The sequence below is a fragment of the Sorex fumeus genome, unplaced genomic scaffold, assembly GCF_029834395.1.
Source record: "Sorex fumeus unplaced genomic scaffold, SorFum_2.1 ptg000122l, whole genome shotgun sequence".
In the NCBI taxonomy this organism is placed as follows: Eukaryota; Metazoa; Chordata; class Mammalia; order Eulipotyphla; family Soricidae; genus Sorex; species Sorex fumeus.
This window is the reverse complement of record NW_026606179.1, coordinates 13307932-13375786: the sequence shown is the minus strand read 5'-3', so window position 1 is coordinate 13375786 and position 67855 is coordinate 13307932. Positions and strand designations below refer to the sequence as shown.

At 57.3% G+C, this 67855-nt stretch overlaps 5 protein-coding genes across 7 annotated transcripts in view; 1 reads left to right on the top strand and 4 right to left on the bottom strand.

The window, feature by feature from the left end:
* The window catches only part of DACT3 (dishevelled binding antagonist of beta catenin 3), an 11338-nt gene extending 8184 nt beyond the window's left edge, over window positions 1-3154 (bottom strand). Inside the window, exon 1 of one of the 2 annotated variants that reach the window (XM_056137076.1) lies at window positions 2815-3154. In XM_056137076.1, coding sequence (XP_055993051.1) covers window positions 2815-3063 — 249 coding nt within the window. In that variant the 5' untranslated portion in view covers window positions 3064-3154. The remainder of the gene's footprint in view (window positions 1-2814) is intronic. The other variant, XM_056137077.1, reaches the window with a different exon arrangement.
* Window positions 3155-9168: 6014 nt separating this feature from the next.
* On the bottom strand, window positions 9169-35052 carry PRKD2 (protein kinase D2). The gene is made up of 18 exons (XM_056137073.1): window positions 34804-35052; window positions 31609-31747; window positions 27954-28085; window positions 25729-25883; window positions 25420-25642; window positions 23431-23508; window positions 23013-23166; window positions 21763-21880; window positions 21115-21192; window positions 19997-20255; window positions 18022-18074; window positions 17856-17928; window positions 16813-16919; window positions 15549-15710; window positions 11466-11564; window positions 11039-11306; window positions 9818-9903; window positions 9169-9558 (listed from the first exon to the last, which is right to left on the bottom strand). Exons 1-18 carry the CDS (start codon window positions 35041-35043, stop codon window positions 9346-9348), a joined length of 2637 nt encoding a protein of 878 aa, XP_055993048.1. The 5' UTR covers window positions 35044-35052; the 3' UTR covers window positions 9169-9345.
* A 3332-nt stretch (window positions 35053-38384) lies between these two features.
* Window positions 38385-50091, bottom strand: STRN4 (striatin 4). Of its 2 annotated transcripts, none has more exons than XM_056137074.1 (17): window positions 49783-50091; window positions 45340-45443; window positions 45067-45140; window positions 44619-44697; window positions 42731-42910; window positions 42398-42539; window positions 41677-41836; window positions 41114-41227; window positions 40741-40856; window positions 40155-40330; window positions 40027-40074; window positions 39809-39930; window positions 39486-39656; window positions 39257-39397; window positions 39077-39175; window positions 38910-38996; window positions 38385-38647 (listed from the first exon to the last, which is right to left on the bottom strand). In XM_056137074.1, the coding sequence occupies exons 1-17, from the start codon at window positions 50074-50076 to the stop codon at window positions 38478-38480; spliced, it is 2277 nt and encodes a 758-aa protein (XP_055993049.1). In that variant the 5' UTR covers window positions 50077-50091; the 3' UTR covers window positions 38385-38477. The 2 variants fall into 2 exon arrangements, with proteins under 2 accessions (XP_055993049.1, XP_055993050.1); XM_056137075.1 differs by having other exon boundaries at window positions 40741-40835.
* A 291-nt stretch (window positions 50092-50382) lies between these two features.
* On the top strand, window positions 50383-58631 carry FKRP (fukutin related protein). Its single transcript, XM_056137083.1, has 2 exons — window positions 50383-51268; window positions 56093-58631. The coding sequence occupies exon 2, from the start codon at window positions 56123-56125 to the stop codon at window positions 57608-57610; it is 1488 nt and encodes a 495-aa protein (XP_055993058.1). The 5' UTR covers window positions 50383-51268; window positions 56093-56122; the 3' UTR covers window positions 57611-58631.
* A 3518-nt stretch (window positions 58632-62149) lies between these two features.
* The window catches only part of SLC1A5 (solute carrier family 1 member 5), an 11993-nt gene continuing 6287 nt past the window's right edge, over window positions 62150-67855 (bottom strand). Inside the window, exons 5-8 of the mRNA XM_056137081.1 lie at window positions 66213-66446; window positions 64747-64941; window positions 64524-64655; window positions 62150-63163 (exon numbers count right to left, since the gene is read on the bottom strand). Of these exons, the coding sequence (XP_055993056.1) occupies window positions 62944-63163; window positions 64524-64655; window positions 64747-64941; window positions 66213-66446 (781 nt within the window). The 3' untranslated portion in view covers window positions 62150-62943. The remainder of the gene's footprint in view (window positions 63164-64523; window positions 64656-64746; window positions 64942-66212; window positions 66447-67855) is intronic.

The window sequence follows — 67855 nt, the reverse complement described above, 5'->3', positions numbered from 1 at the left end:
CTTGCAGCATCCAATATGGTCCCCCAAGCACCGCCAGGAGTAATTCCTGAGTGCAGAGCCAGGAGTAAGTAACCCCTGAGCATCTCCAGGTGTGACCCAGAAAGAAAAAAAAAAAGAATTGTAAAAGTGAGGGTGGGTGACAGGAGTGATAGGACAGAAGGGAGGTACCTTGCCTTGCACGCAGCTGACCCAGATCAATCCCCGGTACTACACAGAGTCCCCCAGTCCCACCAGGAGTGATCCCTGAGCACAGAGCCAGGAGTAAGCCCTGAGCACAGAGTTGTGAGTCAGCCATGAGCACAGAGCCAAGAGTCAGCCCTGAGCACTGCCAGGTGTGAAGGACTTCCACTTTGCAGACTCAAGTTCAGAGACAAGCGGACTTCAGAGGCCCCTTCTCTGCGGCCTGGCTGCCCCTCCCCACTGCTTGCTAGTCTGACCTCATCCCTGCCCGCTGCAAAGGAATGAAAGGAGCAGACGGTCCAGGCCTGAGACTGCCTGAGCCAGTGGCCCCCTGTCTGGCCCCCGCACCTTTAAGTCTCTGTGCCCGCTTTCTCTCTGGGAAGTCCTTCCCTGTGTCTAGCTTAAGTCCTTCTTCCTGGAAAGAGGCTCGTTTGGGTCTCAAAAAGTTGAAGATCTTGGGGCTGGAGCAATAGCACAGCAGGTAGGGCGTTTGCCTTGCACGCAGCCGACCCGGGCTCGATTCCCAGCATCCCATATGGTCCCCAGAGCACCGCCAGGAGTGACTCCTGAGTGCATGAGCCAGCAGTAACCCCTGTGCATCGCTGGGTGTGACAAAAAAAAAAAGTTGAAGATTTTTTTGCCTTGGTGGGTGACAGCAGTGCCCCTGTCCCCAGCCCTTCTGGCCACTTTTCCTCAGAAATGCCCTCAGCCACCTGCCCTTCTCCATATTTTGGTTTTAGGGTTGGCCCCGGCTCAGGAGTCACTCATGGCAGGGGGCTCAGAGGACCACCCGGCTGGGTGTGGGCCAGTTCCACTCCCTCCTCTGGCCCCTTCCTCCCCCTCTCCCCTTCTCCCTGCTCGCCTAGTCGGGCTTCCTTCTCCGCCTTGGGAGGGGCTGAAGTCCCCCCTCCCCGGGTGGGCTCGGGAGCACGCGCCCAGGGTTCTGGGATCCATGCCCCCCACCCCCTCTCCGAAGGGCCCAGCACCCCCCTGGGGTTATATTTAGCGCGTCTCTGCTCCTCCCTCTGCTGCCACCGCCGCCTCCTCCCGCGGCCGGGACTCGAGCTCTGCCTGGAGACTGGGGGTGGGGGGACTGGGGGGGCTCTCCACTACAACCGTGGGGGGCGCTCAGGGTGTGGGGGGAGGATACGCACCGAGGTAGAGAATAGGGCAGGCTCGGAGGGAGAGATGGGAAGCCGAGAGGCGCAGAGAGAGGGACACTGAGGCAGAGGCGGGGTGGAAGGGCCCCCTTGCCCAGCCCCGAGCGGGGTGCTCCACGCCGTCCCTAGCCCAGCCCGCGCCGGGAGGGGAGGGGCGGGGCGGGGAGGGGGAGCGGGCAGGACCCCACCCCGCGGCTCTAACTTTGGAGGGGGTGGGGCCTCCCACAGCTGTTTCTGCTTCCCTCGAAGAATGTGCCGGGGGTCCCTCGCCTGGGAGGGGCGGGGCGCGCAGCCCCGAGTCTGGCGGACCCGGGCCCGCCCACCCCCCAACACCTCCACATTCCCTCCCAACTGGGGAGGGGGCAGATGAGGTCAGCGCTGGGCAGAGCCCCCTCCCCCCTCGCCACCTCAGCTCAGGTTTCCCCAAACAGGAGACGGTGGCCACACACAGGCTTTGGGGTGGGATGTGCTGGGGGGGCGGGGGTCGTCTGGGGGGCCTGGCGGGCTGGGGAGGAGGAGGGGCAAGCGAGGGGCAGGGATGGGGCTGGGCTGGAGAGAGGGGGGTGCGGAAATGCCGAGGGGGGACGGGGAGGCCTAGAGCAAGCGAGCCAGGGTTCAGAGGGAACCGGGCCCAGAAAGTCGGGGAGTGTGTGTGTGGGGGGAGGGGGAGGTGCAGAAAACCCGGGAAGGGAGCGCGGCATGGGGCCTCTCTGAATCATTCTGGTGACCTCCACCTCCCGGGAGCACCCCAGCCCAGATCCGGCGTGCACCGGTGTACGGGAGGCGGGTAGGGGAGGGCTTGGTCTGGCCAAGCTGGGAGCAGGCAGGAAAGAAGGGTGAGTGTGGGTCACCACCACCACGGAGGCCTCCGGGACTGTAGGCGTCATCTCAGCTGCCATCCTTCCCTCGGCAGGCCTTAAGAGCCCCAGGTCCCCTCCCCCCACCCCGCCCCCTCGGGGGAGATCTCCAAGCACACCAGGACTTGGGGAAGATGGAGAGGCCTGGGAGCGAAGCATTTTGAAGCAGGGCTGTGTGACCTTGGGTGAGTCACTTGCCCTCCCTGAACCTCAGTTTCTTTCTCCGTAAAATGGGGACTCTCACGCCCTGTCATCCAAGAGGCAAGAAGACAACCCCTGCCAGATGCCAAGCCTGGGTGTGACACACGCTTGCGCCCAGAAAGATTTTTCTTGGGGTGGGGTGTACTGGGGGAAAGGGTGTAGGGATGGGGAGGACCGGGCATCATCGCGCGAGGTTGCAGCGGAGGCGATGCGGCCCCGTCTCCCCCAGTTTGGGGGCGGGGAGACAAGATCCCGCCCGCCGCCCGCCAGACTCCGGGGTCCTCAGCCCCACCCCCTGTCCTCTTTCCCTGTCCCCTCCCCCACCACCGGGCGAGTGTCTGAGCATCCAGCCGAGACGGACGGACGCGGACTGGGGGCGGAGGGAGGGACGGACGCACGGACAGGCGGGCCCTCACCAGCTGCTCCTCCAGGGCGGCCGCGGCCCGGCGCGCCGCCGCCGCATCCTCGTCCTCGTCGCCGTCCTCCTCGTCCTCGGCCTCGGCGCCCCCCGCTCCGGGCTGGGCCAGCCGCAGCGCCTGCTGCACGCGGTACTCCTGCCGCTCCCGCAGCCAGTGCAACTCGCAGAGCCCGGCCAGGCTGCCCTCCAGCCAGCCCCGCAGCCGGCCCCGCTCGGGGCTCACCGGGAACGAGAAGGCCCGGATCATGGCTGCGGCCCCCCGCCCCAGCCCGGCCGGGCCCCGCGGCCACCCCTCTCCGGGTCCCACCTCCCCGCCCCAGCAGCCCGCCCGCCCGCTGGCCCGGCTGTCACCGTCTCATCTGCATAGGCGCCCGCCCATTGGTCCGCCCACCCGCGCCTCATCTGCATGGGCACGCCCCCGGCCGCGGAGCCGCGGGCGCCCATTGGCTGGGGCGGTCCCCCGAGGCCCCGGGAGCGACGCATGCTCGCAGCCGTCTACTCGCTCCCGCGGCCCCGGCGGCCTGGCCACGCCCCCTTCTGGCCACGCCCCCGCGTCACAACGAAACCAGTCCACCCCCGCTCTAGTATCATTGGGCCGCCCCCTCCCATGGTTCCGCCCCCTTGCGGGCCAGTTCTGGCTCTCATTGGGCGGTCCCGCGAGAGGGGCAGGGGAGATCTATAAATAGGGAGTGGGTCCACGTGACAGTTTGGCAGCTGCTCCTCTCCCCCTCCCCACTCTCCCCACCCGCCGCCACCCTCAGCTTCTGAGACTGCGCAGGGGGCCCGAAAGTGTTCGAGCCCATGTTTCCTCCTCTTCCACGAAGTCTTCCCAGACACTTAGCTGTAAAACTAGAAAGCCGGGTCCACCGAGACCGACATTTTCTCAAGGGAAAAGAAATTGTGCTTCTATGTTGAGCCAATTTCTCTGATCCGTTTCTGGCTTAGAAGGGTCCCCGCGCTGGTTTTCAAGTTCAGCTGAGACTCTCGAAGTTATTTTTGAACACGGGGGTCTCAGCATTTTTCACCTGCACCTGGTAGCCCGTCCTGCCTGAGTCCCAGATCCGTTAAGTCCAAAATCTTGACACTCTGGGTGAGAATTCTAATCTCATCAGGACACATTCTGAGCATCTTTTGTCCTCCAGATGCTGTGAGGCTTCACAATCACAAATCCGTGTTTCCAGGGATCCTTTGTCTGACCTTCTAAGACCCTTTGTTCTCCATCTTCTAAGATGCTCTGTTCTCACGTTCATGGCCTTAGGAGTCTGAGCCTGACATTGATTTCCAAGGGTTCCTCCTTCCTGAGCTGGGGTGGTGGGCCAGCCTGTGGGATTATGCTGGGTCATTATCCCTGCAACCTCTCTAGCTCCAAGACTTGTACCCAGTTCTCAAACATACGTTGGCTTCCTAAAAGTCAGGGCTCATAAAATCATCCAGTACCTCTTCCTTTTCTGATCATCCCCTGTGCACAAAGTAACTTGTTTGCAAACTGGAGACACAAAGGAGTTACTTGTGAGTAAAGACACTTAAGATCAGGGGCTGGAGAGACAGTCCAGTAGGTAAGGCACACAGAAGAACCTGGTTCGGTCCCCAGTACTGCATATCGTCCCCCAAATCCTGCCAGTGGTGACCCATGAGCACAGATCCAAGAGTAGCTCCTGAATGCCTCCAGGTATGGTCCAAAGACTAAACACATATATCGGAGAAGACATCTCCTCATTGGGCTGAAGAGATAGTACAATAGTAGGGTGTTTGCCTTGCATGCAGCTGGAGATCTACCCCAGCTTCCCACATGCAAAGCCTGTGTTTTGGCCCTTTAAGTCATTTCTCCAGCCAGGAGAGGAATATTGGGAGAGACAGGATTTGAAGTGAACCACCAGGAAGGTATTCCATGACTGCCTGCTGGACTTCAGTTTATGAAGCAGTTGTGTTTTTCTGACTTCTGACGGGCCTTGCCAGGTGGGGCCTTAGGTGAGTTTTTGGACTCATTGGAGCAAGTGGGGAAGGAACTTGAGGTATGCGCAAGGACATGATCTGTGGACTGGTCAGCACGGGATTTCCTTTAGTTTGGGGGAGTCTGGCTGCTTGCATGTGTCTGGGGTTTGTTGATCAGCACCTTTGATTTTATTCTTGAGCCACACCCAGTGGCACTCAGGACTATCTTCTGCTCTGTGTTTAGGGGTGCCTGTGGGATTGGGGGATCATATGTGGGTCTGAGGATTGAACTGGGAGCAGCTGCTTGCCAGGCACATGTCTGCTCCTTGCTTTGTTTCACTGGTTTGACACTTTTTTGGGAGAGGAAGGGGAAACACTGGAGGCACTCAGGGGTTACTTTCGGCTCTGTGCCTTGTGCTTAGGGAACTATTTGGGATGCCTGGGATGAAACCCAGGTCAGCTGATGCAAAGGCAAGCACTTCCCTGCTGTGCTATTGTTCTGGTCTGGGTTTCCCATTTCTTGAGGCATAAAGTTGCTGAGAGCGATAGCACAGCGGGTAGGGCGTCTGCCTTGCACGCAGCCAACATGGCCAACCCGAGTTCGATTCCTCCGCCCCTCTCAGAGAGCCCGGCAAGCTACCGAGAGTATTCGATATGCCAGACACAGTAACAACAAAGTCTCCAATGGAGACGTTACTGGGCCCGCTCGAGCAAATCGATGATCAACGGGAGGGCCTTTACTTTACTTACTTAAAGTTGCTGACAGTTGGGAAGCTGGATATCATCATCTTTTAAAAAAAAAAAGGGCCGGGGAGGGGGGGGAGCTACTCCTGGCTCTGTGCTCTGAGGTCGTTCCAGACCATACAATGTGGGACTGAAACCCAGGCCTCCAACACACCAAGCCTCTGCCCAGCACTTGGATATCTCTGGGGCCTCTGGATTTAACATGGGCCACGGGGCTGGAGTCATGGTACAGTGGGTAGGGCACCTTGCACGAGGATGACCTGGGTCTGTTCCCTTGGCATTCCAGATGGTCTCCCGAGCACCACCAGGAGTGATCCCTGAGCACTGCTGGGTGTGGCACCCAAACAAAACCAAATTAGCGCTGGACTTTTGAGGGAGGGGATGGAGTGGGGCACGGGGGTGGGTATCAGGGGTGCTGAATGACTGGGTGGAGCCTTGGAAGGCTTTTGGCTTCAGGGATCTCAGGCGATTCCAGGGCGAGCAAAGAACCTCTTTCTGCTGGAAGTGGCTCAGGCCTGCCCCCTGGTGGTGCCTGCGGGTCACACGGCCAAGGATCTAACCGTGATCCCTAGGACACACAGAAAGTGCGTCCACCTCTTCCGTCTATGCGCCCTGTGTGAGGCCAAGAAGAACCAAGACTTCACAGCCGCCTCTTTGACTCCGTGGGTCTGGGAAGAAGTTGCTGGCTTCTTTCCTGTTTTTTTTTTTTTTTGTGGGGCTGAGGTGGGAAGATGAAGTTAATGGACTTAGTTACTCTGAAAGAATTGGTCTCACATAACATGAAATGTTCCAGGCTGCTAGAAAAATCTTTCCTGAAAATGTAGCAGAGTACTGGGAATGAAGAAAAACAGGCTGAATTCTAAGGGACCCAAGGAAAGTGGCCCACACAGACACAAACCACGTGGTGGATACCAGGGTCTCACTGCATTCTTTGATATGGCGAGGGAAAGGCGGGGGAAACTGTGAGTTATTTATGGGGCTGGGGGAGGCCTGGGGACTATCAAAGTGAAAGGGGTGGTATGGCCATTAAGGGGACTGGGTCATTTCCCCCTGCCGTTACGGGTATTTATGGACACAGAGGAGACAGTCAGCAGGAAGTGAGTCATTGGGGAAACTAAGTTGGATGCTTGAGTTCCTTTATATAGATTTATCTTGTTGTAATTTTTTTTCTTTTTTGGGGGGTGGGGTCACACCCGGCGATGCACAGGGGTTACTCCTGGCTCTGCACTCAGCAATTACTCCTGGTGGTGCTCGGGGGACCATATGGGATGCTGGGGACGGAAACCGGGTCGGCTGTGTACAAGGCAAATGCCCTACCCACTGTGCTATCACTCCAGCCCCTGTTGTAGTCATTTTTGAGCCATGCCCAATGGTGCTCAGGCCAGGATGGATAAGGGTGTGAAATTCAAGACTCTTGATGCAAAGCAGGTGGTCAGCCCCCTGAGTTATCCACCTGGGTTCAGTAACCATTTTATCGCTGTAGTTGGTACAGGGCATCAAACCTGGGACTCACAGATGCCAGGCATGTGCTCTACGACTGAGTTACATCTCTAGAGGATTTCTTGCTTCCTTCTTTTTCTTTTTTTTTTGGGGGGGGAGCACACCAGCAATGCTCAGGAGTTACTCCTGCCAGTGCTCAGAGGACTATATGGAATGTCGGGGATCAAATCCTGGTTGGCCACATGTTAGGCAAAAGTCCTACCGCTGTACAATTGCTCTGCCCTCCTCCCCCTCTCATCCACTTTTGGGCCACACTTGACAATGCTCAGGAGTTTCTTCTGGCTCTGAGCTCAGGAGATCATATCAGATGAGATGCTGGGAATCGAACCCAGGCTAGCTGCATGCAAGGCAAGTGCCATGCCCGCTGAGACTGTCACCCGTGGATTTCCTTTCTGTCTTCACTTTAGTCATTGGTCATTGCATTTCTCTGCGTGGCTGTTGATTCTGCTGAGGCATTCTCACACCTGCTCATGGGATTTGCCATCGGGGCACTGTTCCATGCAAAGGGTACTTTAGAACATTCCCTGATTTCAGAATGTTAAGGAAACTAATGTCCAAGATGAAGTGATTGTCCAAGATCAGATCTGAGTATCTGAGGGGAGGCGCCACACCTGGCAGTGCTCAGAGGGACCACGAGGCACAAGGCAAGCACTTTATTTATTTTTGCTTTTTGGGTCACACCCGGCGATGCTCAGGGATTACTCCTGGCTCATGCACTCAGGAATTACTCCTGGCGGTGCTCGGGGGACCATATGGGATGCTGGGAATCGAACCAGGGTCGGCCATGTTGGCTGCATGCAAGGCAAACGCCCTACCTGCTGTGCTATCGCTCCAGCCCAAGGCAAGCACTTTAACCTCTACACTAGATCCCCAGCCCAGGTCTAAGTAGTCTTTCTGGACATTTCCCAGCTTGGGTTGGTTGGTAGAGTTGGGATTCATGTCTGCTGTCCGTTCTCCTGAATCTCAGATCCTCTAATAGAGGGAGCTCGACTGATGTCTTAAGAGGTAACAGGGATTTCTCATCTTTCCAAAGACCTGCAGTACCCGAATCAGCCAGCAGAGGGCACAATTGACATAAGTTGAATCGGCCTTTGCGTGGTCTATTTGGCTGCAGGAGGGCTATTTAGAGAAAAAGTCTCTGGTCAGAAAATCGGGGTAAGGACAGGGAGCTGGGGGCATGGGTCAATGGCAAAGAGACGCCCCCTGGATCTGCAACCTCAGGAGCAAGATAAAGCTTAAATATATTCAGAAGACCTGATCCAGAGCCTTACTGTCTAGGGTCAGGCTTTTCTCTCCACAGGATGATAAACCCCCTGAAAGGGGAATTGGGGTCTCTTCTGTGTTTCCAGACTCGGTAGAGGTATGACCAATGGATGAGACAGGGAGCGAGAGGGGCTGGAGTGATAGCACAGTGAGGACACTTGCCTTGCATGTGCCGACCTAGGTTCAATTCCCTGCATCCCATAGGGTCCCCCAAGCACCTCTAGGAACAATTTCTTAGTGCAGAGTCAGGAGTTATCCCTGAGCTCCGCCAGGTGTGGCCCCAAAACAAAACAAAAAAGTCAGGGAGTGAAAGAGTGTACTTGGTGTGTAAAGTAATTATTTTCTAAGAAAACACTGGCCGGTGACATGGATCAGCAAAGAAGCCTGGACGCTAATGCACCAGGATCCCAGTTCAAACTCTGATCCTGCTTGGGTCTGTGAGCAGGATACCAGGAGTATCCCAGGAAGCCACATAAGCCCCTTGAGGGGTAGGGGTGGCCCAGATGGTCCCAACACCTCTAGTCGAGCATCAATCCCTCTGGCCTGATATCTGGCCCTGAAATAAAATACGAAAATATGGAATGTGTATAAGCTTTCTGCTGTGTGGTCCAGACCTGCACTAATGGCATTATTATTAATATTTGTGATCAAGAGTAACACATCAAATTAAAAAAAAATCAAACCATTGTTTTTCTCTAAACCCTCAACCTCTCCATCAACTCTTCCATTTCCAACTCTTGGTCCGTTGATCTTCCTCTCCCAATGCTTACCACATCGCCTCCCCTCCTTGGTCTTCTTCCTTCCATTCTCTCCTGCACTGAGTCCTCCAGAATCCCTCTCCAGAATCCCCTGGCCCTCACAGTCCCCTCCACCCCAACAGCCACTTAACTAGTCTCCGCACACCATACCACAGGCAGCTGGGCCAGGAAAGAGCCTATTTTAATGGTGGGGGAATGGACTTTGTCCAAGGTCCCTTCTCAGGCTCCGCCCCAAGGGGTGTGGCCCGACAGTTTGCACACGAAGCCCCGCCCCAGAACAGTTCCACTTTGGGAGGGTAGCAAAGGGGTAGGCCAGGCGGCCGCACAGGGTCTCAGAGGACGCTGATGCGCTCAGCCAGCCCCTGCATCTCGTGGTCCTGAGGCAGGAGGACCCCACTGAGCTCTCCATCAGCAAGCAGCCCCGGCCTGGGCAGTGGATGCTCGGCTACGAACTGCTCCCAGCGCGCGTCGTCACTCTCGTGCGTGATATACCTCTCGCCCATCTTGCGCTCCAGTTCGCGGAGGTCCAGCCACGTCTGGTACTCCTGAATCCGGCAAAACAGGGGTTTACTGGGGGGACGCACTGCGGGCGGCCAGTAGTGTCTGGAGCTGAGGCACCATTTTAATTGCCCGGCCAATAAGAGGATCCCTCACAACTGTTCAGCCCCCAATTCTCCAGCCCAGCCAATCAGAGGCTCATCCTAGACTGTCGGTCATCCTTCACTACCTGGACCAATAGCAAATCTGGTTATACCCACTCCTCCAGCGCAGCCCCTCTGCGCTCAGCCCTGCCTCCTGCCTCACCTGTAACCAAGGGTGGCTGAGCGACTTGTCCACACTGTACCGCTTGCGCATCTTCACCTGTAGGAGGTTGTTGATGAGGTCGATGGCTGCAAAGGAGAGAGAGAGAGAGAGCGCATGAGCTCAAGAACTGCAGGACGGGCCGGAGCGACAGTACAGCGAGTAGGGCGTTAGTCTTCTAGCACGCAGCCGAACCGGGTTAGATCCTCAGCATCCCATAGGGTCCCCTGAGCATAGCCAGGAGTAATTCCTGAGCACAGAACCAGGAGTAATCCCTGAGCATCACCAAGTGCCTGCCTCCCTTTGGGATTTGCCTCTTTTCCAAAGCCTCATCCACACCTAACACTCATCTACTCATTTCCTCCTTCAATTACATATTTGTCTCCCCCCATCACCCAAACGTGGCCCACACAACGACTTCTAGATCTCTTCACCAAGTTCTACTTATGACCTTCATAAATTTTGTCATGCATAGGTTAAGGACGTAACTATCATCTGTACTGCTATCCACTTCCTATTTGGGGGAGGGAGCAAGCACAGCCGGTGGTGTTTAGGCTTACTCCTGACTCTGTGCTCAGGGATCATTCCTGGCAGTGCTTGGGGGACCATTAGGGATGCTGGGAATTGAGTATCGGTTAGCCATCTGTGAGGCATGCAAAGCAAGTGCCATACCTGCTGTACTATCTTTCCAGCCCCCAATTCACTTGGTTTTTGGGCCACATCCTGTGGTGCTCGGGACTTACTACCTATCTCTACCCCTGAGCCATATCCTCAGTCCTTGATGCTTTAGTGCTTTAAAAATACTTCCATTAGGGCCAGATTGATAGTACAGCAGGTGGGCATCCGTCATAGATGAAGCAGACCCGGGTTCGATCCTCAGCACCCCTCATTTTTCCCCAATCACCATGAGGGGTGCTCCCCGGGACCCTCTCTTTCTCCCCATTATCCCAGACCTTTGGAATCCTCAGGTTCCAGCTTCTCTTCTAGACTGATCAGGTGTCCCTCGCACATTTCCCAAGGTCTCAACCAAGGGTCTGCCCTAGCACCTCGGGGGCACTTCCTTTCCATCCCACCTCGCGTTACATTGGGGCAAGTAAGGAGCCAGGTTCAGGATGCCCCTATGGCCCCGCCCCTCGTCTAGGAACCACCCCCAGGGCCTGAGGTCTCAGCCCCGCCCCTTCATGCACTAGGCCCCACCCACCCACCCCTTAAGACCCCGCCCACCTCCTGCGGAGATGAGGCTCCAGGGACAGGCAGGGTACATGAAGGCCGCGTTCTGGATCTGGTCGTTGATGTCCTCATCTTCATTGAAGGGAAACGTGCCACTGAGGCTGACATACATGATCACGCCCACTGACCACATGTCCAGGGAGCGGTTGTAGCCCTGGTTGAGCAGCACCTCGGGCGCCAGGTAGGCGGGCGTGCCTACCACGGAGCGACGGAACGACTTCTCGCCGATGATGCGCGCGAAGCCGAAGTCGCACAGCTTCACCTGCAGGGAGCCAGGGATGCTGGGGTTGGGATGCTCCTGCTGGCCCCGGCGCCCTGAGCTACCTCCTCAGCAGCCCCGCCCCTCAGGAATGTCCATGGTCAATGCACTCCCAGCTCTGCACCCCTGTGCACGGGGCTCCCAGAAATCTGCACTGCTGACCTGAGGAAACGGATCGGCTGATGCCAGCAACACGTTTTCGGGCTTCAAGTCGCAGTGGACAATGTTCTTAAAATGGAGGTGTCTCAAAGCCACCAGGATCTGCGTGGATGAGAAGGGGCTGGTCAGAGAGAAGGATGCTGGCCCCAGACTCCGTCTGTAGCTTCCAAACCCAGCTCACGCCACTCTCGGGACCCCTGAAAGATAGTTCTCCGCGGGCCAGAGAGGCACGGGTACAGAGAGATCCAAGAAAACCAGCACTGGGGCCACAGCACAATACAGCGGGCTGGGTGTTTTTTTTCTTTTTTCTTTTGGCTTTTTGTGTCACACCTGGCGATGCTCAGGGGTTACTCCTGGCTCCGCACTCAGGAATCACTCCTAGCGGTGCTTGGGGGACCATATGGGATGCCAGGGATGGAACCCGGGTTGGCAGTGTGCAAGGCAAACGCCTACCCGCTGTACTATCACTCTGGTCCCTGGGTGTTATTTCTTGCATGCAGTTTCAGTTGGATCTGAGGCATCCCATAGGGTTCCTGAGCAACTCAAATGAACTTCCAGGAGTTAATTCTGAAAGCAGAGGCAGGACTATGCACTGCACACCGCTCGGTGAAGACCAAAACCAAACAAACAAAAACAATGGCCACCACACAGGCAGGGGAAGGGTTGGAAGGGGGTGGGTGGTGGGGGGAATACTGGGGATTTTGGTGGTGGAAAGTGTGCACTGGTGAAGGGATGGGTGTTTGATGACTGTATGACCAAAGTTAAAACATAAAAGCTTTGTAATTGTATCTCACAGTGAATCAATAAAAAAAGGGGGGGGGGGGGGAAAGAATGGCCAAGTTGGAGCAGAGGGCTGGGAAGACTGTGATCCTCCAGATAGAAAGAACCAAGAGCATGGAAAATGAGGACAGAGGAAGCTTCTGCCTCACCCATGGCCGACCTGTGTTCAATCCCCAGCACCACATATGGTGCCCCAAGTCCGGCTGTGTGACTCCTGAATACAGAGCCAGGAACAGCCCCTGAGCTCCACCCGGGTGGCTCCAAAACAAAATGGCGCAGCATGTAAGGTTCTTGCCTCGCACTCGGCTGACCCGGGTTCAATCCCTGACATCCCGTATCGTTCCCTGTGCACAGCCAGTGGTGATCTCTGACTGCAGAGCCAGGAGTAAACCCCTGGGTCTCGCTGGGTGTAGCCCAAAAAGGAAAAACACACACACACACACACAAAACAACCATGAAATAAAGGAGCTATATATAAAGCTGTGGTTTTGTGCCAGGATGTGGCTCAGCGGTAGAACATTTGCCTCGTATGTGTGAAGCCCCGAGTTCCATCCCACCCCCCCATGTCCCTCCCTCCCCACCACCCCAGCCCAGGTTCTCATGGAGATACTGTTGTTTGACTCTTTTTCCTTTTTTTCTTCTTCTTCTTCTTTTTTTTTTTTTTGGTGCCAGGGATCAAATCCAGGGCCTCACATAGGAGACAAAAGAGATAGGTAATACCTATCTCTACCCTGGAGTCCTCAGGCCTTTGTGACTCAATATTTTAAAAATATTTTTACTGGGGCCAAAGCGTTAGTACAGCAGGTGGGCACTTGCCCTGCACATAGCCAACCCAGGTTCGATCCCTGGCATCCCATTTAGCCCCCGATCCCCACCAGAAGTGATTCCTGAGCCAGAAATAATCCCTGAGCACCACTGGGTGGGCCCAAAAACAAAACCAAAATTCTACTGGAGGCCAGAGCGATAGTACATGGCTAGGGCGCTTGTCTTGCATACAGGTGACCAGATTTGATCCTCAGCATCCCATATGCTTCCCCAAACACCACCGGGAGTGATCCCTGAGCAGAGCCCGAAGTATCTCTAGGTACTCAGGCTCCAAAACAAAACCAAAAAAAAAAAAAAAGGTGTTTTTTTTTTTTTTAAATTTTTTTGATGGTAAGGTACTTGTGAGTGGCCAGCCTGGGCTCCACTTGCTGAGACAGGGCTGAGAGAGCCCATGGACTGCGCAGACGTTTCCTAAGGGAGGCCCCAGGCACTGCGTGGTACTCCAAGCACTTGCAGGCTGTAGCCCCAAAAGCACAGTCAAACCCAAAAAGGTGAACAATCAACAGCGTAACTGTTGAGGAATAACCTCAGTAATAAAACAGGAGAAACTGAGTGATAATAATTTTATAGAACAGAAGGGGCTGGAGCGATGGTCGAGTGGGGAGGGAGTTTGCCTTGCACGTGGCTGACCCAGTTCGATTCCCAGCATCTCATAGGGTCTCCAGAGCACTGCCAGGGGTAAGTCCTGAGTGCAGAGCCAGGAGCAACCCCTGAACATCTCTGAATGTCAACCCCCCCCCCCAAAAAAAAGAATAGAATAGAAAACAATTATAGATAATAAAAGAATAGAGGGTTGGAGTATAGGAAGGAGGACGCTTGCCCTGCACAGTCCATTGGGTTCGATCCCCGGCATCCCAGATGGTCTTCAGAGCACTGCCAGGAGTGATTCCTGAGTGCAGAGCAGGAGTAAGCCCTGAGCACCATAGAGTGGGGCCCAATTTCCCCAAAAAACAATACAGTACCAGTATTACTATTATATATAAAACTACTATAATAATAAGTATTAAATAGCTTAAAATTTTTTGTAATAATAACAAGTTATTAACATTATGGAAGAATACTGTGAGAATACTGTGAGAATACTGTCCTCCCGTTGTTCATCAATTTGCTCGAGCGGGACCAGTAACATCTCCATTGTGAGACTTCTTGTTACTGTGTTTGGCATGTTGAATACTCTCGGTAGCTTGCCAGGTTCTCCGAGAGGGGCGGAGGAATCAAACTTGGCTCAGCCAGGCTGGCTGCGTGCAAGGCAAAGGCCCTACCACTGTGCTGAGAATAAGTATAACAATATAATAATAATAACAACACTATTTTCTGCTATTGCTTCCTGTGATGGATCAGCCCTGGGGCTGCATTTCTGCAGGGAAACAGGAGTGGGGCCGAACCCCTTACCCTCTCTGTATAGTTGATTCACCTCTTAGATTGTTCAACGAACTCTGCAATGCTCTGGGCCTGGCCTGACACCGGGCACTGTTGGTGACACAGTGATGGTGACAGTGATGAGTGGGCAGGGTGGGGACAGATGATGCTGACCATGATGAGGATCAATGCAGGGGTCTTTAAGACTTCCAGAACACTGACTAGGTGCCAGGCATGGTTCTCAGATTTTTTTAATGGGGGGGTAGGTCATCACACCCAGTGGTGCTCAGAGAGATGCTCCTGGAGGTGCTCGAGAGACCATGTGGGGTGCCATGATTGAACTGGGGTGAGCCACATGCAAGACAAGCGCCTTCCTGTTGTATTATCACTTCACCACTATTCTCAATCAATTTTTTTTTTTTTTTGCTTTTTGGGTCACACCCAGCGATGCACAGGGGTTACTCCTGGCTCTACACTCAGGAATTACTCCTAACGTGCTTGAGGGATCATATGAGATGCTGGGGATTAAACTCGGGTTTGGCCGCATGTAAGGCAAACACCTTCCCTGCTGTACTATTGCTCTGGCCCCTGTCCTCAGATTTATAAAAACTGATTTAGTTTGCACAGGGTCCCCATTTCACAGCTGAAGAAACTGAGGTTCTGGATCAAGCAACATGCCTAGGGTCACATAGCTGATGAGCTTTGCATCTGAGTTCTTTTTTTTTTTTTTTTTGGTGGGACGGAGTTTTGGGGCCAGCAGAGCTAAGGGACCTGGGTTTGATCCCCAGCCCTGCATGGTCCCTTAGGGTGTGTTAAGGGAGGGACCATGCAATACTGGAATGTTGGGGATCAAATCCAGGAGAACTTAGGGCCCCTCACATACATAGTCTATACTTCCAACCCTTGATTTTTTTTTTCTCTTTTTGCCTCTGCTTCAGGAATCACTTCTGATGGTGCTTGAGGAACCGTATGGGATGCTGGGGATCTGAACTGGCCACATGCAAGGCAAACGCCCTCCCAGCTGTACTGTGGCTCCCGCTCCCCCATCCCTTGATTGCCAGCTCCTGTGACTCCCACTCCAGTTGCTTGCCCCCCGAGTGGGGAGGGGAGGTGGCAGCTCACCTGGGTGATGAGGAACTTGGTGAGGCGCTCGGGCAGCCGCCCCTTCTCGCTAGACAGGATCATCTCCAGCATGTCTCCATGCAGCTTCTCCATCACCACGAACACCTTCTCGGGCGTCTCAAACATGCACTCCAGGTTCACGATGCCCGAGTGCCGCAGACTCTGGGGAGTGAGGACAGTGCGGGGTGAGGGAGCCTGGAGGACCAGCCGTGGGCGAGGGCTAGGAAGATGGGGGCTCCTTCCCTGGGGGCAGCGGGAAGCTGCCAGGTGCCTCCGGCATCTGCATGGCATGACCTCGGGCTGAAGGCCTGGCTGTGGTGTGGAGGAGGGAGGTGGTGCCTGAGTTTGGGTCTTCCTGTGTACAGTGGGGGCGGGGGGGGCGGGGAATGGACTCAAGACTCAAGGTCCTGTGCTCTGCCCCTTCACACTCTCTCCCTGACCCAGGTTTGTCCTTTTATTTTTTTTTTGCTTTTTGAGTCACACCCGGAGGTGCTCAGAGGTTACTCCTGGCTTTGCACTCAGGAATTACTCCTGGTGGTGCTCGGGGGACCATATGGGACGCTGGGAATCGAACCCGTGTGCAAGGCAAATGCCCTACCTGCTGTGCTATCGCTCCGGCCCCAGATTTGTCTCTCTGAGCTGTGGGATCTCCTCGCTCTTCCCAGCCCTGGCTTGACTCATCCCTTTTCTCCCATTCTGGCCCTCATTCAGTGTCCTTGGATTCTTCCCCTCCCTGCCCTAGTGGGTATCCACCAACTACCCACCAATGACAGCCAGAGAGACTTTTCTTTTTACTTTTTTTTTCCCCCACACTTTTTACTCCTGATTCTTCACTCAGGAATTGCTCCTGGTGGGGTTTGGGGATCATATGAGATGCTGGGGATCGAACTTGGTCAGCCGCATGCAAGGCAAGTGCTTTCCCGCTGTGCTACCTCTGACCCCTGGAGAGATTTTTCTGAAGTACACAAAGGGTTCTTCCTTGCTTGCTCATTCTCCTTCATGGCTCCTCAGGACTCTCAAGGGGAAACCCACCCCTCTCCAGAAGTCATCTAGGATCTGGGAACCCCCTCAAGTTCCCTTCTAGCTTACTCCAGCAGAGGGAGAGTGCCACCCTCCCTTGTCTCTGCCAACAGATCCCCTCCTCCAGGAAGTCCTCCCTGACTGCCCCCCACCCTCCCCTCAGATGGGTTACTGGAACAAGGCCCAGAGAAAATGATGAGAAGGGCCTTCCTGGGTGGGTACAGGGTAAGGCCACAGAGCTCACCTGCAGGATGGCCACTTCATTCCGGAGCTGGCTCTCTTGCTTGGTGGGGAAGCGTAGTTTGTCAATGACCTTCACCGCCACATCCCGGCCTGTCTTACGGTGCTTTCCTGCATGGGCCAGGGAGATGCAGGGAATAGGACCTTCCCAGTCCTTGCACAGAGACATGGCCAGAGCTGGGCAGAGGTACACAGAAGCTGCTGGGGGGCAGGAGGAGGGGCTAAAGGCCCTCAGGAGAGAAACTGGTGGGGCTGGAGTGATAGACCAGCAGGTAGGGTATTTGCCTTGCAGGTGGCCACTTTAGGTTCCATCTCCAGCGTCCTAGACAGTCCTCTGAGCACTGTCAGGAGTGATTCCTGAGTGCACTACCAGGAGTAACCCTTGAGCATCACAAGTGTACCCAAAGAGCCAAATATATATATATATATATATATAGAGAGAGAGAGAGAGAGAGAGAGAGAAACAGGCAATATGGGGAAGGGGTCTGAGAAAGCAGGTGGGGTGAAAAAAGGTACAAGGGTCTGGGCCAAAGCGATAGGACAGAGAGGAGGGCGTTTGCCTTGCACATGGCTAATCTGAGTTCAATTCCCAGCATCCCATATGGTCCCCCAAGCATCGACAGGAGCGAATCCAGAGCACAGAGCCAGGAGTAGCCCCTGAGCATCTCCAGGTGTGGCTCAAAAAAGAAAAAAAAAAACCACCAAAACCCCAGAATTGGGGGCGAAGTGATAACAGCAGGAGGGCGTTTGCCTTACACCTGGCCAACCAGGGTTCCGTCTCTGGCATACCATATGGTCCCCTGAGCACTGCCAAGAGCAATTTCTGAGTGCAGAGCTAGGAGTAACCCCTGAGCATCTTCGGGTGTGACCAAAAAGAAAAAAAAAAAAGGCCAGGGCTCCGCTGAGGTCAATCATGGCCCTCTCGTCGAACAACCAGGAAAGCCACCCTCAGTCCCAGGGAGGAAAAGAGAGTCGAGTCTTTCATGCCATGGGAAGGTGCGAGCCCCCAAACGCCCCGCACCCCGCGGGCCGTTTCCTGACCCTTACCTCCGTACACCACACCGAACTGCCCTGAGCCCAGCACCTCATCGGGGAAGATCTGGTACACGGTGGCAATGTCCTGGGGGGGGAAGGGTTTCAGGGAGGGTCAGGCTGGCGAAGGCCCCAGGCCGAGGGGCCGTGCAGGGGAGGGCGGGCAGCGCTGGAGACTCACCACATTCTCTTGGATCTGGCTGTTGGACACAGAGATGCTCAGAGAAGCTTGTCCTGGGGAGAGAGGAGAGGCAGAGATGGGGGACCCCAGACTCTATTGAGGTTTTTGGGTTACACCGCCCCAGGATTAATCCTGGCTCGACACTCAGGGATCTCTCCTGGCGGTGCTTAAGGGACCACATGGGATGCTGGGGGTGGAACTGCATTATCAGTGTATTATCGCTTCATCCCCCGCCCGGGCTCTCTTTATCCCTAAAGCCAGAGGCAGTTTCTGGAGCCAGACCTCAAGGACCTCCCAACACGCAACTGGACCGATGGCTCCACTAGGAGCCTCAGCATCCTCACCAGGATAAGGGGACCACCAGGGAAAGAAGTGAAGTGTGGGGATGCGGTTCCATGAGGAGACGCTGTAAGATCGCTGTGCGTTTTCCCCCAGAATCAAGGCGGGCTGTGCTAGGGTGTCTGGGATGTAGTGCCCAGTCTGAGCCTGCTGCCTCTGCCCACTGCCCCCACCTTCCTGCCATTTGTACATCTCTCCTCACCCCTCCTTCCCCCAGTTCAGTTTCCAGGTCTCTCCTGCTGTCCTTCAGCTCTGCCTCCCCTGTGCTCGCACCGATGATACAGCCCCTCAGTGCCCGGGGGAGAAAGTTGAGCCTTGGGATGACCCAATGGGAGGCTGGTCCCTCGTCTACCTGTGACCTCAAGGGCCGGGAAGGCAGCTCGAGGGACCATAGCATCTGCTCTGCAATGTGGGTTTTGGGGTTTGATCCCTGGCACAATGAGGAATCTCTGAACCCCTGACTGCTGCCAGGTGTGGCTCCAAAGGCCAAAAACCGGGAACACTGTGGGGCCAGAGCGATAGGACAATGGAAAGGGTATCTGCCTACACATGACCAACCCAGGTTCGACCCCCAGCAACCCATAAGGTCCCCTGAGCACTGACAGGAGTGATTCCTGAATACAGAGCTGTAAGTAAGCCCTAAGCATCACTGGGTGTGGCCCCAAATCAAAGAACCAGGCTTTCCTAATTTCCTGGTACTTTGGACTCTGATTCATCACTGGGCCTTTGCACCAGCTGTTTCCTGTGCCGAGAATGCTTTTCCCCTCAATCTGCCTCAAGTTAAATCCTCCCCACTTTGAGCCAGAGAGCTAGCTCAAAGGGCTGCTGCACTCACTTACATGCTCCATTCCCAGTACACAGGGTCCCCCAGGGCCTGGAGGGAGTAACCCATGAGCACAGAACTGGGAGTAGCTCCTGAGCACAGCTAGATGTGACCCCCCAAATAAATAGCACAAACAAAAAATCAGGGCAGGAGCAAAGTACAGCTGGTTGGGTGCCTGCCTTGCATAAGTCAACTGTGTTTGATCCCCGACATCCCATAGAGTCCTTCAAGCACTGCCAGGAGTAATTCCTGAGCATAGAGCCAGGAGTAACCCCTAAGCACCACTGGGTGTGGCACCCACCAACACACACATACACGCACACATGCACACACACACACACACACACACACACACACACACATTCATTCATTCATTCCTGTTTTTCATCCTCAACCCCTGGGACCAAGTTCAATTCCTCGAGCCCATGTACCCTGTCCTGTCTGACACTTGCACAGGGCCATCCATCACTCACACCAGAGTATGAAAGTAGGACCCTGGAATTCAGATCCCCTTCACCTCTGAAGTGACTCCCATTTGTGAGCCCCTCTTCTCTCTCCTCCTCAGGTGCTCCTGAGTGCTACCTCCTCCATGAAGCCCTCCTGGATACCTGCAGGCCAGGGCCCAGCTGGGATCAGCTTGGAAAGGGGACCTACCCAAGGGCACACACCAGCCCAGAGCTGGGCAGAGCGTAGGTTACACGCCTCTTGAGTCTGGAGGCCACATACTCATGGGGCCACCCCTGGTGCTTGGGACTCGCCCTGGACCTTTGCCCAACCAGAATCCAGCTCGTAGGGCCCAGGAGGGGAACTTACGGTGGGGGGTGTGGCCAGGAGTGCTGGGCGCATCCTGGAGAATGACGGGCATCAAAGCCTGGCGGATGGCGGTCTCCCAGCCCCGGGCAGCCTCAGCCCCCTGAGCACTCGGTCCTCCAGGGGCCCCGCCTGGCGTCTCACCCACAAAGTAGGTGGCGTTGGCAGTGATGATCTCGAAGCAGTGCGGGTTGGTGCCAGGTGGCACAAGGCTGAAGTTCTGGGCAGGTTCCACCGCAAGGATTTCCGACAGTGGGATTTCCTGCAGGCCAGGGGCAGGGCAGGTTAGGGGATGAAGAACACAGGATACAGGGGCAGCAGGGAAAGGTCTGGTGGGAGTGGAGTGAGCAGGCAGAGAGAGGTGGACACAGCATGTGCAAAGGCCCTGTGGTAGAAAGGGCTTGCGCTCAGGGAAGGCAGCACATCCACAACTTGGGGTGTAGTGCTGGATTGCCCCATGCTTGGTTAGTAAATTGGGAGTGGGATGGGCCATAGAAGGTACCTGGGCCTTGTCTCCAGGAGACTCTGGGGACCCCAGGTTTATTTATTTTTGATGTGTGTGTGGGGTGGGGGGGACTACACTGGGCAGTGTTCTAGGGGTTATTTCTGGCTCTCGCACTCAGGAACTACTCCTGGCAGGTTCAGGAAACCATATGGGGTACCTGGGATAGAATCCAGGTCTGTCAAGAACAAGGCAAGCGCCCTCCCTGCTGTGTGATTGCTCCAGCCCCATGTCCTGCTTTTCTTTCAAGGGCAATGGGGCCATGGGAGCATTCTAATGGCTGGAAGCAACTCCTCTGGCTGCTACCGGGACAAGAGAGAAGCAGGCCCAGGGGGAGGAAACTGCTGCACGCCTGCAGGCCGGCACACAGTGCTACAGAGTGGCGGTGAATACCAGACATAAGCCAGTCAGTGAGTGAGAAACAAATGACCACCCCAAAGTCTCCGGCCTCCTGTAGATCTCCTCTCAATTCCGTCCCCACCGCCGCCAGGGTGCACAACTATTCTTGGATAGGTGCTGCTGGCACACTGCTGGTGCGGGGCACACAAAGTGGGCGGCCTGAGTTACTAGGAGAGGAGGGGGTTGCAGGCGGGCAGGGGTTGGGGACAGCTGGGGCCACCTTGTAGTATCTGTTGGTCGTGTTGTTCTGGAAGAGCGTGATGCACTTGCAGTCCAGACGCCAGTAGTGCCGCTTCCTCTGCAGGGAGACATGGCGGGGGTTCGATGGGGTCCAGCTCCCACCCACCGCCCAGCCCCCAGCAGAGCCCCGCCAGCCTCACAGCCTGCTGACTCGGATGACTTAGCCCACCACCTATCCCGCCCCAAGCCAACCCTGTCCAATAACTAGCCCCATCCCTCAGCGACTCAAACCACACCTGTAATTCCAACTCCTCCTCGCTGGGCGGCGCTGCTGCCAACTCCAGTCCTATTCCCACCTGTCCCCTTGTTAAATTAATCCTGACCCTTCCCCTTACTTCCTGCCTTGCCCTGATCTGGCCCAGCTATGACAAAACTTCTCCTTTCCTGTCCTTTAATCCCAATTTTGCTCCATCTGGCCACACACATACACACACACGCACACACACGCACGCACACACATGCAGGCAAGCAGGCAGGCGCGCGCGCGCACGCGCACACACACACACACGCACGCCCCTTGATTGACTTGAACCATGCCCGAACCCAGGTCTCATCCTCCATAACCTCGACCCTCCTCTCCTGGGCCCCCAAATGCAGCAGCACCTCCGCCCCCGCCACCCCCGCTCACCAGCGTGTCCTTGCTGCTGTAATGCACCACCCACCCCTCGCGCAGGGTGGTGCTGGACTTCCGTGTTGTGTGTCGCACCGACTGCACCACCCTCATCAGCGGAATGTACCCCAGCGAGCTGCGGGTGCGTGGGACGAAAAGGGAGAGGGGTTACAGGCAGAAAATGACCTTACCTCGGGGCATGTGCAGGGAGTGGAGTGGGGGAAACTCGGGTGGCTGGAGGATTTGGGGGAGCCACACCTCAGATTTTCCAAAGTGAAAAGGAGAGAGTAAGACACTTGCCTTGACAGCCTTGGATGTGACCCACCCCTGCCTGAGCACCGTGAGGTGTGGCCCAAGACCATCTCAGCTGTACAAGGGGAGGGGAGGGGGGGTTTCTATTCTGACAGCTCTTACAGTTCCCAAAGTTCGAGGCTCCTGGCAGAGGTTCTTAGGGGGCACCAGTAAGGAACCCTCCCTATATTCAGATGCTCTGCCCCCAGAACCTCAGCCACTACCCTCTTCCACTCACCCTCCCTGCTCCAAGCACACGGAGCAACTGCAGTTATCAGAACATGCTTGGGCTGACCCCAGGGCCTTTGCACCTCCTGGCCCCAGGTAGAGTGTTAGTTCTCCGAGGCTTTTACTGGTTTTGCTCATGGTAAACGAGTTTAGAATCAGAAGGTACTAGTTAGTATTTACTGATGGGCCAGAGAGGAAGCTCAACAGGTTGAGAGTGTGTGTTGCCTGCGAGAGGCTGGGTTCCATCATAGTCCCCCAGTTACTTGCTCGGAGTTGTCCCCCACATTGACCCAGGAGTAGCCACTAAGCACTGCTGTTGTGCCCCACTAATACACAAAACATGAACTGATGCAGAGATGAGTGGAAGGGCCATTCTCCCATAGTTAATGCTGCCTCTATCCAAGGGGTAAAGTTTTGTTTTAGTTTTGGTATTTGGGTCACACCCCCCTGGTGCTCAAGACTGAGTCGTGGCTCTGTGCTCAGGGATCATTCCTGGTGGTGTTTGGGGGACCCTGTGCAGTGCTGGGAATCAAACTTGGATAGACCATATGCGAGATGAGTGCCTTACCCCCTGTGCTAGCTCTGTGGCCCTGGGTGGGAACTTTTTAAGGCTGAACCTAAGGAACGAAGTTCAAAAGCAGTTTGTGTGCTGCGAAGGCTCATCTTGGGAACCTGGGAACAGGCCCTGGACGAGGGAATGGGAAACCTTGGGAGATGGGGTGGGACTGCCCTGAGGGTGCCCTGGGTACCTCTGGGCCTTGCCACCCTCGCCTTCCTCCTCCTCGCTGGCACGGAGGGCGTTCTCTGCATGGGAGCCAGGGATGACGCCAGTGTCATCAGGCTCGTCCAGGAGGGCGCTCTTGTCCGCCTCTGCGAAATCTGTGGCCTCCTCCATCGGCACGTCTGGGCAGCGACAAGGGGCATTCAAGGGACTCCCCCAGGTCATGCCCCCCCCTGCCCAGTTCCCAGCGTCTCTCTCTCTCTCTTGCTTTTTGGGTTACACCCAGCGTTGCTCAGGGGTTAGTCCTGGCTCTGAGCTCAGGAATTACTCCTGGCGGTGCTTGGGGGACCATATGGGATGCCAGGGATCAAACCCGGGTCGGCCGTGTGCAAAGAAAACTCGCTCCCCGCTGTGCTATTGCTCCGGCCCCCGAGCTCCTCTCTTACCTCCATTGAGAAGGGCCTCTCCCAGGCAGTCATTAGGAACGCGGGTGGCGCAGCGTTTGTGACAGTTAAACTTGCAGTCTGGTAGGGGTCCAGCCAATGAGGAGACAGTGCAGGGAAAGAGAGTGTGAGAGCATGGTATGGACCCGAGTCCCCACACCGCAGACTCTGCTCTGGCTGTCCTGAAAGGAAGTCTGGCCGTCCCCTCCTGGCTGTCCCTGTGTTTGATTCCAAGGGAGGAATCGGCTGCACGTAGAGGAAGTGAGGATCTGGGGCTAGAACACCCACAACTCCGAAGGTCTAAAGTCCTAACACTGGAAATGTACATTAACTAGATTTCTAGATTGAAAAAGGCGGGGGCAGGGAGAAGGGGAGAATATGGTTTTGGGACTGGTGGTGCCTAGGGCTACTTCTTTTTCTTCTTCTTTTTTTTTTTTCTTTTTGGTTTATTTATACCTGGTGATGCTCAGGGGTTACTCCTGGCTCTGTACTCAGGAATTACTCCTGGCGGTGCTTAGGGGACTCTATGGGATGTTGGGGATCGAACTCGGGTTGGTCACGTGCAAGGTAAATGCCCTTCCTGCTGTGCTATGGGTACAGCCCTTTGGGGCTACTTCTTGTCTGATGCTTAGGGGAATGGAGTTGAGGCTCCCATGTGTAAAACCTGCACTCCAGTGCACTTTCCCATCTTTCCAGGCCCCACGATTCTAAATTTTTTTTGGGGGGGTGGGCACAACTGGCCGTGCTCAGGGATTATACCTAGCAGGCTTGGGGGACTATATGTGATGTTGGGGATAAAACCCAGGTCAGGGGGCTGGAACAATAGCACAGTGGTAGGGCGTTTGCCTTACATGTGGCCGACCCGGGTTCGATTCCCAGCATCCCATATGGTCCCCCAAACACCACCAGGAGTAATTCCTGAGTGCAGAGTCAGGAGTAACCCCTGAGCATTGTCGGGTGTGGCCCAAAAACCAATAAATAAATGATAAAATAAAAATAAAACCCAGGTCAGCTGCGTGCAAAGCAAACACTCCACCCGCTGTTGTATTTCTACAGCCCCCATCTTGAATTCTTTAGGGTTTTTGTTTGTTTGGAGGCCACACCTGGTGATGCTCAGAAGTTTCTCCTGTCTCTGCTCTCAGGAATCACCCCTCGTGGTGATTGGGGAACCACAGAGAATGCCAGGGATTGATCCCTGGTCAGCCCCGTGCAAAGCAAACACCCTCCCTGCTGTCCTATCATTCTGGGTCCCCCATCTACAATGCTTGATGTTTCCAAGGTCCTCTAAACTTGTGGCTCCCCCTAATTCCCATGTCCCTAGTAAAAGTATTCATATAGGGAAGGTGGGGAAAGGTTCTCACATTCTAATTTCAGAATTCCATCTTAGGAGTTTCAAAAAATCTAGATGACATCGATTCTAGAACTCCATAAAAAAAAAAAATCTACACGTCCTAAAGGAGAAGGTGCCAGAATTACAGAATTCTTAAGATTCTAGGATTCTAGGTCAGGATTCAGGGACACCCCTTCTAAGCCCCTGTACCCCTAATGGATTCTAATTGTTTGATTTTTGAGCCACATCTGGCAAAGCTCAGGGCTTACTCCTGGCTCTGAGCTCAGAAATCACTCCTGGTGGTGCTCAGGGGGCCCTATGGGATGTGGGGGATCAAACCTGGGCCAGCGACATGCAAAGCAAGTGCCCATCAGGGATCTCAATTCTTTTTTTTTGGCTTTTTGGGTCACAGTGAAACTCAGGGGTTAGTCCTGGCTTTGCACTCAGGAATTACTCCTGGCGGTGCTTGGGGGACCATATGGGATGCTGGGGATCAAACCCGGGTCGGTCGTGTGCAAGGCAACGCCCTACCCGCTATACTATCACTCCGGAACCAGGGATTTAATTCTAGTAGGAGCCCAGAAGCGATTCTGAGTCTGGGTGCGTTAGGTGGAGGTGTGTTCTGATCCCGGGCCACGGCGTTGGGGGCCAGGTCCACTGACCTTTGCACTGCAGGCCCTGGCGGAAAAGACCCTTGAGGAGTTTTTTGCAGGCCTGGCAGACGGTGGGCCGCGTGTAGCTGTGGATGAGGAAGGTGTGCGGCACTTTGACCTTGGACAGAAGCATCTTGTCCAGCTCGATGGGGCGGCCGGTGTAGGACGAGGCGGATGAGGAGGAGGAGGAGGAAGGAGGGCGTCTGGGCAGGAGCTCTGCAGTACTGCGGCTCTAGAAAGTGCAGGAGCTTTGGCTGTGGCCCCAAAGCCCACTCTCAACCCCTTCCCGCTGCCATCTCTGACGCCCCAGACACTCACCAGCTCATCAGTCGTGTAGGGGAGGGATTCTGAAGTGCCCAGGCGCACTGAATGGCCACTAGCCAGAGACGTGGACGACAGGCGTCGCTTGCGCGCCCCGCTGCAGTTGTTGGGGATGCTGAAGGCGCAGCGCTTGTGGTAGTTCAGCCCGCAACCTACAGGGGGCGCCAAGCCGTCGTTGTCCATCCGGTTTGCGCCCTGAAGCTCCCTCTATCTGAGCCCCCTCCCCAGTTTTTTTTTTCTTTTTATAGATCAGTGGCACTCAATCACCTGTCAGATGGCAGGTGTAAAAAAATGGGTGAAAACCCCTGCTCCACCGCCTTGGTTAGGCCTGCCGGCCCAGGACTGGGTTGCAGGGCAGAGGCTAAGCTTAGCTCCTTTATTTTATTTTTTGGAGGTCACACCTGGCGATGCTCAGGGGTTACTCCTGGCTTTGCACTCAGAAATTCCTCCTGGTGGTAATCAGGATGCTGGGAATTGAACCCGGGTCGGCTGCGTGAAAGGCTAACGCCCCTACCTGCTGTGCTATCACTTCAACACCACTAAGCCTCTGATTCGTACCCTTAAAGCCAACGGAAGGAGTGTAGCTCAGTGACGGAGCATGTGTCCTCAGCATGAAATGAAACAGAGCATGAAACCTCAGCATTGCTCATGGCCTGGAGCCTTCGTGGATGAAGGTCTGGGTACCACTGACAGCGAAAGACCAGAAAGTGGCCAGGGCTAGGCTGTGGGCCAAGGGAGCCTGGCTTGGGCATTGGAAGAAGCCGCACCTAGGGTTTCAGACAAGGGTTTCTTCCTTATTGTGCTCTGTGCTCAGGATCACTCCCGGTGTTGCTTGGGGACACTATGGGATGCCAGGGATCAAACCTGGGTTGGCTGTGTGCAAGGCAACACCCTACCCTACCCTCCGTGCTATCGCTCTAACACTCCAGTTCTTCTTTTTGTCCCTCCCACCCCTCCAGTCCTTATCCAGGAGATAATCAGTCTGTTTGTCATATTCTAGTGGCATTCCTGAGCCCTTGCACTAATACAGCACTGGTGTGATCCCAAGTGATCAAAGGTGACTTAAGTTTTTCTGTTCGGCGCCGGTTATAAAGGTCCCCGCTTGGTAATTCATGGCAGCCACTGTCCGGGATCCTATGTGTGCATATATGGGGGTGGGGAGGAGGTTGCTGGAGCTATTGCAGTTTAAGCAAACAAGCACCCTTTGCACCTAGGAATCATCTACCCCACCCCTGTTTTGCCTTATCTTCTCTCACAGGCTTCTGGGATTCCAGAGTTTCATCCACTTCCAGCTCCCAGGGGAGGGATGTGTTACTGAGCCTCTTTTGAAACTATATGAATTTGGCCCATCATCTGTCTTTCTGGCCCGATGCTAAGAATCTGCCCTTGAGGGGCCAGAGCCGTAGTTCAGCATGCAGGTAGAACGTTTGCCCGGCATGCGGCTGACCCAAGTTTGATCCCCGGTGCCCAGTGGACAGGAGGACAGGAGGTAGATTCTGATGGTCATGTTTATGTGTCAGTGGGCGAGGTCGGCGTCCCCAGTTATTCAAACACTAATCTGCTGAGAAGGTCATTCTATGGATGTGACTCAATCCACACTCTTGTGGCCGGGGAGAGGGGCATGGTTGGGGTGAAGGGGTGTGCTAGAATAGGGACTGATGTTTCAACCCACTGAAAGGTTTTTGTTTTTGTTTTTGGCTATACCACACCAGGCGATGTCTGGGCTTACTCCTGATTCTGCACTCAGAGATCACTCCTGGTGGGGCTTGGGGGGCTAGGGGGAGGAATCATATGATATACCGGGTCTCGAACCCGGGTCGACCGTGTGCAAAGAAAACGCCCAACCGGCTGTGCTGAAAGGTTTAAGAACAGAACTGGGATTTCCCGAATGAGGAAATCTACCTGACAGTCACACCTCCCTCTCGAGCTGGGTGGATTCCAGACCTATGAGAGGCTCTGCCCACTGGTAAAGGCCCGAACCTCTTCCTCTGACTTCCACCTCCCAGGCTTCAGCAGCCTCGCCCTCTGCCCCTGCCCCTGGACCGGAATTCCAGCTCTTTCCCCAAGGCAGGTTCCGGGGACCTCTCCAAGGCTCCGCCCCTGGAGCTAAGCCCTTCCGGCCCCGCCCACCACAGGCCACGCCCCTTGCTCTGCCCCCAGCCCGGCTCCAGTCCAAGCTCTCCCACCACGCGCGCCCCTCGCCCTTCGCGTCCCCCTCTCACCATCACACTTGAGGCCCTGGCGCACCAGGCCAAAGAGCATCTCCCCGCAGTGGTCGCAGAAGGCCGGAGCGCGGTATGAGTGCACCGTGAGGGCGTGCGGGCGGATCTGGAAGTCCTCGAAGGTGGCAGAAGCTGCAGGCAGCAGGGGGGCGTGGACATTTGAGTCGGGGCTGCTGCAGCAGCCCCACTTTCCAGGGGTTCTCACCCTGACCTTCCTTGCATAGGACATTCTCCCTGACTCTACATCCCCACTGCACCACCAGGCTAGAAACCAACGCTGGGGCCGGGAGCTGTGGTGGAAGGTGTGTGACAGGTTTCCACTGGGCAAGGTGCAAAAGAGCTCTGAACGCTGGTTGTACAACAGCATGATCAGAACCAACGCGACCCGAACAGAAACTTCAGAAGAATAGTTCGGGGGTCTGAGCGATAGTACAGAGCGCAGGGCCTTTGCCTTGGTAGAGGCAGACCCAAGTTTGATCCCCAACATCCCATATGGTCCCCCTCAGTGCGGCCAAAATACCTCTGAGCCAATACTGCTGGGTGTGGTTCATGAATCTAAATAGATATGCTTTTAAAGATGATAGCACAGTGAACAAAGCATTTTAGTCTTTTTTTTTTTTTTGTCACAAAGCATTAGTCTTGCAAATAGAGTCCCTGGGCCCCATGTGTGCATGCCAGAGAGATAGAGGAGGTTGGAACAGTGGACTTAAGTTAGGGCTTCCCTGCCACTGTGCACGGTCAGGAGTCACTTCTAAGCACAGAGCCAGGAACTCCCCTGAGTACCGCACGTGGATGACCCCTCCTCCAATAAACATTTAAAAAACTATCCTTAATAAAAGGGGTCATTTATGTCACGTATGGTTTCTCCACAATTGGAAAAGATAGTCCAAAGACCAGGGAGATGGTTGAAAACACTCACATGCATGCTCTGCACGCCAGGGATCTGAGTTTGGTCCCCTGCATTGCTGGTCCCCAAATCCATAAGTAAAGTAAGTAAAGGCTCTCCCGTTGGGCGGAGGAATTGAACTCGGGTCGGCCATGTTGGCTGCGTGCAAGGCAAACGCCCTACCCACTGTGCTATCGCTCCAGCCCCAAATCCATAGCCAGGAATAATAATATCTGAGCACCAAGGCCCTCCTCCTACCTCCCTTCCCCCCAAATGGTACATCAAGACAAAGGTTTGGCCTGCTGGAGGTGGGGGATAAGGACACAGCACACCAGTATCTTAAATTTCTAATACTTTTGTTTTAGGGAGGGGTGGGGTGTCGATACCCAGCAGTGCTCAGGAGTGACCCCTGGTGGTGCTGGAGGGAACATATGACGTACCAGGGTTGACAGCACACAAGGCAGGGGCTTTTGAGCCTGCACTATCATATCTTCCTTCCCATTAAGTTATTCGAGACTTAAATGAATGTATAGACACAGAGCACTGAGAACAGTGTCGATACTCTTATTTCAAAAATTTAGTTTTTGGACTAGTCTTATTCCCCGAACCCGCTTCACCACCACCCCTTCCCCTTCTCCCCTCCCCCACCTGTCCCCCTTGCCCCCCCATCACCTTGCTGCAGTAAGCAACTTTTTCTTTATTTTCTTTGAGGAGGGGGGACTGGGGCTACAATCAGTGGTGCTCAGGGATTACTCCTAGCTCTGGTGAACTTGGGCGACAATATGAGGTACGAGGGATGGGAGTTGCCACACATAAGACAAGTGCCCTACCTGTTGTACTATCTCTTTGGCCCTTAAGTGACCTTTTTTTTTTCTTTCTGGGTCACACCTGGCAATGCTCAGGGGTTACTCCTGGCTCTGCACTCAAGAATTACTACTGGCGGTGCTTGGGGGACCCTATGGGATGCAGTGAATCGAACCCGGATCAGTCATATGCAAAGAAAATGTCCTCCCCGCTGTACTATTGCTCTGGCCACTGACCAGGCCATTTTCATACAAGAGATGCCTGGGTTTCATCTGACCGTGTAGAGGCGGAGTTCTGACAGCATGACACTGGGGAGGAAGTAGGTAATTCTAGTTTGTGTTTGTTCTGGGGCCACACCCAGCAGGGCTCAGGGCTTACTCCTGGCTCTGCATTCAGGATCACTCCTGGTGGGGCTTGGGAGACCTATAAGGTGCTAGGCATCAAATCTGGGTCAATAACATGCAAGGCAAGTGCCTTCCCAGTGGTATTAGTGGGGGGGGGGGGGGGGGGGTTACACCCAGTGATACTCTCAGGGGTTACTCCTGGGTCTGCATTCAGGAATTGCTCCTGGTGGTGCTTGGAGGACCATATGGGATAGCTGGCGGGGATCGATCCCGGGCCAGCCGCATGCAAGGGAAACCCCCACCTGCTGTACTACTGCTCTGGCTCCCTTTAATGCTGTTTTAGAACTTCATGTGGGGGCTGGAGCAATAGCACAGCAGGTAGGGCGTTTGCCTTGGACGCGGCTGACCCGGGTTCAATTCCCACCATCCCATATTGGTCCCCTAAGCACCGCCAAGAGTAATTCCTGAGTGCATGAGCCAGGAGAAACCCTGTGCATCGCCAGGTGTGACCCAAAAAGGAAAAAAAAAACACTTCATGTGGGGTTGGAGAGATACTACAGAGGGTAAGATGTTTGCATTACACACAGCTGACCCAGGTTGCATCCCTGGCACCTCATAGAATTCCCCAAGCCCTGCTAGGAGTGAACCTGAGCACAGACCAGGAGTAAGGCCTAACTACCACCAGGTGTACTGCCCAAACCCTCCACCTCAATAAAAGCAAAAACAAAACTTCATATTGAGCCAAGAGACAGTACAGGGGTTAAGGCATTTGCCTTGCATGCAGTTGGACCTGGATCAATCCCCAGGGACCCAGGCAGCACCGCCAGGAGCAACCCCTGAGTACAGAACCACAGAGCAGGTAGTGACCCCTGAGCACCATCAGGTGTGGCCCCAAACCAAAGAAAGAAAACCTCACAGGGCTGGAGAGATAGTACAGTGGGTAGGGCACTTTCCTCGCACACAGCAGACCTGTGTTGAATTCCCGGTACCCCATATGATCCCTGAGCCTCACCAGGGGAGTAAGCCCTGAGAATCACTGGGTGTGAACTCAAAACAACATGAAAGAAGGAAGGAAAGAAGGAAGGAAGGAAGGAAGGAAGGAAGGAAGGAAGAAAGGAAATTGCATTAAAGGTTAACTAGAAAAATAAACACCAGAAGGCCAAGGCTTCGTGACACTTTGAAGTGGGGCCAGCAGCACCCAGGTGCAGAGAGAAAAGCTTCCCCCTGGCCCCAGGAAGCTCCCCAGAGCTCCCCTCCCCCCACACCTCATCTTGGCCAAAGACTGAATTCTAACACCAAAATGAAACTTGACCCTCTCCTTGCCTTGCAAATGAAATCACTGAATGTGTCCTTTGATGCTGTGCTGTGGGGTGTGAGCTTATAGGGTGCTTGCGTGGAGGGATGCGTGTGTGGGGTGTGAGCGTGTAGGGTGCACATTGGCCCACTTCAGAGCGTCCTATGCAAAAGCTCCCGCGGTGATGCTAATCCGCAGCCACAGCCAAGAACCACTGGCCCCTAACTTGAAAGAAGCAAGTGTCTGGGTCCACCCCCCACCCCAGTCCAGACCTCTGCTCGAGGCTCCGCCCCTCCCAACCCCCCATCCCCGCCACCAGCCACTCACCGGACAGTACCACCTCCACCAGGTCGCCCTCCTGGATATCTCCAGCCGAGCGCACCAGCTGCAGGAGGTTGGCCGAGGTGGGATCATGTTTGAAGAGCAGGATCTTGTCGTAAAGTCCGTAGAAGCCACACTCGGGAAACTGCGGGGTGGGGACGGAAAGCGCGGAGCCGCCTGTAGCGCGCTCTGGGAGCTTTCTTGAGCAAGGGCCGGCTGTTTCCCCCGGAAGCTCAGATCTCACAGCCCCTTGCTTCCTGCCTATCCCCTCCCAAGCACAGAGTTGGGCAGGATGCCAGGGCGCCAGGTGTGCGGGAAGGGGGAGGGTAGGTGCTGGGGGGGGGGGGTGCGCGAGCGCCGGCCACTTGGCTGCAGCAGGGAGCCAGTGGCTGGAGAGCTAGTGTGGACCCCTCGAATTTTCCAGAAATGGGGGCTGTGTGAGCACCCCCATCAACCAACCCCCGCAACCCCCAGCTTCCTTCCTGGATCTATTTTCCGAGTTACCTGGCTCCAACACGTAGCAAGAGTTTGCAAGGGCTGGAGGTAGGCAGGGGATCCCCCACCCCAATGCCTGGATCCCCAACTTGGGATGCAGGGGCGGGGCAGGAAATGAAACCGGCAAAACAGAAAGTGAAACTTCCCAGGTGGGGCGGCGAGAGCCGGGAGCCCGGGCTCCTCACTGCACCTGGATGGCACCAAGCCCCCTGGCGCAGAACAAACGTTGAGGGGGTGCAGGGGCTTGCACACTTGCAGGAGCTGAAGTCTCGGGCTTGGAAGAAGAAGAATGTCACCTGCCACAACTATTGCTCCCGTGAAGGCTGAGTTGGGATGGGGGATGTGACTTTGGGGGTCCTAATCTGCAGGAAAGACCCCCGAGATGCCTGGGGCTGCCTTGATCTTGGTCCCCTGCGAGCGCCAGGATTCCTCTTCCAGAAAATTCCTGGGGAGTTGTCCCAGTTTCCTGGTATGCTGGTATTTCTCTAAAGCCCAAAGAGTTCATTTGCAAGAGACTGCGATTTCTTTTTTTTTTTTTCTTTTTGAGTCACACCCAGCAATGCTCAGTGGGTATTCCTGGCTCTGAGCTCACTCACGCATTACTCCTCCTGGCTGTGCACAGGAGGTGGGGGGACACCCTATGAGATGCCGGAGAAGGAGCCCAGGTAGGTCATGTACAAGGCAAACAATGTCCTACCGCTGGGTCCTCACATTTGCAAAGGTTCTGTATTGAGGCTGTCTTGGGCATCTAAATGGTAATTCTTTTGGTTTGGGGCCACTAGTACTCATGGGTTACTCTGGGCCCTGTGCTCAAGGATCATTCCTGGGAAGTTTGGGGGGACTTATGGGATGCCAGGAATCGGACCCAGGTCAGTCATGTGCAAGGCAAGTGCCCTCCCTGCTGGACTATCATCCCAGGCCCACAATAATCTATTCTAGACTCTAACATGTTATCATGATATATTTGAGGACTTTAAGTTAGATTAGCAATAAGCCTAATAAAGTTAATGACCTAGAACTCCAGCTGACGAGGAATCCAGTATTTGAATAGTTTAGCCTTTGAAATGAACTGTCTGATTATTAAGATAGTTATAAGTTATTCTTACAACATTGGGAATCTCTTATTATATCTTTCTTTTTGGAAGGGGCAGTTTGGGCCACACCCAGTGATGCTCAGGGCTGGCTCCTGGCTCTGTGCTCAGGAATCACTCCTGACAGTGCTTGGGGGACCATATGGTATGCCACCCAGGTTGGTTATGTGCAAGGCAAGCTGTATTGTCTCTCCAGCTCTTATGATAAATCTTAACCTTTGAAAGGATTTTTTTTATCCTTTTTGGGTCACATCCAGCAATGCTCAGAAGTTAATCCTGGCTTTGCACTCAGATTACTCCAGGTAGTGCTCAGGGGACCATATGGGATGCCGGGGATCGAACCTGGGTCGGCCGCGTGCAAGGCAAACGCAGTACCTGCTGTGCTATTGCTCCAACCCCAACCTTTGAAAGCATTTCAACAGCACTGTTGAATGCTCCCAGGACCAGGGAAATTATATGGGGATGAGGTGCTTGCCTGATTTGATCTCTGATGCCAATATGGTCTCCTGAGCACCCTGTCAAGAGTGGTGGGAGTCCCCAAGGCTGGACTTAGAGCTTACTCCTGAGCATGAGCAGAACAGGAAGTAAACTCCAAGCACTACCAGGTATGCCCCCCCCCCCCACTAACGTTTAAACACTCTAGGGCTCCAACAACCCAGGAATTGACTATTCCAACCTTTTGATGCTTTTGCATTTAAACAACCTGGGATTCTAAGCAGTTGAACTTCTTTTTTTTTATCACCCCACTTTTGCATATGTCAACATCTTAGAATTCTGTTTTTTTTTCCCCCCAGACACGCTAAGATTTGGGCACTGAATTTCATCTCCTACTCTCTGGATATGACCTCTCCCCTCTCCCTACATAAGGAGAGGGTGTCCTAAACTTGGGTGGGGTGGGGTGGATGGGGGGGCACTGAGGCCAGGGAAAGCCCCTGTAACAAGCCAGCTTCAGGCCTGCGGGGATGAGGAAGGAGATCTACAGTAGCAGCCAGGGGGTTTCACAGCTGACCCCAACACACACACACACACACACACACACACACACACACAGTGGCCAGTGCGGGGGAGGGCTAAGATTAGGCGTGGTGTGATGAACTGGGGGCTTCTGCTGGTGACCCCGACATACACATACACACACACACACAGTGGCCAGTGGGGGGAGGGCTGAGATTAGACGCTGAGCCCTTATTTGCCCTGGCAGAGAGAACTGGGGACACCCGATCTGGCCAGGCTTCACTTACTACTGTTTCCAGCAAACGGAAGGTTGGGGATGGGCCTGGACCGGCAGGGAACCCCAAACTGCTGCCCCCACCTGCCCCTTCCTTTTTGCCTTCTACACCTGCGGCCCCTCCCTTCCTCTCTGCCAGCTGCAAACAACAAGCAGGAACACGCAATTTGGGGGAGGACTCCTGGGCACCCCACCCTGGCCCAGGCCTCCCTCCTGAGATGAGGTGAGGACTAAACTGGAAGCCAGTGCCTCCCCCCACTCAGTCACCCAAGACGTAGCCCGCCCCGCTCTTGCCCCAGCCCCTGAGCCACCCTCCAGGCCTCCTCCAGCGCCCCCTCGGCAAAGCCCTTTGGCGCGGAGAGAGACCTTGGGGGCCCGCGCGCTTACCTTCTGGTCCACGATGGAACAAGCCAGCTGCTTCACGTGGGCCAGCTCCGAGGACGCGGGCAGCAGCACGAACTCGCGGGTCAAGCCGATCTGGATGTGGAAGGAGACCCCGGGGCCCGGCGGCGGCCCGGGGGGCTGCAGAGGCGGCGGCGAGAGCAGCTCGAACCCGCCCAGAGGCGGCGGAGACCCGGGGCCCGGCGAGCCGGGGAGCGCCACGGGCTGCGACGGGGCGGCGGCCATGCGGGGAGACCCGGGCCGCGCTGCCCGGCGCCCACCCGGGACCAGGCTGCAGGGACCCGCGCTCGCGGGGTGCCCGGAGAGACGGGGCTGGCAGAGAGCAGAGAGGGGGCCCGGGGAAGTCGAAGGGATCGCGGGGACCGGGAACCGAGGGGATCACACGGGATCGGAAGAGTTCGCGGACCTAGCGATGGAGAGGTTGCAAGAAAGCGAAGGAAGTCACTCGGGCGGGCCACGGGTACGAAAAAGCGCCCGAGGGCCAAAGACCCCTGAGAAAGAGGGGCACGGAGCCGAAAAGGGGTGAAAGCAGGGACTCGGGGGGTCCCGAAGCATTCACCGGTCCTCGCGGGCGAAGAGCAGGAGTCTCGAGCCGGGAATCGCGAGTTCCCCGGGCACCGAGTGGATGCCGGGGATCCGACGCACCCGAGGATGGGGAGAGGGATCCCCCGGGGGCCGGGGGCGCTGGGACTCCCACGGGCCTCGGAAGTTGCTGAAAAGTTGGGTGGCGGGCCACGAAGCAGGGGCGTTGCTGGCGGCCGGGCGGCGGGTGGGGAGGCCCGGCTGGGCTGCCCGGCGGCCGGCGCCCGCGGCGCGATCGCCCCCCTCGCAAAGTTTCCCTCGGCGGCCGAGACCCAGAAGGAAGTGTCCGGAACGACGGCGCGGCCCACCAATCGGCGCCCGCCTGGGTGACGTCACGGGGCGGGCCCTCCCGAGGGGCCCGGGACGGAAGGGGAGGGCGGGCCCGAGTCTGGGCCTCGGTCGGGGGTGTGGGTGAGGGCTTCGGGGCGGACAGGCGGCACTGACCCTTTGCCCACCCCTGCCTCCGACTCTCCAGCACACTCGGGTCTGGAAAGTTAACTCCTCAAGGAGCTGGACCGGGAGAGGTGGTCACGCAATCGCCGCGCCGCACCCCAGGGCGCCGGGGCCCGGCTGCGGAGGCGTCTGGCCCTTTAAGGAACCGGGGTGGGGGGGCACGTCCGTTCGGACCAGTGTTCGGCGACCACCCTCAGGGGAAAGCGTAGGAAAGAAGGTCTCAGGTGCCCCCCAGCCGAGTCCACAGGTGTGCGCACAGCCTTTTGCAGGGCAGCTGGGCCCAGGTCAGGTAGAGGGGAGCGAAGAGCGGAGAGAATCCCAGGGTGGGCTTCCATACCCTGAAAACCAGAGCTGGTCGGGATGCCTGCGGCTGGTAGGAGGGTAAACAGGCGGAAGGGGACTGGAAAGACTGCAAGGGGGCCGGCCTGCCCTGGTCCTTCAGAGGTGCGAGATTACTCCACTGTTTGTGGACCCTGGCGCGCGCCCTACTGGGCGTGATTGTTTTAGATCAGGGCGCCCAGGAGTCTGAGTAGTTTCTCCATGCGTTCGACCGGCCGTCAGGGTCTGGGAGGTCTTCGTGACAGTTAATGAGATGGTGGGAAGGTGCCTGGCACCCGAGTTCCATGGCCGTGGCTATTTAAGACAGAGGACAGACACTCAGTGGCGGAGCAAGAATGCCCGAGAGTTTGCAAGAGTGCTGGCTAGTCCCCCAAATCCTAAATGCTTGGATTATGTGGACTTTTTTGGGGGGCCACTCTTGGCTGTGCTCAGGGGTTACTCCTGGCTCTGTGGTCAGGAATCACTCCTGGCTGGGCTCAGGGGCCCCTATGGGGACAGGACACGGTTGGCCACGTGCAAGGCAAGCGTCCTACTTGCTGCACTATTGCTCAGGCTCCAGGAGCATGCAGACTTGACCTGCCAACCCCCCCCCGCCCCCATCTGAGGGGCCACTGGATCCTTCCCACATAGGAAGCTGGACACTGCTAGGAAGAAGCCGTGAGACTGGCCAGCACCCAGCCCCTCGATGAGGGGCCAGGCTGCACAGACCATTCACCAAGAGGCCCAGGGAAGCTGGTGGAGGCGGCTGCGGCTGGTACAGTAACAATTCCGTCACCACATCCGGGGGCTGCTGGGCGGGAAGGAAGTCTGAGGCTGTAGAGAAAACCCGAAGCCCACCTGGGGAAGCTGCTCAGAGCCCTGGGGCTTTGCAGGGTGAGTGGCTACTGGCCAGGCACCGTTATCCAGCAGCCCCCTGCCCCCCTCCACCTTCTCCTGAGGTGGGATGACCTGAGGTGAGGTGCCACCTCACGCCAGGAGCTGGCCCCTTCCACAGGAATGGGGGAGTTGGGGCAGGTGTTGGGGAGAACAGCACAGGCCCTGGGATATGTAGGTGACACCACTTACTTCTGAGGGGCCTGAAGACTTGGAAAGTAGCCCAAAGGGGTGACAGGCCAAGGGTCCAGCCCTTGGCGGTGACGGGCCAAGGCCAAATCACTTCACAGCCCCGAGTGTGGGGGCGGTCCCTGGGGATGCTTAGGGCCAGGGAGGAAGGGCATGTGGAGATTCGGTCCTGTGCCCCCACTTCCGCCCTCCCATCCACACCCTGCCAGCATGAGGGCCCCTGATACCTTACCATAGAACCAGCCCCTCAAATGCCCACTCTCCACAGGCAAAACTGGGACCACCCCACCCCCTCTTTTGGGCCCCCCAATCAGCACGGCTGGGCACCATCTTACTCCAAAGGGTTTATTGAGACAAGTTTCACGTACAATCCAGGGGCTAGGGCTTATAAACAGGAACCAGGAAGGGGGGCCCAAGGGCACAGGGTGGAACCCCAAAAGAATGAAATAAATAGAGGCAGAGTGGAGGCCAGGAAAGGACGGACTATCACACAGTGATAACATGGGGGAGGGGGCTCCATTAAAATCCCGTTTATTTATACAGATATACAGGGAGGCAGGGGCCTGGGACCCCCCTCCACCCTCTATGCCCTGGGGGAGCCAAGGTGGCGCCCCCCGAGCACTGGCCGCTCCCCCAGCAGCTGCTGGCCCGGAGGCACCGGGTAGTGTCAAGAAAGCTGTGTCGAGGGGCGGAGGGCTGCCCAGTGATGGGCCCTCCTGGCACCCGGCTGGCTCCGTGGCTCCCCAGTGGACCCCAAACAGGCATCTGGGCTCTGCCCAGCACAGCTCCCACCCAGGTCCAAGAGGGTGGAGGAGAGCTGGGGTTCAAAGAGAAACTGGCACCTTCTGGCGTCTTGGAAAAGCTGACGGATCCCCAAGGACACCCAGCCTTGGCTGTGCTGCCCCGGGAAGGCAGCCCAGAACCCGAGTCAGGGTCTAGCACAGACAGGGAGCTCCCAGGCTTCCTGCTGGAGACGGGCAGGCCAGGGGGATTGGCCCTTAGCACCTCCAGGCCCAGGCTGGCGCATGGAAGCCGGAGTCACCTGCACAGACAGAAAGGCAGGGACACTGCATCAGAGCCTGCGTGCAGGTGGCACAGGGCCCGAGGCCACCCTCTGGGAGTACAGGAACAGGAGGAGGTTGCACTCTCACCTCAGGCCCCTGGCCCGGCCCTGCTCCCTGGCCAACAGCCTGCCTGGCGGCCAGGGCAGGGCCAGGCAGTCATCAGATGAAGACCTTGGCCAGGGCATCGGCGCCCGCGCTGGCGATGAGGGCCTTGCTGGGGTGGCAGGCCACGGCGTGGATGGCTTCCTCGTGCTTCTTGCGGTGTGCCGTGATCTCCTGCACGCATGTCTTGTTGTCCAGGCTCCACAGGCGCAGGGAGCAGTCGTGGCCTGGGGGCGGCATCGGTTACCCTCTGCTCTGCCACTGCCCAGGTCCCCTCCTGCCCCGGCCAGAACCCTGAGCACTGCAGAGTCGAGTCTGGCTGCCTGGGGGGGCATTTGTCCCTTATGCTGGCCCAGGGTGCGTCCAGCCTGCCTCTAAGCCCTGGGGCCTGAGAGAGGGGAATGCCGGCGGGAAGAAGGGGATGGACACCCGGAAACGGTGGCTCACTGCCCGGCTACCCATCTCTGAAATGCCCACTAGCCCACTTACTCCCCGACAGCAGGAACACGCCATTGGGGTCCACGGCCAGGCAGCTGACGGCATCCAGGTGGGCCACCATGGAGTGGACGGCTTTCCCTGGGGGTGGGGTGGGGGGAGTTAGTCCCGGCCAAGTGGAGGACAGCAGGGACAGGGGTGGGGAGGCGTGGGGGGCTCACCGGTCCGGTTGTCCAGGAAGCGGATGCCTCTGTCATCATGGGCGGTGATGGTGAGGGGCTCGCTGGGGTGACTCACCACTTGGTTGATCTGCATCGGGCCTGGAGGGTGGGGGGCACAGGTCAAAGGGGACGCAGATGATGGGGTAAGGGTCTGAGGCCCGGCATGCCCGCACTCCTCACCACTGCTGCCACGGGACTCGAGCGTGAGCAGGGCACTGGCCGACTCCAGGTCGTAGAGCACGGCATCGCCCGAGCGGAAAGACGCCACGACATGGGCAGGCTGGGTGCTGGCGAAGGCCACTGAGGTGGGGGTGCCGTGGTCTGTGGGTGGGAGGGAGGGGAGGCTGGAGTTGGGCTCTGGGGACCGGGGCCAGAGTCCTCCCCGCCCCAGCCCTGACCCTGCACTCACCACTGGCTGCGGGGAAGGTGCAGAGGCAGGAGGGGCTGTTCCCACTGGGGTCCCAGATGCGGACGGTGCCGTCGGCCGAGCAGGATGCCAGGCGCTGGGAGGCGCCACTGAATGCCAGGCCCCACACGGCGTCCCCGTGGCCTTCCAGGACATGGCTCAGCACGCTGGGGTCTGAGGGGGACTAGGCATCAGAGCCGGAGCCCTCGGCCTCCAGCCTGGGAAATTCCCTGGCCTCCTGCTTCCCGAGCAACTCCCTGGTCTCCTCAGGGCAGGCTGCAAGGAGCAGGAGCCTCTGACGCAGCACAGCAAGTGCCGCCGCTTACCATAGCCGTCATAGGGGTCCATGTTGAGGTCCGGAATCTTCCAGCTGCGGATGCAGGCATCAGCACCACCACTGTAACAGCACTCACTGCCGCTGCCCATGGTCACGGCCAGCACCGGGCCCCTGTGGGCACAGGGCAGCTCCAGCATCTCTTTCTCCCAACAGGCAAAGGGGCCCCAAAACTGCAGGTCATGAGTCCACAGAGCGTCAGCCCCCTACCTGTGGGCCCGGAAGGCATGGATGGGCTCCACGTCCAGCGCGGCATTCCTGGGGGAGAGGGACAGTCAGCCAGCCCTGCCCTCCCTGCTGCACCACCGCCCCCCGCCCGCCAGGCCCAGGCCCCTCACTTCTTGGCAGCAGCCGCCTTCTGCAGGTTCCAGAGCTTGAGTGTGCCATCCTCGGAGGCCGTAAGCAGCGCCGACTGGCTGTGGTGGAAGGCCAGTGCGCGGATGCCGTCGTAGTGTGAGCGCAGTGTGAACTTGGGGTTCCAGGTCTTCTTAAAGGCGTCTTTGCTGTCGGACAGCTGTGGGCGGGGGAACGCACTGCCTGAAGGGGGGTGTCTGTGCCATCCCCACCAGGCTCGAGGGCCCCCTGACCTGGAACTCTTCCCTGTGCTTCCTCCCAGGCCCATGCCGGGAGCTGCGGGAGCTGTGTGAGATTCTGGGGGACCCGGGCAGGACTGAAGTGCAGGGGCCACATGGTGGGGTGGCCTGAGAGTGGCCCGGGCAGAGGGGCCCTAGAGCAGGAGGTGGGGCCGGGCGGGGAAGGGCGCCCCCTGGTGAACGGTGCCTCAGCTCTGAGGGACCCAGTATGAGCCCAACACCACTGATAGGAGAGGAGCCCGTGGAGTCTGGACCCCTCAAATAGGCCCCCAGGCCTCCAGAAGGGGCTGTGCCTGCTGGCTCACAGCTCAGCCCACCCTCATGCACTTACATCACAGCTGAGGTCGTTGTCGTTGCTGACGGTGAGATCCGCCAAGTCCCCCAGGCTCACCTCCCCGCCCCCGATAGTGTCCATGATGAAGACGTCTGGGGAGAAGCCAAAGCACCCTGGTGGGGGGAGGGAGGGCGGAATGGGGGGTAGACAGGCGGGGAGAGGAGGAGGGAGGGAGAAAGGGGGCCGGAGAGGACAAGATCAAGAATCTCGGCTGGAAAGAGACAGGGAGACAGACGGACAGGGCAGGCCAGACAGAGAAAGGGAGACAGAGACAGACAGACAGGACAGGGAGGCCGCAGGCCGAGTGTCTCACTGACCTCCCCTCTGCTAACCCTTGGGGACAGGGCCTAGGGTTGGGGGAGCTTCATACCTTCATGCGGCCGGGGTTGGGGTGTGCCGGGGGGTGGGCCTGTCACTTTGGGGGGCAGTCCATCCACATCCCGCAGGTCGGCCAGAATTCCCTGGAGTTTGACCCGCCGGCTTTCTGCAGGGGCAAGGCCCAGGCCTGAGTGAGCTGCCGCAGCAGAAGCCACAACGGGAAGGGGTGGGAGTGAGAGACAGTGTGGCCCCCCTAGCTAGGGAGGGAGCCAGGCGCTCTCCTGCCAGGGATTTGGGCCCAGCTGCCACATGACCGTGGCCCTCACAGCTCAGTGACTTGGGCGGGAGGAAGGCACCCTCTGCCCCTGCCCCTGCCCTCCCTGGAGCTCACCCTGCCCCTCCCAGGCCCGCAAACAGCAGTCTCTGCAAGCCTGGAGGCCCTGCTGCAGGAAGAGGGGGCCCCTGTGCATCCCCCGGGATTTTCCTGGGCAAGGAGTTGGACGTGCCGCGCAGGCCACTCAGCTCAGGAAGCGTGTCCGTCCGGTGGGGAACTGGGGCAGGAAGCAGCTGCAGATGGCTGTGTGGCTGTGAGTAGCCACAAGCACCCACTCTCACCCAGCTCATGGTGGCTGCCGTCCCCTGTGCAACGCCGCGGATCGGCCGGGCCCTCTCCATCCTCTCCTGAGCCCAGGAAGTCAAATTCGTTGATGGCATCCTCTGAGTCGTCTTCTTCATCCTCATCCTCCATCTCAGGCACCAAGGCCTTAGACGGCAGCTGTGGTGTAGAGGAAACCCACCAAGTCAGGGGGCGTTTGCCAGGCTCAGGGGACACTCACCAGGGTCCCACCAGCCCCTTCCTAAAGGGTGCTACCCCTGCTGGAGGCTCCTGGGACTGCGCCTTCCCGGGCAGGGGAGTTGGCCCCAGTAAGGCGGTTTCCTCTTCCTCCACCCCCAGCTTCTGCCCAGCCAGTGGGGTCGGCAGGAAGGAAAAGGGGTGGGGGGGCTGAGTGCAGGAGCAGGCCAGGCAGAATGCACACGGATGATGACCAAGTTAGGGGGGGCACAGGAAGTCACCCGGTGGGCAGTGGCCCAACACCAGTGGGGAACAGGCCCGTGCACAAACTGAGATACGCAACAGGCTGGCATCTCATGCATCCCAACTGTCAATATTTATGGGGTGCTGCAAGCCCCTGGGGGTGCAGAACCCAGGTCACCAGAAATGACCCAAGGGGTGGGGTTGGGGGGCCCTGCAGGCTCATCAAACAGGAGATGAAGCCCATACAGCTGCGTGGGTGGAGCAGACGCATGACGCCGCAGCCCGGGGCCCCACGCGCACCTTCACGCGCTGTTTCTTGTGCTGTCCACTGTCCAGCTCATCATCCTCATCGCTGTCCTCATCCTCGCAGCTCTGCAGGAAGGGGACCTGCTCCAGCACTGAGCCGGCCCTGCGCTCCCTGCCGTCCTTGCCCGCCGCGTTCCTGCCCCGACAGGGAGGGGGCGTCAGTCCTGCCTTGAGGCCCCCACTGGGCCTGCTCACACCACAGCTGGCCCAACTCAAGAATGGCCCCGAGTCTCCCTTGGCCCTTCCCCTCCACGTCCTCCCCCTCACCACCCCGGACATATCCCAGCACCAACCCGTGCCTGCTCACCAGAGCTCGCCATGCCTCACCTCTTGATCTGCTCCTCAATCTGTTTCACCAGCAGGGACTCCCCGCCACTCAGCGCCCCAGGGCCAGGCGTGGCTCGGGGGCCCCCTTCAGTGGGCTCCGGGGTGCGGCCCAGCAGGGAACGTACTCGCTTGCAGCGCATGTCCAGGATGGTGTCAGTGTAGCCCACCTCCTCCAGGTACCTGTGGGCAGAGCAGAGGGTCAGCGCGGCCGCGGCAGTCTTGCCAGAGCAGCAGCCTGGTGTGACCAACGCCTTGGACAGGCATGTCCCAAATCATCTGTTTCCAGACTTCTTGTGCAGGGGCCAAGCAGCGGGTGGTGGGGAAGAAACCGAGGCACAAGACCACCCTTGACGACCAGGCCACCAGGGTAGTCTAGCTCCAGGAAGACGAAGTGTTGCCCATATACAGTGCTTGTTTTCTACTGATTTGGGGGGCATGCTGGGGGCACTCAGGGATCACTCCTGGCAGTGCTTGGAGGGACCCTCTGTGGTGCTGGGGTCTGAGCCGCGGCTGGCCGAAGCAAGGCGAGCCCCGTGACCCTGTTCTGTCCCTCTGGCCCCTCAAATGCTGGTTCAGACACAGAGTGGAGGCCTGGGAACTCACCTGGCTGGCTGGGGCGCATCACCCCAGCAGTTACCCTGGAGCACTGAGCCCAGGGCAGGCCCTGAACATCACCAGGTGCGGCTCAAGACAGTAATAAGTCAGTAAGGACACCCCACCTTCAAGCAAGGAGCAGAAACCACAGACGGGGTTCCAGAACACCATGCACCACCTTTGCTCAGGCAGTACTGGGGGACCCAGCAGCCCTGAGCGAGCCCAGGCATGGGGCATGAGAGCCGCCTCAGAGTAGGCAGCATGCCTGTTCACGGAGCCAACGGGCCTCCCAGTCAGCAGGAAAGTCCTGACCATGACAGAGTGTGCACAGCCCTGGGTTCGAGCCCTGCAAGTTCTTGAAGCACCTTCTAGCCCCTGTTGCTTCTTTTCTTGGCCACATCCTATGATGCTCGAGGGTCACTCCTGGTTCTCGGGCAGCGTGGGGGCTGCTAGAATGGAGCCGGGCTGTCTCCTGCCCGCCCCTATTACCCCTGCAGTTTGGAAGGCTCAGCCAGCTGGGCCGGGAACACACCCTCGAGCAGACACCTCACACAGGGTGGCCCCAAAGGTCCAGGGAGGGGGCCCACTCCCTCAGGGCTTCCTGGATCTGCATAGCTGCCCTACCCCAGTGCCCTGGGCGCCGTCCTACATCCCAGCAGACAACCACAAAGCCCGCTGAGGGGCAGCCGGGATATAGGTCTGGTGTGACCTATCTGCGACCACAGTCACTGTGTGACACCCCCCTGCCTTCTGTATCTGTGTGTCATCTGGGGAAACTGAGGCAGCACACCCCCAAGGGTTGTGGGCATATAGACCAGGGTCACTGGCTCACACCCTAGGGGGCACTCGCATCCTTGTAAGGGGGCCGTGCACAGGAAAACCCAGGCAGGGCTGAGGTTCCCGTGACATAGCCCAACTCAGCTATACAGGCAGTGGGCACGGCCCTGAACAACAGCACTGTCCTGACCCTGAGACCTAATCTTGGGAAGGAGTCCCCCCACACACACTGACCCTTGGGGGAACCAATCAGAGGTGCCAGAAAAGTTCCAGGGGTCAGAAACCCTGGGAGGGAGGCTTGATGGTGCTTCTGAGTATTTCTGTAAGCTTCCCTGGGCTTCCCAAGTCTCCCTGAGACACTTGCCGTGTGTGTGTGCGCGCACGCATGCGTGTCCCCATCCGTGTATCCAAGCTGCCCTCCAGTGTATGTGTGTGTGTGTGTGTGTGTGTGTGTGTGTGTGTGTCCCCATCCATCCATGTGTCCAAACTGCCCTCTGGCCCACAGGTCCCCACTCACTGTCGCAGGAGCTGCCGCCCCTCCTTCCACACCAGCGGGCTGTTCTCCAGAGTAACGGACTCCACGGGGCCATTGGAGACTGCAGGACAGAGACAGGGTGTCAGACTGGCAGCCTGGCCCTGTCCCAGTCAGGCAGGCGCAGTGCCTTCCTGGGAGGCTTCTGAACCCTCCTTTGGCCTCCCCGCTGCCCACTGCTCGGGTGTGCAGTGACCTGTCATAGACTGGGGCCTGTCCCAGCCGCCTCCCCTCCCGGGCACACCTGGCCTGGAGCCCTCCCCATGGCTGCACACCTGGCCTGGAGCCCTCCCCAGCCCGGCAGCCCCAGCCCATACCACCATGCACCCCTCCCCAGGGCCTTCTGTCTCAGGAGTGTCCTTCACCGCCCCCACCCCCATCCTGTCTGCAGGGCACCGGTGGGACAAGCCCCTGCCAAGGGCTGAGGGGACACCTGGCTCCGAGAGCTCCGGCTTCTTCTCCCCCTGGTTCAGGTCCGTTCCAAACTTCAGTTTATGGTATTTGGCCCTGAAAGAACAAGTGTAATGGAGGCGGAGCTAGGGGGGGAGAGGCGGACAGCACTCACACGACACCAGGGCCTCCCCTTCCTCCTCAGTTCAGCTGCCCCCAACAGGAAACCACCCCGAGGGAGGGGACTAGGTCACCTTGGGGACCTGGAGCAGCCCCCCAGGCTGCCTACCCCCACCCTGCCGCGCCTGGCACCCACCTCTCCTGTTTCAGTGCATACTCCAGCATCTTGATCCGCCTCACCAAGTCCGTCTTCAGGTTCTCCTGCCCCTTCCTCTCCCCCTGCAGGAAGGCGACCTGAGCCTGTGGAGGGGGCACAGCAGAGAGCATCAGGCCCACAGGGTCCCCTCACCCGCATGGCGTGAAGCCCCTGATGGCGGCGGGCAGGGGGTGGCAGGCAGGTGTGGGCGCTCTGCTCTGAGCACGTGTCTCTGGAGAACTGCGCGTGGGAAGCAACTTCTGGCACTCTGGGACACAGTGGGCGGCCGGCAGGTGGCTCCATCAGCGCCTTGCCCCGACCCCCACAGTGGGGCCCCTGCAGCCCGGGAAGTCTTGACAACCCAGGGCCGCTGCTACCATGTCATGTCAGCCACCCACAGGCGTAAGCCGCCCAGAACTATTGTTGGAGGGCGGTCTGGGGCTGCAGGGGATCCCATGCCTTCCCAGAGCCAGTGTCCAGCTGCACTCAGCGAGGGGTGAAGCTCAAGGCTGCCCCCACTGCCCTCTCTGCCCTGCCCCCACTGCCCTCTCTGCCCTGACCCAGGGGCCAGCAGAAAACCCAGCACACCAGGGAAGGCCTAGATGGGTCAGAGATTAGGGACAGGCAACCTCCGACCCCACCTCAGGCGCGACACCCTCCTCCAGCCAGCAGGTCAGCAGGACCCTGTGCACTTCTCCATGGGTTACTGGCTGCGGGAGGAAGCACCCTGAATAAGCACTCAGGTCGAAGGGGCTCGGGACTGCGGCCCACAAGAGCCAGTGCTGCACGAGACCTGCCTCCGAGAAGGGTCGGGCCTGTCAGCACCACTCACACAGGCAGCCCAAGTGCAAGGCCCTGGGTTGGACCCCACAGCTGCAGGCTGACAGGAGAATAACACCTCTGGCGTCTGAATCTCCACCTGCGGCATCTCCCCTCAGTCACCCAAGAAACCAGAGTTCAGTGATCATGGTGACAGGACCCCAGGGCCGTGGGCCGGGCCTGTGGGGGAGGGACACCGGCTGCCAGAGGGGGACGCGGTGGCAGCAGCACACCCTCCTCCTGCACGCAGAGCTGAGAGGCGCCGTCACCAGCCCTGTGTCCTCCAGCACCCAGCCTCAACACGGGGGGCAGAGGTGATGGCGGAGCAAGTCCCGGAGCCCCAGCAAGAGCGGCAGCGGCAGCTGCATGGCACCAAGCACATCTGAGTGAGCCTCTGGGTCTGGGGGGCAAAGCGGGGCCAACCCCAGCTCCCACCACCACCCGGGCTTCCCTGCTCCCGATGGTGACAGACTCTCCAGCCCTCTGTGCCCCACTGTCCCCTCTCCTGGTGCTCCTCAAGAGGAACAGAGAAGCAGCCACTCAGGGCTCGGTGGTCTGTGGACCCTGCTGAAAGGGGAAGTGGAGGCGCCTCCAGCCCCTCACAACTGTCCCCACCAGACACCACTGGCCAGGCTGGGCAGAGCCACACACTTCCTAACATGCACCACGGGGAGCCACTGTGGCCTCCCCTCGGGCTCCCCACGTGAGCCCATCTGGTGCCCACCCCCCCTTTCTCAAGTTCCATGCCACCTGCCAGGGATGCTCCTAATACCCCGGCGAGACTGGAAGTGGGAGGGGACAGCTAGCCCCTCTTTTGCAGTCACTATGCTCCCCACCTCTCCCTGCCACTCCTCTGTCAGGAATGTGCCGGGCAGGACCCTGACCCCCTCCCCCCAGGCTCCCCTGGGCCCCAGGGAGGTCCCCCTGAACCCCACTGTCTGTGCAAGATCTGCAGGGCCTGCTCTCTGCCCAGGGAATTTCTGTCACCGCAGCGTCCACTTCTGGGACACTCCCCAAACTGTCTCCAGCCTGCTTATTCCACCCCACTCCAATCCTGGCTGCCTCCTGGCAGGGTCCCCAAAGCCGGGGGGCTGAGGGTTCACCAGAACAGCCCGGCCCGGGGTGGGGCGCAGCAGATCTCACAGGTCATGTCGCATCTCATGAGCGACAAACTTGAAAAATTCGGGCAATGCTCTGGGAAAGGAGGTGTAGGGTGAGGGGGATAAAGTGGGGGGCCCTGGTGCAGCTAATCCTACCATCAGTCTCTCCTGGGGGTAAGGAAGATGGTACAGCAAGCCCAGCGCTTGCCTTACATGTGGCCAACACAGGTTCAATCCCTGGCATCCATACGGTCCCCAACTTCCGCAAGGGGTGATCCCTGAGTGTAGGAGTAACCCAAGCACCGCCGTGTGGCCCCCAAGAACAAACAAACAAAAAAAAACAATGAAAAACCATCATCAGCCTCTCCTTCGCTCTCCACTCACACAGGACAAGGCGCCTCCCTGACGGGAAAAGCCAGGGCACATGTGCATTGGGAGAGTCCCCCCACCCCATGTCCCCAGCAGTGCTGCCTGCCTGCCGTGAAAGCAGCTTCTCAATGGCAGCAAGAGTGCCTGGGGCTGCTAGGGGAGGCGTGGCCAGACACAGGCCCTGGGCAGCGGGCACAGAATGCTGGCCAGGGGTCTGGGTGTGTGGGCATGTGTGAGATAACGGCACAACAGGGGGCCTCATGGGGCATCATTCTCTCCTCACTCCTACACACTGGGGATCCCGGGGAACCAGAAATTCACCCCCAGGAACAGCCATGCCCAGGTTATGGGCCTGGAATCTTGACAGGCTAAGCACAGAGAGGGGCCATGTGGGTGCCCCCTGCACCAGCTCCTCTCAGGGTAAGAGCAGGGCCCCCGGAGAGAGAAGCAGCACAGCTGGGACCTGATACAGCCTCTCAGGGAAGGCTCCGTGATGGCTGGGGTGAGGGCACTGGCAGGCAGGGCCACGCCCAGGCGGCTGGACGTGCTCCAGGTAGGAAAGGGGCTCAGCCGGAAGGCACCTGCCTCACATGCTTGAGGCCCTGGGCTTGATTCCTGGCACTATAAAAAGAATAGTAATAGGGGCTAGAGAGAGCACAGTAGGGAGGGCACTTGCCTTGAATGTGACCGACCTGGGTTCAATCCCCAGCATCCTAGAGGGTCGCCTGAGCCCTATCAGGAGTGATCCTGGAGTAACCAGGAGCACCCCCATGAACTTGATTGCCTGATCTGGTGTGACAACCTGGATGAGCTGAGGCTGCCGCTTCCTGGGAACATCTGTGCCAGCCAAGGGGCATGCAGTGGGGGACAAGCTGCCCACAGCACCCACACCAACCCCTGAACCCCACCAGTGATCACTGGAGTCCTCCACTTCTATCTCTCTAGTTATTCAAGAAGGCGAGGGAGAGGGGACGGTTCCCCCTTCCAGAATGTTGCCAGGATTGAAGGCAGGCGGGCCCCACTGGGTGCTACCTTAGTGCTCCTGGCATGTAATAACTGCTCAATAAATGGCACCACCATTCCCATGGACAAGGACAAAGGTCTGGCATGCAGGAGCTGATGGCAGGCTGGGAAGGGGCACTTACGTAAGGGCTCCCACCCCAACCCCCCAGTACTGTGCGGGTGTGAAAGAATGGGAGGGAGGGTTGCTCTCGTCATGCATCCCATAAACCAATTTCTCGCCGGCTCTTTACTCAAGTCCCGCCTCAGCCAGCCGCTCCTCCAAGCCAGAAGGGGAGGGGGGGGCACAACTTCTGGTCCTGTGCCTCCCCTCCCCACACCCCTCAGTCCTTCTCTTCAAGTTCTCAGGCTCTTCCCAACAGCACCCCAGGGCACATCTCTCTCCCCAGCTGCCCCACACCATGGGGTCCCCCCCAAAAAAGTGCATCCCCCAGGGTCCCCCTGAAGTGCCTGCTCCTACATCCTCCCCTTCTACCAATGCCCCCCAAAACGCTCCCCTCACTCTCCCTCTTCTAGGTTCCCTCGTGTCCAAGCCCAAGCCCCCTGCCCCCAACCTGTCGGGCTCAGGCATCTCCCACCTGACACCCCGCACGCACCTCCGTCCCGGGCCGCGCCCCAATGCCCGTGTCCCCCCACAAACTGGAGTTTCCTTTCTCCAGCTCCTCCTCCCCGGGATGGGCGTCTGGCTGGCCCCGTGCAGACCCCCCGACACACACTCCGGCGACGCCCCCTGCACTCGGCAGGCTGCCGGGGCTTTCTCCCAAGTTTCCTTGTCAGCGGGAAGCCCCCCTGTCGTCCCCTCCACCTTTTCTCACCGACGCGGCGCAGCACACAGCCCCGGCGTCGAGCCCAGGCGGGACCCCCGGGCGGGGCCCAAATTCCCGTCCCCGCGAGCCCCCCACACCCCCTCTTCCCGCCCGCAGCCGAGGCTCCCTCCCACCCTCCCCTGCGCCGCCCGCGGGGCTCCCGGCCCGGTGCTCCGGGCCCGCTGCTCCCGCCCCAGTGCTCCCGGCCCCGGCTCCCGCCCCCCGCGGCCGTCCCGGCGGCCATTGCTCCAAGATGGCGGCGGCGGCGGCGGCGGGTGAGGCCGGGCCGGGCCGGGCGGGGGGCCGGGGGGTCCCGGGGCGCCGCTCACCTGCAGCTCGGCGCGCTCGGCCTCCCAGCGGGCCTTCTCGGACTCGAAGCGCGCCCACTCGTGCTGGATGAAGTGGAGGATCCCGGGCAGGCTCAGGGGCTCGGGCCCCGCCGGGGGCCCGGGGCTGCCGCCGCCGCCGCCGCCTTTGACGGCCGGGCCGGGGCCGGGGCCGGGGCCGGGGGCCGGCGCGGCGAGGGGAGCCGCACCCGTGGGGCCGGGACCCGCGGCGGGGCCGAGCGGGCGGCAGGAGGTGGCGGCGGCGGCGACCGCGGCGGCCGCTCGCTCCTCCATCATGGAGGCCCGGGCCGGCCCGCGCGCCGCTGAGCCTCGCGCGCCTGCGCGGCCGCTCCGCACCCCCCACGCGCGCGCCCGGCGGGGCGGGGCGGGGCCTGCGGGGCGGGGGCGGGGCGCGCGCCCCGCCCACCCGGGGGCTACCCAGGCGCGCGCTGGGATGGGGGGTGCGCCCCCCACCGGGCACCCCAGACCCGAGGCCGGCGCGGCGGGGACTTCGGGAGGACCTGCGCTCCTGCTCCACCTGTGCCGCCCCACAGGGAAATTCCTGACCCTCCGCTGGCGAGTCCTGTCACTCCTGGAGAGAAAGGGCGACCTCCGAAGGGAGGTGGGGGGGGAGGCGGGTGGGCAGGCTTCTCTGATTCCTGGCGCACCCGCTCGGTTGTCATGGTAACCTTACCCTAGCCTCCCCTCACCCCTTTGTGGTTGATGGAACCCCTAAACCCCTGGTCCCTGCACCAGGAAGAGGTTGCTAAGGTAACCCAAGTCCCCCACTGGTTACCATGGCAATCTCACCTAGCCTCAGGTAGAAAGGATACACCTCCCCAACACCCCACTGCCACCAAGGATAGGGGTCATAAGGAAAACCCGCTTTCCTCGCCCCCCCTCCTCTCCTTCCCGGCAGCATTGCCATGGTTACCATCTCCCCCTTTCCCATCGGGGAGGGCAAGGGAACAAACCAGCCAGGTGTCTTTCTTTAGAGGAGATGCTCTGCTAAAGGACGGTTGCTATGGATACAGGGCCTGGACCATCCTCAGGGAAGCAAGGCAAGGCCAAGCTCCGGTTTCTATGGCAATGGGGGCAGACCCCCTTGCCATGACCCTGGGAGGCCGCCCACCAAGGCAGGGGGTGGGCAGGCTGGTGTCTGAGGGTGGAGTGTGTCTCAGGCAGGATTGCCATGGTAACCACTGCTGTCACAGCCCCGCCTTTCTGGACACTGAGGGGCGGTTTGAGGTGAACTGACAACCTTTTCTCACATGTCTGAGCCTGGAGGGGTCGGGGGGTAGGAGTTTCTAGGATTTCCAGAGTCACAGCGCTTGAGCCTTCTAGTCCCCCGTTTTGTAGGTCAGCGCCCATTGTGCTGGATTGTGCAAAATGGGCTGATTGGGTCTTTTCTGGTTCTCATTTCTCAGCCCTGCAGCTGATCTGGGCTGGAAACAGATCCCCGGAGCTCCACCAGCCAGTTCCCTAGGAGGTAAGAAATCCCTCAGTGAGGCCAAAGCGCTAGCCACTGGGGAGGTTCGATTCCCGGCACCCCAGATGGTCTCCTCAGCCCACTGGCGTGATTCCTAAGTGCAGAGCACCACCGGTGTGGCCCAAAAACAAAAAAATAAAAAGAAGTCCCTTCATGTCTCCAGCGTTCAGAGAAGCTGCTGGGGCTTTGCCCCACAGAGCGCTCGTTTTGGTGATTACAGGTGTGGCTGCTGAAGCTTGAGCCCCATCTTAACTCAGACCCAGCTAAGCCCATGCCCTAAGTGAACCTGGGTCCACTTTTGTGGGTTTGCGGGGCCCGAAGGGCCAATGCAGAGCTTGTTTGAGCCACCTTCTCCTTTCCCAATGCTCTTCGCTGTGGCAGACTGACGCTGGCCGGCTGGCTGGTGTCTGGTGTGGCCCCTCCGGAGAGCCTGTGCTACAGACTGCTTCCTCCCTAGGGCCCACGGCAGGTCTGAGTGACAGCGTGCACTCAATTCATCTCTTTCTTAATTAACTCCTGTGCCAAATTGGGATTTGAAGGCATCTCTGAGGACCAGAGAGAAGCTGTCGCTTATGGGTCTAAATCGTGGCTCTCAAACCAGCATTTCTGTTTAGGTTTTGTGTTCAGGTTCCCTTCCCGCCCCTTTCCCTTTCTCTTGATTGCTGCCCCCACTGTGAGGGTGCCAGGGCATCTTCTTGGCTGTGTCCAGCGGGCTGCCCACCAACTCTGCACACGGGCCATGGAGCTCACACTTCTGGCCCCAGTGCTCATCAAGGATTACACCTTCTTTTTTTGCTTTTTGGGTCACACCTGGCGATGCACAGGGGTCATTCCTGGCTCTGCACTCAGGAATTACTCCTGGCAGTGCTTGGGGGACCATATGGGATGCTGGGACTCGAACCTGGGTTGTCCGCATGCAAGGCAAATGCCCTACCCGCTGTGCTGTTGCTCCAGCCCTGGATTGCACCTTCTTGAGCTGTGATGCTTGCACTTGTGTTCCCTGGGAATTTCTTTGTAGAGGCACAACAGAGCTAGCTGTTCACCCAGGGTCATACTTCCTGGTCACAGTGCTCACACATCGTTTTAGATGAGGGGGGTAGAACCTCTTTGGGGTCTTCTGTGCACCTGGCTGCAGAAATTGCTTGTGGGACCAGGAATTGCAGACAGCAAAGGTGCCAGGGCTGCACTTGGCACATGTGGGGCACCAGGGATTTGAACTTAGGATTGTATGCTTGCGAGGCAGGTATGCTAAGTCATGATGCTATTGCTCTGTCTGTTCCTGAACAACAGCTGCTTAAGTCAAATCGTGCCTGCCCCCTCTCCAGCCTAAGAGATAGTGTAGTGGGTAGGGTCCTTGGGTTGCACACGGCTGACACAGGTTTGATCTCATCACTGTTTAGGATCCCTGACTCCCCTCCAGGAATGATTCCTGAGTACCATCAAGTGTGACCCAACATTTTTATTTTTGTTTTCGTGCCACATCTGGCAGTGTTCAGAGCTTACTCCTGGCTCTGTGCTCAGGGATCACTTCTGGCAGAGCTCCAGGGTACCATATGGGATGCCAGGAATTGAACCCAGGTGACCGCATGCAAGGCATATACCCTCCCTGTTGTACTATCACTCCAGATCCTGATCCAACATTCTTATTAAAAGCCTGGAAAGGGCGCATATGCTGCCTGAGCACACGTGTAGCTCGCATCTCCCCTCTTGAGATGTGTACTTTCATGTTTTCATGTCTAATGCTGGGATGTATGTAGGGCTCTCTCTGCCCTTAGAGAAGCCTGGGCTCTCTTTTGGGCTCTCTGCTCTCTCTCACCTTCTCTCCCTCCTTCCCTTCAAAACCTCCAAATAAAAACTGTGTAATTTCATAAATAAATAAATAGGGGCTGGAGCAATAGCACAGCGTGTAGGGCGTTTGCCTTGCATGCGACCAACCCAAGTTTGATTCCCAGCATCCCATATGGTCCACTGAGCACCGCCAGGAGTAAGTCCTGACTGCAGAATCAGGAGTAACCCCTGTGGAGCGCTGGGTGTGACCCAAAAACAAAAACAAACAAACAAAAAGAGATTAAAAAATAAATAAAAATAATAAAAATAAAAGCCTGGAAAGTTCTCCCCACTTTCCAGCTCTGTGGCCCCGAGCAAGGGACTTCCCCTCTCATCACCACCATTTCCTCATTGGTAAAAAGATACTAACAAGGGGCCAGAGCCATAGCACAGCAGGTAAGGTGTTTGCCTTGGACGCGGCCAACCCGGGTTCGATCCCCAGCATCTCATATAGTCCCCAGCACCGCCAGGAGTGATTCCTAAGTGCAGAGCCAGGAGTAACCCCTGAGCATCGCTGGGCGTGACCCAAAAAGCTAAAAAAAAAAACTAACAAGAAAATGAAGCAAGTAAATCTGCATAAATTGCTTCAAGCATAGTCTCTCCAGTTAGGAGCTGCTGAAGGTGTTGACATCTTCATGGCATTAGTCCTTGGGAAAACCATCCTGACCTTCAGCCAAATCATTTTGAGATGGCCACCAGCAGCTCACACACACACACACACACACACACACACACACACCTCGGTGCCTCCAGTGAAAAGGCTTGTAGCCAGGTCTGTCCTTGTCGGAATACAAGAAGATTCTTGATGGGGCCGGGGCAGAATTATAGCAGGTAGGGTATTTGCCTTGCACATGGCCGACCCAAGCACCCCCCAAAACCCGACACAAGTGATCCTTGAGCATGGCCATATATGGCACAAAAATTCAAAAAAACAAATAGGGTTCATACCTGGCAGTGCTGGGGGGAGGGAAACCAGGACCACCCATCCTCCATATGTGGCAGTACACAGGGGCTACTCCCGGCTCTGTGTTTGGGAGTTGCTCCTGGCAGTATTTGGGGGGGGGGGGGGGAAATCTTTGCTGTCCCTTTTCCTGGAGGGAAGGAAGGGATCAAACATCTCCCCCTCCCCTAAGGAAATCTTGTTCTCTGTCTGCTGCTAAATCACAGTTGCCCTTCCTGTGCTGTAGCAAACCCTCCCACTCAGATGGGGGGGGGGGGGGAGTGTCCCCTGGGAGCTGCTTAGACAGGAGCTGGCCAATAATTGGAGGCCTGGGGCTGGGGGTGGGAGTCCCAGTGTGTTACTGCTTGGCTGATCTTTGGAGCACATCAGGTGGAACTCAGGGCACTGTGCAATGCCAGGGAAGGAACCTGGGGCCTCCCTCATGCTAGGCTTGTGCTCAGCCCACTGAGCTCTCCAGCCTGAACCACCTTTCAGTGCACAGTTCGGTAGTGGCACCTGCAGCCCTCACTGCACACACTCCCCATCCCCACAGCAACCACCATTCTATTTTTTTCTTTTTTTCCCCTTTTTTGCCACACTGGCAGTGCTCAAAGCTTACTCCTGGCTCTGTACTCAGGGATCTCTCGTGGCAGGGCTCAGGGAACCATATGTGCTGCCGGGGATCAAACTGGGACAAAAAGTCAACATTTAAGTTGGAGAACCAGAGAGGTAGCACAGTGGGGAGGGCACTTTGCCTCGTGCGTGGGGACCCCAGTTTGATTCCCAGCATGGCACATGGCTTCCCAAGCCCTGCCAGGAGTGATGCCTGAGCACCACTGGGTGTGACCCCCCAAACCCTAAATAAATAAATTGGAGTATTTGAGCTGGGGAAGTAGTGCCACTTTGCACATGTGAGGCCTTGCATTCTGTCCTCAGCACTGCAAAAAAAATAATACATCAGGATTTTCACTGTATAGCACTGTCCTCCTGTTGTTCATCGAGTTGCTCAAGCGGGCACCAGTAACATCTCCATTGTGAGACTTGTTACGGTTTTTGGCATATCGAATACATCACAGAGAGCTTGCCAGGCTCTGCTGTACGGGCAGAATACTCTCGGTAGTTTGCCGGGCTCTCCGAGAGGGGCGGAAGAATCGAACCCGGGTCGGCCGTGTGCAAGGCAAATGCCCTACCCGCTATGCTATCGCTCTGGCCCAGATCAGGATTATTCTGATTTTTTTCTTTGGGTCACATCCGGCAATGCTCGGGGGGGTTCTCCTGGCTCTGCACTCAGGAATTACTCCTGATGGTGCTTGGGGAACCATATGGGATGCCGGGGATTGAACCTGGGTTGGGCACATGCAAGGCAAACACTCTACCCGCTATACAATCACTCTGACCCATATTCTGAATTTACAAAAAAAAAAGAAAAAAATTATAGCCCTGGGGATGTAGCTGAGTGTAAGGTGTCTTGCACGTACATTCTAGGTTTGGTCACCCAGTACTTTTTTTTGGGGGGGGGGCGTGTCACACCCGGCAATGCACAGGGGTTACTCCTGGCTCTGCACTCAGGCGCGCTATTACCCCTGGCAGTGCTCAGGGGACCATATGGGATGCTGGGAATCGAACCCAGGTTGGCCGTGTGCAAGGCAAACGCCCTACCCGCTGTGCTATTGCTCCAGCCCTTTTTTTTTTTTTTTAATAAAACAAGAGCTTCTTTCAAAGCCAGACTCAAACAGTTTGGTTTCCCATCTGGAAAGCAATGACCAGAGGGCCTAGGATTTGAGAATGTGAAGATGGAGCAGCTGGGGAGGGCCTGAAGGCCAGCGCTAGGGTGTAGGAGGGTCGGAAGAATAAATCAGGGCTGGCTCCCTGGAGGAGGCAATGGTAGGGAACAGTCCATCCCAGGCTTGGGAAGGGAAATCAAGGGAAGCTTCTTGGAGGAGGGGAAATCAGCTCAGACACCAAATAGGACAAGAGCTAGGACAGAAGGGAATGGCTGACCTTGGGGGGGCTAGTAGTGTACTGACAAATGTCTTCTTGCATTGCCCTCTCCTTAGGGTGCCCACCCAAGGGCCTAGATCAGCTCCATGCGGCTCACCCGCTGCCAGGCTGCCCTGGCGGCTGCCATCACCCTCAACCTCCTGGTTCTCTTCTATGTCTCATGGCTACAGCACCAGCCTCGGGGCGCACGAGCCCGGGGGCCCCGCCACGGATCCGCAGCCGGCCCCCGCGTCACCGTGCTAGTGCGAGAGTTCGAGGCCTTTGACCACGCGGTGCCAGAGCTGGTGGACTCGTTCCTACAGCTGGACCCTGCCCAGCCGGTGGTGGTAGCCGCAGACACACTACCTTACCCACCGCTGGCCCTGCCCCGCATCCCCAACGTCCGCCTGGTGCTGCTCCAGCCCGCCTTGGACCGGCCTGCCGCCGCCTCACGCCCTGAGACCTACGTGTCCACCGAGTTCGTAGCTCTGGTGCCCGACGGAGCGCGGGCTGAGACCCCCGGGCAGCTGGAGCACATGGCAGACGTGCTGAGGACGGGGGTGGCACGCCTGGTGGCTGCGCCCGTGGCCTCGGCCAACCCCGCACGGTGCCTGGGTTTGAACGTCAGCGTGCGCGAGTGGACGGCGCGCTATAGCACCACCCCCTCTGCCGGCCGCTGCGACGCCCTGGACGGGGACGCAGTGGTGCTTCTGCGCACCCGTGACCTCTTCAATCTCTCGGCGCCCCTGGCGCGTCCCCTGGCCAGCGGCCTCTTCCTGCAGACTGCACTCCGCGGCTGGGCCGTGCAGCTGCTGGACACGACCTTCGCCGCAGCGCGCCAACCCCCGCTGACCACGGCCCACGCGCGCTGGAAGGCGGAGCGCGAGGGGCGCTCACGCCGGGCAGCGCTGCTGCGGGCGCTGGGCATCCGCCTCGTGACCTGGGACGGCGGGCGGTCCGAGTGGTTCGGCTGCAGCAAGGAGAGCGCACGCTGCTTTGGCACCGTGGTGGGGGACACACCCGCCTACCTGTATGAGGGGCGCTGGACACCGCCCTGCTGCCTGCGGGCCCTGCGTGAGACTGCGCGCTACGTGGTGGGCGTCCTGGAGGCGGCGGGCGTGCGCTATTGGCTGGAGGGTGGCTCGCTGCTGGGGGCGGCCCGACATGGCGACATCATCCCGTGGGACTACGACGTGGACCTGGGCATCTACCTGGAGGACGTGGGCAACTGCGAGCAGCTGCGTGGGGCCGAGGCGGGCTCAGTGGTGGATGAGCGCGGCTTCGTGTGGGAGAAGGCGGTGGAGGGCGACTTTTTCCGCGTGCAGTACAGCGAGAGCAACCACCTGCACGTGGACCTGTGGCCCTTCTACCCACGCAACGGGGTCATGACCAAGGACACGTGGCTGGACCACCGGCAGGACGTGGAGTTCCCTGAGCACTTTCTGCAGCCCCTGGTACCACTGGCCTTCGCGGGCTTTGTGGCGCAGGCGCCCAATAACTACCGACGCTTCCTGGAACTCAAGTTCGGGCCCGGGGTCATTGAGAACCCTGAGTACCCCAACCCAGCGCTGCTGAGTTTGGCCGGAAGCGGATGAAGGCCCCAGCGCACTGTGTCTGGCGGGGAGGCACGAGGAACCCAGCCAGGGATAGGGGCCAGGACGTGTGCAGCTTTGGCAGGAGTTGAGAATTTAGGGACTGAAGCCACGTCTATTGGGCCTCCTGCCCTGTCCACCGTATCCAATGGGTACCAATTTGGTTCCCAGCCATCCACGGTGGCACAGGTAGACAGGCCACATATCAGGTCAAGTGGCCCTGCAAGACCCAGCACAGCCCCGGACCTCGAAGTCGTGCCCTGCCCGGGATTTCCGAGACCCTGGGGGCTGATGTAGGAGGCAAAGGTTGGCAAGAGTGGGTGTCGGGTTCTGGAACCAGCCAGGTTGGGCTTCCAATCTCAGCTGGGCTTTGGTATCCCGAGCCTCTGGCTGCCGTGTGCGCTGCCTCCAGCAGGGGGCGCACTGGTCCCGCTCTGGGTCCCAAGAGGGACCAGAACCTGGAAGTCTCCAGAGTTTTGGGGGCTTCTCGCAGCCTTGTGCTTCCTGGAGGGCCACGGCGACCCTCTCTCCGTGTCTTCCAGAATGCCACCTGTGTCCCTTCTGCAGGAGCCTCGCCAAGTGCACACTATAGTTAAGCACTGGGTCTGGAGCTGGATCCTCCTTCACAATCCTTACCTCAAGTTAGCTCTGCCTTGCCAGGGGCGCTTAGCACTAACCAGAACTGGCATTCAGGGAGCTCAAAGCCAGGTGTGGTTTCCTTGTTTCCTGTGGATGCTCCGGTTCTGTCCTCACCTCCATTTTTCTGCGGAGAGCTGCAAGCCTTTCCATTTTACAGACAGGGCAAACTGAGGCCAGAAAGGGGATATCACTTGCCAAGGCTCTGCCCACTAGTTATGGTCGCTGAGCAGCCGGCTCTCCCAGGCAATTGTGCACCCGCTTTGGGGCCCGTTTCCTCGATATATCTTATTTATTTCAGTTGACAGGCGCAACTGTCAGACTGTGTGTGTTGTGAGGCTTAAGTTATTTTCAAATAAAATGATAAACATCAAATAATAAAATCAAATGAAAATAACAAAGTTTTTTGTTTTCCTTTGGGTCCCACCCAATGATGTTCAGGGGTTATGGCTCTGTGTTAGGAATTACTCCTGGTACCCTACCCACTGAACTGTTGATCCGGCCACAAATATCAAAGTTTTCACCTACCTATCTCAGACCCTGGCTCACTACATACACTCGTGTTTGCCCTTAGCTTTAAGACCAGATTCAAAAAACAGAAGGCCCAGGGACCAGAGTAATGGCCTAGCAGGGAGGGCACTTGCCTTGCGTGTGGCTGACCCAGGTTCAATTTCCAGCATCTTATATGGCTCTCCAAGCACCACCAGGATAATTTCTGAGCAAAGAGCACAGGAGTAACACCTGAGCATCGCCAGGTGTGGCCCTAGAGAGAGCACTTGAGTGCTCTGGGGGGGGGGGGCAGGAAGATAGCCCAAGGGCCTGGAGCATAGGCCTGGCTTGCAGATGGCCCAGGTGCATTTCCCGCCACTCAACCACCCTTCCATGCACAGTGGGGTGGCCTGAACAACACTGGATCCAGTATCACTGAGCCCAGGACACCAAAACCCCTGAGCATTCATTGGGAGGTTCCCACCACCACCCTCAACCTCCAAATCAAAAACAGAAATTTGGGATATAGCTCGGGGGTGAAACATTTGCCTTCCAATTGTGTAAGGCCAGGATTCCATCCCTGACACCCCAAACATAAGAAAAGGACGAAGGTCAGAAGCCAGAACCTAACTCACTGCAGACCAACAATTATGCCTTACAAGCTTCCAGCAATTTCTAAATTTTCCAGGAAGTGTTGCTGTCACATAAAGAAAGAGAAGCTGCTTGTGTTCTGTTTTGCTCAAAACTTGCCAAGGACTGTCAGCAGATTTAAAACAGAACATTGGACCCGGCCAGGGGTAACCAGACACCAGCACCCTGTGTTCCATCAGTTTGTTCAGGGAGCGGCCAGGTGACAGGTACCAACTGGTCTGCCCTGGGCTCCGGGGCACAGCCCCACCTGTATTAAAATGTGAATTATATGTGCCTTTTCAATCTAGCCGGAGATAGATGTGGAGTTTCTAACCCTTGGAGTTCCAGTGACCTGTTTTTGTTTGGTTTTGGGGTTTTTTGTTTGGTTTGGGGGGTTTTTGTTTGTTTTTGGGTCACACCCGGTAATGCTCAGGGTTTACCCCTGGCTCTGCACTTCAGAAATTACTCCTGGCAGTGCTCAGGGGACCATATGGGATGCAGGGGATTGAGCCCACATTGGCCACGTGCAAAGTAAATGCCCTACTTTCTGTGCTACTGTTACAGCCCCTCAACTTTAAATTTCTAGAGCTGTTAGTACCCACAGAAGCCGTATCAATTCACACCCTTCTAAGCAGTATGTGAGGGTCTGGGGCCTTGTTCTTCCACTTGTTGCTGAGGTGATGGGGTGTGGAGATGTTGGTGTCCTAACAGCAGCCCCTGGATCCCACTTGGTAATGTGGGCTGATGCCAGGGGCCCTCTGCTCCCCTTCTTGGGGTTTTGGGAGACATCTGGAGGTTCTCAGGGCTTACTCCTGGCTTTGCACTCAGGGATCACTCCTGGTGGAGCTTATAGGACCATATGGGATGACGGGGATTGAACCCAGGTTGGCTGTGTACAAGGCAAGTGTTTTCCCTGCTGGCTGTATTATCTCATCAGGCCCTAGAGATTTTTTTAGCGATAGCACAGAGGTTGGGCGTTTGCCTTACAAGTGGCCAACATGGCCGACCGGAGTTCAATTTCTCCACCCCTCTCGGAGAGTCCGGCAAGCTACCAAGAGTATCTTGCCCACATGGCAAAGGCTGGCAAGCTACCCGTGATGCATTTGATATGCCAAACACAGTAACAATTGTAACAATGGAGATGTTACTGGGCCCGCTCAAGCAAATTGATGAACAACGGGAGGACAGTGGCAGTGACAGTGATTATTATTAGTGAATCATCGTGAGGTACAGTTACAGGCTTACAAACTTTCGTGCTTGCGTTTCAGTCATACAATGATCGAGTACCCATCCCTCCATCAGTGCCCATTTCCCACCACCAGTGGTCCCAGCATCCCTCCCACCACTCCCACCCCATCCCTCCACCCTACCCCGCCTCTATGGCAGGGCATTCCCTCTTGCTCTCTTTTTTTGGGTGTTGTGGTTTGCAATAGAGGTAATAAGTGGCCATCACGTTTGGTCTATAGTCTACTTTCCACCCGCATCTCCCATCCCGAGCGGACCCTTCTAGCACCCTTTACTTCGTGATCCCTTCTCTGAGCTCCCTTTTCCGCCAGCATGTGAGGCCGACTTCTAAGCTGTGGAGTGATCCTTCTGGTACTTATACCTAGAGATTGTTTTTTAAAGTTTCTCTCAGGGCTAGAGCAATAGTATAGCAGGTAGGGATATTGCCTTGTACGCAGCAGACCCAGGTTCAAGCCCCAGCATCCCACATGGTCTCCCAAACACTGCCAGGAGAAATTCCTGAGTGCAGAGCCAGGAGTAACCCCTGGGCATCAGTGGGTGTGACCCAAAAAGCCAAAGAAAAAGTCCTTCTCAGTGGCTCACCTGTCATCTGTGAATGTCACTGCAGGATAACCAAAAGGAATTTTCCAGGGCTGACATAGGGGCTTGTGGCAACTACAATGGGAAAAGTGAAGTTTTGGGTTCTCATAGCGCTGGTGCACACAGGACTGGGCAGGAGATCGCAAAGCAGGTGAGGCTCTTGCCTTGCCTACGGCCGGTAGGTTCTATTCCCAGCTCCACCAGCAGTCACTCTTGAGCATAGAAGCCCTGAGCACTGCAGAACAGAACGAGACCAGCTTTGCTTTTAGTGGCTTCTCTGTCATCCCACAGGTGTGGATGGAGTGAGATCACTTTCCTGTGGCATCAGCTGATCCAAGGGACTTGCTTTCCAATCTCAGACATTTGGTGGAGCACCACCTTTAGATATGTGGGTACTAGCTGTGGGGTAAAGTCTCAAAAGTTACCAGCTGGGGTGTCCTCAACTTGCTAGGGGTCTGCCCAGAAGCTGTGGGGGATAGCACAGCAGGTAAGGCACTTGCTGACCAAGCCTGGTTTGATCCTGGGCAACATAAAAGGGTCTCCAAACTGCAAGAAGTGACCCCTGGGCACAGAGACTAGTCCCAAAGCACCACCAAATGTGGCACCAGAAAGAAAACACTGTCCAGAGGGGCTGGAGCAGTAGTGCAGCAGGGAGGATGCTTGCCTTGTGAGCAGCTAACCTGCATTCAATCCGCAGCATCCCATATGGTCCCTGAGCCCCACCAGGAGTGATTCCTGAATGCAGAGCCACAAGTAACCCCTGAGAATCACCAGGTGTGTTCCCACACCAAAAAAATAAATAAATAAACAGATCGTGTTCCTGAGGCCACACACACTCTTTCTGCGGCTACACACCCTCCTCACTCCTGCTTGGCTTTGAGCAAGCATGAGACCCCATGATTTCTGACTATGTTTTCTGCTGAGCAGAGATTTTATTTCAATGAAGCCCAGTTCATCTTGAGATTTATTCCTCTATTTGTTGGGAGGGCTCTCAAACCAAGTTGGGGGGGGGGGGATGAAAATCACTCTTGTGATACACAGTCAAACGGGGCCAGAAGGTCTAAAGTTCAGGCCCAGGAACAGTCGAGGGAAACCAGGGCCACCCCAGCGTGATTCATGTAGGGAATGGAGGAGGGCATGTGGTGACAGGGAAAGAATTTGGCACCAGGTGTGTGCTAGGCATGTGCTCTGACCCTTTGAGCTTTCACCAGGCCTTGTGGCTGCGGCTTTTCATCAAATTCCGAGTAAGATCCCATCCTTTGACGCTAAATGTGGTCTTCAGGAGGGATGCCACCCTGGTCCCCAGGAGTGATTGTGACTGAGGCAACAGAGGGGCTGGAGGGCAGGCGGAGTTGTACTATGGAATCCCAGAACACATGTGCATGAACACGCACATGTGCACGCATGCATGCGTACTCATGCACATATGCACCCATGCATGTGGACACATGCAGGCACAGGCACCGACAGGCCACATAGGAGCCGTGTCCTGCTCTCCAACGTCAAGTCCTTATGTGTCCTGGCCCCTGAGGCTGGGAGGCTCCATTACGGCTGTTTCTAAGATCTGGGAGGGGACAGAGATCAAGGTGCAGGGACATACTCACACACACATAAACACACGGCACATACACCCCATCAGCCAGACCGTGGACTCCCCGCTGTGCAGCAGGGGGCGCTCGCGCGCCTCGGCTCCATGGAGTGTGTGGCAAGGACATGGCCCATGTCTCTCCAACCCTCTCCAGCAAGCCTCCTGGGCTCTACATGACCGATTCCTTCTCGCAGGTGGCTGCATCCCCAGCAGGCCCCGGGCGGTGTCTGAGGAGGGGGTTCCCCTCCTCGGGGCGGAGGGGCGGCTCCGTCGTCATGTTGAGTAGTTCCGGCACTGAGCTTGGCTTCTCCAAACCATCCACGTAATTCTGCAGGAGACCCGCTCCAAAGGCGTCGCCCTCCACGTTGAGAACAGTGCAGGACCGGTCCCTGCGGGCAATAACAGGGACAGAGTGGGCCTCCAGCCTACCCCACTCCACGCACCCATCCTCCCAGCCCCCTCCAGAACTCTGCGACCCAGTTTTCTTTTTTCTTCTTTTTTCTTTTTGGGTCACACCCAGCGATGCTCAGCGGTTACTCCTGGCTCTGCACTCAGGAATTACTCCTGGCAGTGCTGGGGGAATCATATGGAATGCCAGGGATCGAACCCCGGTCGACCCAAGGCAAACGCCCTACCCAAACGCCCTATCGCTCCGGTGCCTGACCCAGTTTTCTTTTTCTCTCTTCCCTTTTTCTTTGGGGCCACACTTGGTTTTGTGGACTCCTGGCTCTGTGCTCAGGGTCCCATGGGTGCTGCGGCTCAAAACCCAGGCTTCCTCCAAGCAAAGCCTGCACTGTTGAACCATCTCATCAGTCCCTGGGTGTGCAGGGCTGGGTGTTTCCTATGGGGTAGCAGGGTCCCTGATCCTTCTGATGCATGTGACTTCTCATTTAGTGGGTTCCCTGAGGGATCCACAGAGAGACGTCTATTTCTTTTCTCTACTTTTTTTTTTAACTTTTTGGGTCACATCCGCCCATGCTCAGGGGTTACTCTGGCTCTGCACTCAGAAATTACTCCTGGTGTTTGCTTGAAGGACCAAATGGGATGCTGAGGATCGAACCTGGGTCAGACGCCGCGTGCAATACTCTACTCACTGTACTACCACTCCAGTCCCTAGTTCCTTTCTCTCTTTTTGTTTCTTGGCCACACAAAGCTTACTCCAGGCTCAGTGCTCAGGGATCACTTCCTGGCAGATCTCCAGATCCATATGGGATGCAAGAAATAAAACCCGGTTTGACTATGTGCAATGGGAGTGCCTACCCACTAGACTCTCTCTTCAGTCCCTTGTTTTGTTTTCCAGTCACACCTGGCAGTGCTCAGGGATCACTCCTGGCAGGGCTTGGGAACCATATTTGGTGCTCAGGTTGAACCTGGGTCAGTTGCATACAAGGCAAGCTCCCTACCTGTGTATCATCTCTCTGGCACTGGTAGAAGTCTATTTCTTTATCCATTGCTCACTTGGGATATGTTTTTTACAAAGGGGGATACCACCCCCCCACACACACAAGTTAAAAAGTGTATTCTATGAGCTTTGAATGTGTGAAGTCCTGGGTTCCCCCACCCCCAGTCCTTGAGCACGGCAGGGTGTGGCCCCACCAACAGAAAATGCTACTCTATTAACCATTTGGGTATTTTATCTTTCTGGGGTTCTTCTAAAAGAACTTTCTCCTGTTTCCATGCAGTCAGGTTCCTCTAGAACTCTTTCCTGTCTTCTCCTGCGCCCCGCGGTGCTCCCAGCCCCGCACTTACACCAGCCAGTCCACAGCGAGGATCAGGGAGATGTTCACGGGCAGGTTGACAGCCTCCAGGATGATGGCCAGGGTCAGCACCCCTCCCGCCGGGATACCCGCTGCACCCACGCTGGATGCAGTGGCGGTGACCCTAGGGGAGGAGGGGCGGCAGGTCACCCACGTTCAAGAAAGGAGGTTACGGTGGATGGGGAGGGTGGGTCCCGGTCCCCGGGGGCACTCACAGGATGGTGATGATGCTCACGAAATCCAGGGAACGATGGCTGAGCTGAGCGATGAAGACCGCGGCCACGCACTGGAAGAGCGCAGCGCCATCCATGTTGACGGTGGCACCGATGGGCAGGATGAAGCGACTGATGTGCCTGGAGACGCCATTCCTCTCCTCCACGCACTTCATCATCAGCGGCAGCGTGGCGGAGCTGAGGGGGCAGCGTGCGGGGTTAGCACCCACTGCCCAGGCCACGCCCACTTAAGGCCGCTGGAACACGGCCCCGCCCACAATCCAAGCCCCGCCCACGGTCCCACCCCACTCCCCTCCACCACCCTTCTCTGTTCCCAAGGCCAAACAGCAAAATGCTCTGCGGACCCCGCAGAACGCGGGCATTGAAAAGTGGAGGGCAGACGCCTGGCTGGCCCAGGAGATGGCGTGGAGGGCTGGAGCCCAGAGCAAGCTGGAAGAGACCCCAGAACAATCCTGGGCGAAACTCCGCCTGCCTTTGTATAATTGAAACCCAAGCACAAAATTTGTAAGTCTACAACTGTACCTCATGGTGTTTCACTAATAAAAAATTTAAAAAAAAAAAAAACCTTCCTGTACTTAACCCTGAATAATGGCAAGAGCTCACGAACACATACCCCATCCATCCCCACCCCAGAGCTTCCCAAAATCAGATCTCTGACCTAAGAATTACGAAGCCTGGGGCTAGAGTGATAGCACAGTGGGTAGGGCATTTGCGTTGCATGTGGCTGACCCAAGTTCAATTCCCAGCATCCCATATGGTCCCCCAAGCACCACCAGGAGTGATTCCTGAGTGCAGTGCCAGGAGTAACCCCTGTGCATCGCTGGGTGTGACCCAAAATGTCCTCCTGTTGTTCATGGAGCAGGCACCAGTAACGTCTCCATTGTGAGACTTGTTACTATTTTTGGCATATCCGATAGGCGACTGGGAACTTGCCAGGCTCTGCCATGTGGGCGGGATATTCTCGGTAGCTTGCTGGGCCCTCCGAGAGGAACGGAGGAATCGAACCCAGGTCAGCCACGTGCAAAGCAAACGCCCTACCCACTGCACTGTCGCTCCAGCCAACCCAAAAAGCAAAAAAAAATTACAAAGCTAAAAAAATAATAATGAGAAGAAAGAAAGAAAGAAAGAAAGAAAGAAAGAAAGAAAGAAAGAAAGAAGAAAAAGAATTATCCCAAGAAAAGAAAAGAATCCCCAAGAAGCTTCTGGGGATACAGCTGAAGGGGAGTTGAGTTCCAAACACACAGGCCAGCAGAGATGGAGGGTACACCCAGAAGGGAAGGATGCAGCTACTAGAGAACTGCGGGGGCAGAAGGGGCTTTGGGGAAACAGTGGCCCCGGGGCCAGACGTGGGGGTGAAAGAAGAGGCCTAGAGCGGCAGATTCCCCACACCCAAGGCCCCCAAACAGAAAATTGTGGGCGGGGCTGGGGACTAGGAGAGTCAGCCGCACCTGGAAGACGTCCCAAAGGCGGTGGCTAGCGCCGAGACGATGCCCCAGAGGAAGCGGTAGGGGTTTTTGCGAGTGAAGAGGAAGTAGATGAGCGGCAACACAACCAGCCCGTGGATGGCGTGGCCCAGCAGGCAGCACAGGATGTATTTGCCCAGGCTGGCGAACAGTTCCCTCACGTCCCCGCTCTCCAGGATCTTGCTGGCCACCAGGAACAGGATGCCCAACGGTGCATACCTAGGGAAGAGAAGAGAGAAGGCTGCCTGGCACTGAGCGCGAGGCCATGCCCCGGCCATGACCCCAGCCCCGGGGCAATTCTGGGCAGTTGTCCGTCCACAGAGGCACCTTCCTGCCCCGCTTTGTAGCCCGGGAAGGAACCTGGACCTCCCACAAGCAAAGCCACTGAGCCCAGCCCAGCCACTGAACTGACACCACCCCCAGCACCTCCCCTAGAGAGCTGTGAGGGTTGCAGAGTGGGGGAGCGGTACAGGAGGTCAGAGAAATTGGGGCCATCTGGAGGTGAGACACCCCCAAAATAGAGCCATCCACCATGCTAGCAGACTTTCCCTCTTCTGAGTCTGTGGCTCCCATCCGCGTGGTTTCAACCAAAAATTCTCTCCCGGTGTTGTGTGGCCCAGTGACAGGGGTGTGTGTGGGGGGGAGGGGGTTGACTGTTTATGAGGTACCCACCCCTCTGGCAGCAGCACCATCACCTGGCTGAAGCCTCCCCCGCCCCCCCCAGGGCTCCACTCCCAAGGGTTTGGGGCTGAGATTGTTGCCTTAACCACAAGCTCATAATAGATGTCAAACTGTAACCTTGTGCCCCCCCACACACACACCCCAAGAATCTTGGGAGGGTGAAATATGATGCGTGCAGAACACAGTGGAAATCGCTCTGTACACAATTTAGACCTGGGCTGGGCTTTACCAGCACCCTCTCTTTTCCCTGAGGGGAGCTGAAGGGGTGTGGGGAGCTTGTGCACCCCCACACCAGATTACCTACCAGATTAAGCGCTACACCCGGGTGTTTCCCAAACCTTATTTTTGTCTTAATTCCCAGAAGGAAAACGCCATTTTCCAGACACCTGGGCGGTGAGCCCTGGCCAGACGCCAAGTCCTAGCTGGTAAGGTGTGCCCCAAAGTTAGACAGCCAAGTCCTGGGTAAATATTAGCTAGTGTCAGCTGTGTGCAAGTTACAGGTCGGCCACTGTCCTGAAAACATCTCACACATTAACTCATTGGTGCCTGGGACCACCAACCCATTTTCCAGATGGGGAAGCAGAGACAGGGCTGAGTAACTGATCCTACGGCACCCAGAAAGTGGCCAGCAGGGGCAATGAGGACCCTTTCCCTTACTGCCTCTGCCTCTCCTACAAGGACATGGTCTTATTTCTATTGTTTTGGGGCCACACGCGGTCATGTTCAGGACTCACTTCTGGCTCTCATGGGCTCAAGTGACCTTCCTGGCGGCCGGGCCTCAAACCCAGGTCGGCCACATGGAAAGCAAGTACCCTCCCCTCTGTCCTATAACTCCAGCTCCCGGGGAGAAGGGGTTTATTAAATGCCCCGAGTTCCTGGCAGCGTAGATCCAGAGAATCCCTGTGAGGAACTGGACCAAGCGAGGAAGCAAGAGTGAAGATCAATGG

Excerpts from the sequence above, each read along its gene's own strand:
- PRKD2 (XM_056137073.1), bottom strand. The coding sequence starts at position 35,043 with ATGGCCGCCGCCCCGTCGCAGCCCGTGGCGCTCCCCGGCTCGCCGGGC. Across the intron at positions 23,509-25,419 it reads CCAGGGCCTGCAGTGCAAAG|ACTGCAAGTTTAACTGTCAC; the intron begins GTCAGTGGACCT and ends GACCCCTACCAG. Across the intron at positions 15,711-16,812 it reads ATGAAGTGGCCATCCTGCAG|AGTCTGCGGCACTCGGGCAT; the intron begins GTGAGCTCTGTG and ends CTCACTCCCCAG.
- STRN4 (XM_056137074.1), bottom strand. The coding sequence starts at position 50,076 with ATGATGGAGGAGCGAGCGGCCGCCGCGGTCGCCGCCGCCGCCACCTCC. Across the intron at positions 45,141-45,339 it reads TATGCACTGAAACAGGAGAG|GGCCAAATACCATAAACTGA; the intron begins GTGGGTGCCAGG and ends TTGTTCTTTCAG. Across the intron at positions 39,657-39,808 it reads GGACCCCTATGACGGCTATG|ACCCCAGCGTGCTGAGCCAT; the intron begins GTAAGCGGCGGC and ends AGTCCCCCTCAG.
- FKRP (XM_056137083.1), top strand. The coding sequence starts at position 56,123 with ATGCGGCTCACCCGCTGCCAGGCTGCCCTGGCGGCTGCCATCACCCTC.